The 60,465-nt window shown below is 37.1% G+C and overlaps 5 protein-coding genes and 1 pseudogene across 5 annotated transcripts; 4 read left to right on the top strand and 2 right to left on the bottom strand.

Annotated features, from left to right (window-relative positions):
* The first annotated feature begins 41,175 nt into the window (after positions 1-41,175).
* LOC147524916 (uncharacterized) lies at positions 41,176-42,201 on the top strand. Its single transcript, XM_086577206.1, has one exon. It carries the CDS (start codon positions 41,176-41,178, stop codon positions 42,199-42,201), a length of 1,026 nt encoding a protein of 341 aa, XP_086433332.1.
* Positions 42,202-46,931: 4,730 nt separating this feature from the next.
* Positions 46,932-48,585, top strand: LOC147524917 (polyubiquitin 11). Its single transcript, XM_086604650.1, has 2 exons — positions 46,932-47,976; positions 48,013-48,585. The coding sequence occupies exons 1-2, from the start codon at positions 47,751-47,753 to the stop codon at positions 48,474-48,476; spliced, it is 690 nt and encodes a 229-aa protein (XP_086460776.1). The 5' UTR covers positions 46,932-47,750; the 3' UTR covers positions 48,477-48,585.
* On the top strand, positions 47,066-47,422 carry LOC147524918 (polyubiquitin pseudogene; annotated as a pseudogene).
* Positions 48,586-48,659: 74 nt separating the features above from the next.
* Positions 48,660-50,063, top strand: LOC147524919 (uncharacterized). The gene is made up of 2 exons (XM_086604665.1): positions 48,660-48,925; positions 49,185-50,063. Exons 1-2 carry the CDS (start codon positions 48,887-48,889, stop codon positions 49,497-49,499), a joined length of 354 nt encoding a protein of 117 aa, XP_086460791.1. The 5' UTR covers positions 48,660-48,886; the 3' UTR covers positions 49,500-50,063.
* LOC147524920 (uncharacterized) lies at positions 49,960-51,929 on the bottom strand. Its single transcript, XM_086577223.1, has 2 exons — positions 51,104-51,929; positions 49,960-50,760 (listed from the first exon to the last, which is right to left on the bottom strand). The coding sequence occupies exons 1-2, from the start codon at positions 51,788-51,790 to the stop codon at positions 49,960-49,962; spliced, it is 1,488 nt and encodes a 495-aa protein (XP_086433349.1). The 5' UTR covers positions 51,791-51,929.
* Positions 51,930-52,069: 140 nt separating this feature from the next.
* LOC147524921 (uncharacterized) lies at positions 52,070-53,917 on the bottom strand. The gene is made up of 3 exons (XM_086564161.1): positions 53,039-53,917; positions 52,917-52,949; positions 52,070-52,815 (listed from the first exon to the last, which is right to left on the bottom strand). Exons 1-3 carry the CDS (start codon positions 53,880-53,882, stop codon positions 52,586-52,588), a joined length of 1,107 nt encoding a protein of 368 aa, XP_086420287.1. The 5' UTR covers positions 53,883-53,917; the 3' UTR covers positions 52,070-52,585.
* Between the last annotated feature and the right edge of the window lie 6,548 nt (positions 53,918-60,465).

The raw sequence follows: 60,465 nt of genomic DNA on the forward strand, positions 1-60,465 counted from the left end.
TTGCTATGCGAAGATGATGAAAAACTATCCTACTATGCTTGAATGCAATGAAACTAATATGTAACTATTCTAAATTATACTAATATGCAAAACTACTTTCCTTCAATTGGGTTGGGCTTTGCAGCTAGTATCTCGCCCGTTTCTAGGGCTATGGTGAATCACTTGGATTGCTTAAGTACCACGACCCACAGACGATAGTCCGTTTGTCAAGATTCAGACAAGAAACACTAGAGTTTGATGTTTCGCTGTGTGGCTTACAACTTCAACTGTTGAAAAGATCCTAAATGCAATTATACTAGAAATCAATAAAACTAAACTGCGATGCAACTATACTAAGAAAGCAATAAAACTAAACTACGATGCAACTATACTAAGAATGAAATAAAAAGAATGAAGATTCGACTAACCTGGATGGTAGATCTTGTCTTCGAAATGTCCTTCAAGCTTCTTTCTTTCTCAAAAGGATGGATGATGCGACTAAAATTACCTCAAGATCCAAAATTCTAATCTTGAAAGAAAACGTTAAACATAAACAACTTAAAACGGCAGCGGCGCCATTTGACACTGCCTCTTTTTGTGTGTAGGTGAGATATGGGATATGGATAGATGATGGTCGTTGAACAAAATAGAAGCGTATCAAGACCTAATTATCCCTCAATAAGTAAAGGATGAGTAGGGTATCATTCCACTTTTAAGTGTATGTTTATATGAAGGACAGGACTGGAAAGGGGGTTTGAGGGATTAAAAACTATTATTATAAATTTTAGATTCTAATGCTAAACTAAACTAAACTAACTAAACTAAACTAAACTATTGAGAATTTATAAGAGAAGGAATTCAAGAGATTAGAATCCACAAATACTTTTAATCTATGACCTTCTACTTCATGGTTGTTCTTACAAATAGACTACAATTAGGCAATCGAGCAAGTGCCGATGCCCTCTTGGACAAAACATCATTAACAAATAACTCTACTTAAGGTTGTTCCTATGTTCATGTTACTAGTATCTTCTTTCCTTTTATGTGAGCTTGGGCAGCTATTCAATGAATCACCATCTAAGGCAAACACAAGGAATACTTCCCTTACTTTAAAACACTACACAACTAGAAGAAAAGTAGAGAATAATAGTATAATATTCAATTACAATAAATAAAACCCTATTCTAGCATTATATTCAATTGTAATAAATAAAAGCATGTCACTAGCAAATATTCAATTGAAATAAATAAAACCCTAAAATAGCATGATATTCGATTGCAATAAATAAAAACCTTAATCTATACTTCCATCCCCTGGTCTGGGCAATGGAACTAATAACTAGAAACATAAAGAACTAACCTGATTGAAGAACACCATGAACCAGAAGAATCATTAAACCTTAAGCACCAGCTTCATCTTCTCCCTTGAAGGAGAAGATTAGCCTTCCATAAAAAAGGAAGAACACGAAGAACGAGAAGAAGAAGAGTCGAAGAACATAAGATTAGAAAGACTAATTTATTAAGACTCATCTAGTTAAAACCGATCTTTTATTATTAATCTCTCTCTGCCTTAAGTTCTTGAGACAAGAATATAAGTGAATTAGCAAATTACATGAGGCACTTAGGTCCTCTATTTATAGAGATTACAATGAGCTCTAGAAGCATTCCAAACCGTCCTTTGTTTCCTAATACAAATAAACTTCTTTCAGAGTCCAACTTTGTCTCCAAAACTAAGAAAGAATTTGGCTACAGTGTTGATTCATACGTCTGGACTCACTATTCATGCGTCTCAGATGCAATCAATGCATCTGGACGCTCGGTCCATGCGTCCTAGACGCGTTAGCCGATTTTGTCTCTTCTGCTATATCATTCTATCCTCTTTTGCAGGCTTTGGTCTAAGCAACGAATCCTTTGGCCTTGGGCTTCCAAATAGGCTTTAAAATAGGTCCAAGTCGCATCTTTAATAGCTCCAATTCATTTGCCTTCTCCATGATTGTCCACGGGCTTCCCATGTGATCCTTAATGCTCCGAATTGCTCCGTTTTACCCCTTTTTCTCTAATATTCCACAAAACTCTCTCTTTGACCTATAGAATCATAAAACATAACTTACAAACACTATTAGTCTACTAAGATGGCTAAACAAGAGGCATAATCGAGGGTTAAATAGCACTTTTTGAGCACTTATCAAGTGGCTACACTTGCTGGATCAACTATGCTGCTCCTAACATTACTTTGGGGAACATGTGTTGTTGCTGACAAGGTTGATCTCTCAATGGAGCTCAATCAGTTCATTGGACAAAGCGCTTGGACTTTTGTTGGTTAGTCCATCTGTTTCCTTTCTTGAATATATTCAGAAAAGTTAAAACCATGTCTTATTATAGTTCAAAGATTAATTGATACAGTACTTGAGAATTGATCAGTAGTACTCTGTGGAAGTTATGTTCATGTTTGACATTGTTCATTCTTATCTTAATGAAATCAAATTGTTTCAAGAATTTACTTATGTTAGGTTGCTTTTTATTGATTGGTGTTAATGTTTATGAATATGAAAGGGAATGTGGTTGTTTGGGAGAGGTTTTTATTTGTAGGTTGTCATAATTAAGTGAGCAATACTAGCACCAAAAAAAATAAAAAAAAATGACAAACTATGTCACCTGAATAAAGGGTGAGATAAAAGGTTGTCCAATGATGCCCTTCCCAAAAGAATTTATCACTTTTACTTTTTTTATATTATCTCAGTTTCAATTAGAAAAGCGTCTCAGCTTTTGTTCCATGCTAGTTGGTTTTAATCACAATTTATCTATGTTTTATTCTATATAATCTCGATTTCATTTAGAATACTGAGATAATATATTTAGATAAGATGTTAGACTTCTGAGATAATTTAGTAGCTTATTATCTCGGTTTTAGAAACTCTACTCTCTCGGTGGATGTTACTTCAATTTTTTGGGTACTTGAAAACCGAGGTAAAAACTCTAATATCTCCCCTTTTAGCGGAGCTTATAAACCCTTTTTTAAGTAGTGTCACCCCACCTTGTTATCTTAATTTCCTATATTTGTTTATGTTGTATTTTAGTCGTATAGATTCGTGTGACACAATCTAGTCTTCTAGATTTTCCTTCGCCCTCATAACTTATGCCATTTACGCATTTCAAGGCATTCTTCCATCACCTTATAAGTTGCCCACAATTAGATTTGAGTTTTTCCTAGATCATTACATAGCATTCTTAATGCTGATCATTTTCATAGCTTATTCGCAAAAATCAAACCGCTAACGAATCGAGTATCTTAGTTTTAAGTTTTACGACTCAGCAGGACATGATGGGTATTTTAGAAAAGATATGGGCTTGGGCCAAAAATTCATTTTTCACCCAAACCCATGATATTTACACCCTACCGACCATCCCATTTTACCTCATGCCCCGACCCAATTTCTTCATCTTTACCAAACAAAATAGATCTGACCTAAATCGATCAGAGCGCGACCCGCGCCTATCCAAACCTAAATCCAAGCGTGACCCGCACCTTCATCGAAACAGACCTTTTCAAGTTTTTTACAACACCTTCCCATCATCATCCCCTACTTATACCCCTACCAATATTCAAATTTCAACCTACCAATGGCCCGACCAGCAAAAATCATGCCAGAATTTGCTTTTAACGCGGACCAATTCCAACCATTTTATGGTACAGAGATGCGTACTGGAGGGTGGGATAGAATGTGGTACTCTACTGAGGAGTACAACCATAAGGATTTGGTTTTAAGATTTTATCGTAATTAGAGGATAACTCCTTCAGGGAGGATGTTTATGGATTTGGACGGAGTTCAAGTGGATGTGACGCACGATTTGCTAGCATCCATTATTGGGATACCCACGAAATAGGTCACCCTGACCTTATAGAGATCCCAGTTTGATGGAGTGATTCAGTTGATGCTAGAGACGCTACTCGAGGGTCGATACAACAGTCGTTCTCACTGCGCGTGCCAATAGTCCCTTAGGATTAACTAGCTGGTTGTAATGCAATGGCTATGCAAGAACCTCTGTAGCACCTCAAAGCCGAGTCACATCAACTTGTCATTCCTGCACATCCTTTGGGTTTTGTAGAATAGGAGGTATGGTTTTTGCCTCATTGATTTTCTGTGTGAAAAGGTTATGGATGTAGGCCTAACCACTGACCCCTACCTGTTTTAGTAACTAAGATTATGTTATCTTGGGGTTGCGTGCCTGAGTCACCTTGGACTCAGATTAAGCTTCACTCAAATGCAAAGGCGTATAGTGAATGTGTCCAAAGGCATTGGACACTGCCTGAAGAGAGGGCTGATGGTATAGATCAGGATGAAGAAGATGAATATCCTACTTGTTTTGCTGAGAATGCTATGGATCGTGCTTCTTCTGAGTTTGAACGCTTTTCACTACTCCATAGTAGGATGCGTACGCTTTATGATCACTAGCGAACCTTAACTGAGCTCTGTGACTCAATACAGAAGCGTCAGGGCTCCATTCAATGTCATCACCAAACCTTAGAGCAGAACATCTGAACCCTTGATGACAACCAAGCATACATGCTTAATATTCTAGAGAATATGGAACGGGAGCAACAACAATACCGAGATGCGCAGGCAGCTTTTCAGGGTGAAGTCTTGAGATGTTTGCCCTAGCCTAGAGGTTCACCTTCTTCTTCTGACTCTAGACGTGAGCGTCGTCGTCGTCGTCATCGTTCTAATGGTTCTTGACCATCTTCTTCTCAAGGATAGATTCTTTCTTCTTGTTTTGTTGTGATGGTTTGTAATAACTAACTATTTTAATTTTAGTAACTTAGTTTAATTATTTGTTAATTGCATTTTCTTTAGTTAAGTAGTTAATATTTGTTTATGTGATTGCTCTACTATGCACGTATCGTTAAATTTAATGCGTGATTAATCACATATTCCTTACCATATAGTTTTTCTGTTGCATATCAGCATGTTTAGGTATTTTACTGAACTATTCCATGAACCCCCTCTCAAATTGTTTGGGGGTGGTATATTTAAATTTAGCACAATGTATGTGCACGTATGAAATTGCATGCCTTAATCACATTTTTATAAGTTTTGGGCCAAAATATAAGAGCCCTTGGGCCTTGTTTAAATTAATTAGGACCCACAATGTAATTAGGTACCTGATATTACAAGGAATTTTAAAGTTATGCAGAATTTCATAAGCTAATCTAATAGAGAAAACCCATTATATGCAACCCATGGGCCTTGTTTTATTCAATTGGGATCCATAATGTAATTAGGAACCTTAAATTTCATGGAATATCAAAAATTTCATGGAATTTCGGAAGCTAATCATATATAGAAATTCCCAAATAAAAAGTAGAATTCATGTGTTAGAAACTATTCCTAAAAATATGTTTTTGCACATCTTTTTATTTAGTAACCATCCGGCCTTAGACTTAGCAACCAAACACTATAAAAACAATATCTAAGCATGCTCTTTCATAACTAAAATCCCTAAACACATCGCTGCATCTCATAGCGCTCACGTGTCCTATCCAAGAGCAAACAGAGCGCGCACCGCCCTTATATAATTGTTATCAGTTTTACTTAATCGTGCCCTGCGTCCTCCAAAAGTATATTCAGAGCGCGCACGCGCCTTCACTGCAAGCTTCCAGGCTCAGATTTCCAAGTTCTTCTTCTCTAACTTCCAGTACTTAATTTCATTACTTGGTTGCTATGACTACTTGAAAAATTATACCGGAACAATCTTTTGAGGACCTATTTCTTAATAACAAGTATGGTGCATACTTTGATGACATGATAATGGAGCACGATTGGTCCACCTTGCTACTAAAACCTAATCAAACGTATTCTCCTACCCTTACTATATATTTTTATGAGCATGTCGAATTCTTTACACGCTCCCATGGAGAAGACAGAATCATAGTGATGTTAGATGATAAACCTTGTTTACTGACTAAGTACTTAATTTCTTGTTCATTAGAAATTCCTATCCCTGCCCAACACACCCATATTAATTATATAGATGATAATGTCAACCATTATGACTGGGTAAACTTCCACGAGACCTATGGTGCGGGTATATTCCAAGTAGAACGCCAAGGCCAATGAAATGTATCCTTAGGAAGCATGGCCCTTAATACGGGCCTTGCTATGATTTTCCTTAAGTTAAATGTCCTAGGAGATTGGCACTTCAAATCTGTGGATTCCACCGCATGCAACACCTTCATTGCTTTAGCTAAGGAACGTTGGTTTTATGATATATCCAAAACCATAGTGGCTGGTCTTGCCCGAGCACAGACTGTAAGGCATAAGTACCTTCTTATGCCAGTCACAGTCACTCGTATCATGACCTTCTTTTTCCCAGAATTTTGTACACGTTTCACCGATTGGGTTAAGGTTGACACAATACGCACAACCAATGCTATAGTCCGTTCTTTACGTGCTATGGTTTGTCCTGGCTGGCATCCAACCTCACCTAATAGTCTCATATACCACATCCGACCAAATTGCACTTAATAGGTTGGCTAGGGTAGATGACAACAGAATGAAGGCATGGAAAGTGGTCATAGATTGTCAAGACTTAAAAGAGCCTCATTTCACAAGTGAGGAACAAAGGGAGGATAATGCCTGATTAGCACAACTATATATGGTAATATTTATAATTTCATGTTATAGTTCGCTTGTGTCCCAAGCGATTTTTTATTCATGTTATCTCCATAATGGATGGAACTCATATAGGATCAGTTGCGTCTACATTTTAATTCTTTATATTTGTATCGTTAACTTTCTTTTACAAATGCTCCCATTTACAAGAACGTTTCTATGGTACTCTCTATCCTTTATTTTTATTCCATACTTTGGGGATTGAAGCTTTAGATAGTGGTGGTAACTTCAAAAGAGTTTTTTTTTAGAAGTGAGGTTCATCCTAAATTGTTTAAAGTTTGAGTGTGGGAGTTGTGAAGAAGAAAGGTAGACTCTTGTATGGATTAGATTGGTGTTAAGCTAATGAAAACATTGAAAGCTTTAGTTCTTGGTATTAAAATGACTTGAAAACATTGAAAGAAAGATTGATTAAAACTTGAAATAAGAATAACAAGATAAGATTGAAGATTGAAATAAGAATAAGTAAATAACAAGTTTGATTGAAAGGAAATAAAACAAACAATAAAGTAAAAACTTGAATTGAAAAACTAGACAAGAAATTAAACAAACCAAATGGCTTGGATCCTAAGACAATGGATGGTTTCTCTCTCCCTAGCTTTTAGCTTATATACCCCTACTTTTGCCTTTTACAGATTTTCTCTTCTCCATTACAAATTAGACACCTCACATTTCACTTTTTCTTTTGTTTTTTGCTTTCTTCTTGACCAAGGTAGGTTTTGGGTTGAATGTCATATTTTGAGATAAGGGCATCCATATCTGGTCTTCTGAGTTGAGGGCTTTAACCTTTGACTTTGACTTTTTTAGCACTTTTCCATAGCAGCTTCTGGTCTTCATAATAAGCGTGATTAAGGCTCCTTTTGGTGCTAAGACGCAGCTTTTATGATAAGTGGTCTGAACTACTCCTTAACCTAAAAAAGGCAATAAAAGCTATGAGTTGTTTTTTCGTTAAGTGTAAGACGGGTTATAATGCAACAATATAAGGGTAATAAAATGCATATTTGGGAGTTGATCACCACCCCCAAAAAGCATCTTGTTTGTACTCAAGCAAGGATGAGATAAAAAACTAAGATCACAAATGAGTGATTTATTATAAGTTATACTAATCTTGTTTTGCAAAGTGCGATTGCATTGACCATATGCAACAAGGCCTTCAACCACGAGGAATTCCCTAGTAGACGAGCTTTAAGCCTCGTGAGAGTTTTCCAGTGAAGGTACTCACAAACTTCTTCTATTTAGTCCAAATGGTCTTGTTTCCTTATTTATTCTCAGAAGTTCATACATCTCATTAGCGGTCCTCTGAACTTAGAATAACATATGTATAGTAATTTAATCATCTAAAGATAAATGTACAAAACATGAGCAATGAAATGTAAAAGTAGAGTTGTTTCCGAGGCTTTTGGAGACCTTCCTTAAGGTGGGTTCTCACAGGGGTGTGTTGCAATCACAACTCTCTGATTGATTCACTCAAGGTGCGTTCTCTCAAGTGCAGTGGGCACTTATATTCCTCGCATACTCAAATGACGACCAAAGAAACCGGGGTCGATTGATCACACTTGCCTCTTACTATCACACCATCCTATTCCTAATCGAGCTAGAGGTCTTTTATTAAGAGTTACGGGGCAAGGGTGATGGTTTAGAAAGAAAAAGGAAGGGAAAACAAAATTTGATAAGTCGAGAAACTAGGTATTCAAGATACTTGTAACAAGAGAAGAACCTCGTTTTGTTTTTTTGCTTCCGAATTGTGATACATTCTTTTAGCTCTTTGGCTTTGTGACTCCATATGATTTTGAATTTTGGGAGTTCTAACTTTGCTTTTGTTTCTTTTTGTTTCTGATATCGTCTCCTTTTGATTTTGAACTTTTGGGAGATTCAATTTTTGACTCCTTTGAATTTTTTGGAGTTTTGGTTTTTGTATAGGTATTTCTTTTCTTTTCTTCTCTTTCTTTTCTTTTCTAAGCAAATAATTGTTCTGTTTTTGTACAAGGTCTTATCTTCTCTTTTTCTGATATCCATCCAGTTCTTAACTTGTCAGCTAGGTAAGCTTTTTATTGTGTGTTGTAATGGGTTAGGAATTTTTGGTGAAAAATAAAAAGGCTTTTAGAAAGGGTGAAGGCTCAAGAGGGGTAACTAAAGGAAAACTATCTTTTTGGGTTTTTAACGTTTATTTGGCTGTATCAATCCAAAAAGGGCCTAAATTCTCTCTTATGATATGGCGTGGTGATCAAACAAGTGGATGAGTGGTCGTTCTATCTGGACATCCTTTGTGTCATCACTCAATAATCATTCAGATGAGGCTTTTGGATAGATTCTCATAGGATATGGAACTTAATTGTTCTAACCTTGGCTTCGGAAATTCACTGCTATATACAAACAAATGCTGATGCATGTCATTCATGAAAAGATGCAGAAACTATTGTACGTATATTAGTCTAAGTTCGAAGAACAAGTCCTTACTTTATTGTTATAATGAGACTTCTAAACTTTTTTTTCATCATAGAAAAAGGAAACAAGACATTTTAATACTAAATGGAAAAATATTTTTGGTCTTTTTCAAAAAAAAAATTTAGAAAGGAAGAAATATATTATTATATCTATTATATAGAAAATGACTAGTTTTTGCAAAATATTACTATACCACATAGAATTATGTTTGTCCTCAAGGTATGAAGAGATAAGGAAAGAGATTACCATAGAAACATGAGCAAAAATGGCAATACGCCTGTATTCTGTTCTTCATTAAGAAAATACACCACCCCCAAATAAGTGTAGGGCGTGGGTTGTTTGATATAAAACGAGAAATACATGGTTTATTATACTAGGGATTTTTATTTAACTATTAAATCTTTTTGGGTTTTTGTATTTTTGAAAGCATATATGAAAAGCATGAAAGAAAATGGAACATTTTGGCATGATGTATATGTATTACCTTCTACTCATATACCAAATTCCACAAGAAAAACAAAACAAAAGAAAACAAGCAAATAGTATTAAGCATATAATTAAACTTATACTAAGTCATACACGTAAGAAAGAAATAGGAAAATAAATAAATCTAACTATACGAACACTAGGGAGAATCGTAGTTAGAATCCGTGCGTAACTCGTCTCAACGTCTAGAAGATCCTTCTCCCTATTGATGTCGGAACCTGGCATGTCTATCACTACGCGGGAGCACGTCTCTGATGCTCTGCAATGTTCTAGTGATACTGTGCTGAAAATGTTGCTACTCCCGCTGGAAGGACCACTGCTCCTTTCTGATGGTCCGTTGTTCCGCTATAATATTCCCTTGAGTTTTCCTGAGCTGGTGGAGATACGATTGTAGAATCCTATGGCCTCCATGGAGGAAGTGAATTTTGTCCATGGGCTGAGTGAACTGTCGAGTGGAATCTTCACCGAAGTAATCCACCTTCTCAGTCGGGCGTGCTTGCTCAACGGCTCTGGCTTCAGGTGGAAGCCATGACTTCTGGATGAAGTGGGCATAGATAGGACCTGTGGTAGCGTCCTTGACCTCCATTAGGCCGCCTGTGGCTTGGAAACCCCAGTGCTGCATGATCCTTGTGACCAGCACTAGTAGAGGGGCAGTTGACTTCTTTGGTTTGTAAAGTTGCTCAAAGATAAAAGAGACAATGCAGAAGCTATTCTTCTGCTCTTGAAGAATCCATAAAAGTTGAAGCATCGCCTTACCTATATCCGAAGGCTTGGCCGAGCCTAGCAAGTTGTAGGTTGTCCACTGAAATACTGCTAGCTGGTTCCTTCGTAGCGAACTCTGATACGCGCAGTGAGACTTGGGGCTTTTCACCCCCCTCAAGAAATGTCTCTACCATCATCACATCGATGGCCTTATCGTTTGGGGACTATTCCGTCTGAACATAAGTCTTCAAAGAAATCTCCATAACTCCACTCATCACCTCCTTGGTGAGCTCTAGCGAGCGGCCATCCTTGACAACCGTGATGCAGTCATCCTCCCCTCTAAGAATGCAGTTATAAAACAAAAAAGTAAGAGAGGGAGAATAAGCCGCACCTTCCAACAAAACCAAGGGTTCCCATCCTCTTCTTCTAATCTCAGCCCTGAAGTGCACTTCAAACAGATCGGAATAGAGTCTTGAAAATTTTGCTCTGGCATGATTTTAAGAACTCGAGCCATTTAGAGTAGGGATTTATAAAATTGGTGGTTTTTAGTTGGAATGGGGGTTAAAAATGGAGCAGGCTGTAAAAAAAATTGGGTGGAGGTGTGTTGAGGTGGACAGGCGGTCGCGAGTTAGATGGGGGCGAGCGCGAGTTGAATTGGGTGGCTAGGGTTGGGGATTTTAGTGATGGAGAAAAAGGGAAGTGGGTAGTCACGTGGGCTAAATGGTTTGATTGCACATGCCTCTTTGAAGAATATGAACTTTTGGCCCAAGCCCAAATGAAATTAGGAATTTTCGATCTTGTCCTCAGTGCCTTGCCGACTTTAAAAGCCGATTCACGCTTAGTTACTCATCCGATCTTGACCCGTGAGGTACCAAAACGATCAGCATCGAAAATGCAATGTAACGGAATAGGGTACACTCACATCCAATAGTGGATGGAAAACATATGATGGAAAGAACTGTACAGGAACTATATGGAAATATGTACAGATAACAGAAAGAAATTTTAATTAATTGTTTTGGTTTTTGAATAAGTTTGATAGAAATTTTAAAAAGGTGGGTCGCTTTAAGTTATATCTCCAAGGCTTGGAAGTTTTTGAAAACTTGAGTCAATCCCAACCAGATGGCTGGATTACTCTCTTAGACCGAGCGTAATGCACTAGGGGATAACACATGTAAACTTATAAAAATAATTATTATGGGATTGAAGACCAAGACAAGTTGGTGTTTGACAATTCAAGCACCGACCTTCTCTCATAGCTCGTTTCTTACGTGCGCATGAACTCTTACCTAAACCAAGAATGATTTTCAGTATATGTGTTCATAACTTAAGCTGCAGTTCTCTAGGAAGTGCTTGCAATTGCACATAATCATTGAAACTGATCTATCTAGTCTTGCTAGGTGGAGGGTTTTTGTTTGCTACAGAAGACATTTTTGAAAAGTTTTTCAGAAACGAGAGATTTAGAAGGGGAAAAGATTTAAACGAGAGGTGACAGATTTTTAAGAAAAGAAAATTTTTTATTCTTTTAACGTTAGATTCTCGAGACAAAATAGACAGGTGGAGGTAAAAAGATAGAATTAAACAGAGAATAGTATCACTTTGGGTTACTCTATTTGTTTAATTCTCATTTGGAGACGCCTCGTCTCTTTTTTTTTTAGTTGGTTTTCTCATTCAAAATATATCTCCATCCATATAAAAGTATTACCAAGGAGATAAAATTATATGTTAATCCGGTATCATTTTGGTTACTCCGGGCTTATATTTTTCATTTTTATATCCTTTGGTTTTGAAAATTATGGAGAAATGTTTTAAGAAACTCGTACTCAAAAGCTGTGATTCTAGATGTTACTATTTGAAAACAAATCATAAAAGATAATCTTAGGCAACTTTCATGTCGGTTTTGTGGCGAACCCAATCTAGACAGACAGAGCTTCAGTTACACGAGTTGGGAGATTTACTGCTCAGGACATGGAATGTCCTGACCCGGGGGAATAGCTCGGTGATTTAGGTGACTCTTAGTAAGCAAAGCTGATCTCAAACCGCCCCTAGATTGTATTGTTCTAGGGGTTAGTATGTGTAAAATCTATTGCCCATTTTGAAAAATCACTTAACTATTGATGTATCGAGAATCTATCATTAACAGCACAAAGAAAACAAACATTTTTGAAAAAGAAGTGTAAAATAAAGAAAAGAAAATTTATATACTTGCTCTACAGGTTCACACTTACTCCAACGACGAGTAAAAAATGTTTTACAAAGAATATGAGAGATATACTGTGGACTAAGGCTCCAACACTTACAACCACACCCTCCAAGTGGAGAGGTCTGGTTACCTTATTGATGTATCCCCTTAAAGGAAAGATGGAATGGGACAGGAATACATCAGAAATGAGGACTCAATCCTCATTGATGGGATGATTAAGAAAGAGTTTTTAGCGCTCCAGCATCGTTCACATTGATAAGAGCCCAAAACTGTATTTTTAACCCCTTAATAATATTACATTTAGACCAATTATGCTTATAATAAATAAGAGTTAGTACTGTTTCCGTACGTTTGTGTATTTCAGGTATTGGAGTTAAATATGTGAAGAAATAGGTCACTTTTGCAAAAGAAAGGAGCAAAGGTTGGTTGCTAAGAAGTTCTATGGTTAAAGCCCAAGTTTCAAGGGGAAAAAGCCTTTTTAAAGCCCAGTCAAAAATGAAAAGTCAAAATCAACGCGGGCAGAAATAGAATAGAAAAGTCAATAGAATTTTCGCAGGCCATATCTTTGGACTCAGACCTCGGAATTGGGCCTACTATATATCAAAACGACCGTCTCGGAAAGAGCTTTTTAATGGTCTAGACCTTTATCCAATCAAAAGAGTAACAATGGACAAAAAGACTATTGCAGTAATTTCTAATAGAGAAACCCTTTTTAGACTTAAGTAACTAGGTTTTGGGCTTGATTTAATGGCCCAAAACATAACTCCAAAGCCCATGCATGAAATTGTAAATCTAGCCCTCTCCTATATAACAAGGACTAAGGCAAAACTCTAACTCTAACCTTCATTAGTTTAATTTTAATTAGCTATCTTTCTTCTTTTAGTCTAAACTTAATTATTATTGTTTTCTAGCCTAGCCACCATTAAGAAAAGCCAAGTTATTGTTATTGTTTCTATGATGTCTTATTCTTATTCTTTTAATTATGATAGTCTAACGAATCTTAGCTAAACATCCATTAGAGGGGTTTGATTAAGCTTTGATGAAGACTTGATGTGTTAGTATAGAATAGTTGTAGTAAGATATTCCACTCTAGATAGTAGTTAATTCACCATGATAATTTGTTTCATTTGCCTCACATGTTAATTATTAGTTGGTAGAGATGTCATGAATAATTAGGGATAAAAAGACATAAACATTTATGTGAAAACATAAAAATTAAGGTTGCAACAAATTCGAACTAGCATATTAAGAATTAATCAAGGTGGAATCAAATCCCCCTAATCTCTTCTTCTCATTCACATCTTCTCGTTAAATTGCCCTAGTATAATTTAGAATATCTTAATTAGTAAATTTCACCGGCCATATTAGTATAATTAAACCATTGCTCTCATTGATATTATAGAATTGTTTAAGTTAGATAAATTTATGTCTAAGCAACTAGGAGTGGAACGAATTCTGACTCCAGTTTTATTATAAGATAATCGAGAGTAGAAATTTGATAAATAGAATCTAATCATGTTTTTACTTCTGCCGAGATTAATTAGTTAAGTAGGAGTAAAAGCAAATTTTTACAGTATCAAATGGCGCCGCTACCATCTTTGTTGTGTTTAAATTTGTTTCCCTTCGTGTTTTCAATTCTACCAATATCCCACTTCACCCACCCACCTGATTGTTTGTGTTCTTACTATGTTTATTTTTTTCAGAAAAAAAAGGGGATTTTTGCTCCTAGAAGTCGCCTGGTAAAAAATTTCGAAACAGTTTTTTTAGCGTGCCCGCGCCCCTAATAAGTCAATTTCTGAGTGTGCCCGCCCTCTTGTTACTGGAATTTTTTTTTTTCGAAACAATACTTTGAATGCCCCTTATTTACTCTATATTTAAGCGCACCCTTTTGAAGAAAGCCTAAATTCACAGGTTAGTTATAGGCTCTTTTTTTGTTCAAGTTATTTTTTATTTAGTGTTCCGAACTTCTTCAATACACTGAGATTACTTATCAAAGACGTTATTCATACGAGTAGCAAGGAGGCATTCAGGTACTCCTTTTTCCACTCCTCGCCTCTTCTTTCAGAGGAGTTTCAATTCTAGTTTATCAGGGTTGTTTGACTGTTGTTAGTGTTTCTTTCATATTGGACTTAGCGTTGCATGAGATTAAGGTCTGGTAAGAAAAAACCGTCTAACGTGATCTATCGTAAACGTCAACACACACGCCTATCTAGAATACCACACACTACACCTGCATTAATGGCTGAAGAAACAGAGACTCGTCTTTCTGATTTTTATAAAGCCCTCAATGATAGCCCTAAGTCATGCATCGTTCTTGTAGACCCAGTGGGGGATTTTTGAATTCCCCCGAATATATTTAATTTGTTACCGGTTTTTCATGGGTTAGACCACAATAAGCCTTATCAGCATATGTGTAGGATAGAGCAAGTTCTTACAACATTTCATCATTCTACCGTAGGTTCATAACAAATTAAATTGAGGGTGTTTCCTTTCACCCTAGCTGATAAGGCAGCATCTTGGTTAATTGCCCAGACGCTGAAGACAGATGAAATGCTTCAAAAGATTCATTTTTTCTGCTAGAATCCTCATGAATTCTTTTCAGAGGCCTGGAATCGTTTCATTGATCTTCTCATTGAATGCCCGCATTATAACCTTGCGAAAGACACGCTTGTTCGTGCCTTTTTCAAAGGGCTTTTACATTATCATAAAGAGGTTCTTGATATAATGATTCGGGGTAGTTTCCTTAGTAAAGGAGCCTCAGAGGCTTTTAGGTTTTTAGAAGATCAATCTAAGCATAATAATAACTGGGGAGTAATGACATCCCCCGCTCCACTAATTCTTCTTCCATAGCTAAGGCTGCCAGTATGTTTGAGGTTAAATCTGATCCCGAGCTTAGAACTCTCATCGAATCTCACAAAAAAGGTAGAAGCCATTTCTGTTCAACAAAAGCCTACTCCTATCATGAATGTCAATTCTATTCCATGTAATTTCTGTTTGAATCCTGAGCATACCGACTTTTATTGTCCTCTCATCTATGAAGAACCACACGCACAGCCGGAAAATATTTGCTCCATTAATAGCCTTCCTATTCCTAACGCACCTTGGAGACAAAACCCCAACTTCAGTTGGCGCAATAATCAACCAGTTACACCTCTGGGGTTTAATAATCAAAATATTAAGCCAGCAAACAACTACAACCCAGTTCCACAAAGATAAGGACAAGGTAATTATAATAATTACAATAATTATAATAATAATAATAGAGATATTGTCCCGGTTAATAACAACTATCATAACACACCCATTAATAATCAACGTGAGATAGTTCCTGTCACACCAACTGTGACCACTACACCTCTACAACCGGATTATTTCGATGCTTACATGCAAGCTCAACAACAGATTCAACAATCCTTACATCAGTTAACTCAAGAGAAAGCCCAACCAAAATGTGTGTTTCCAGGTCAAGCTATACCTAATCCTTAAATGCCAAACACAGCCTTTGAAGTAATTGGTAATACTAGTAATGAAAATTTAAACGTAAGTGAGTTAAATTCCATCACCACTCTCAGTTCTGGCAAAGTGGTTGATAACGCCGTAACTATGCTCGTTGTTACACCACCAGTGGTCAATGAAAATGAAAATTTACTAGATACCGAAATAGAAACTAAAGATCCTACCCCTATAGAGGTACCAGCTAAACCATAACCCAAGAAAAAAATGACCAAGGTTAAAACTTCTATTGATCCATATGCTAAATATATAGAGAAACCACCATTTCCCAGAGACTAGACATGTTAAACAAGGATACAAATTTTGATGAGATTATGGAAGTTTTTAAAAATCTAACGATAAACCTATATTTTCTTGAAGCTATTAAAAAATTACCACAACATGCTAAGTTTGTCAAAGAGTTGTGCACTACTAGGCGGAAAACAAACATTCTAATAGACGCCTTTTTAACTGAACAGTTTCCCACTCTATCTGAACATAATGGAATTGTTAAATACAAGGACCCTAGTCGTCCTACTGTACAATGCACCTTAGGGGATACCCACACGACAACTGCACTATTAGCTCTCAGGACGAGTGTTAACTTACTACCTTATTATCTATATAAACATATAGGTCTACAAGAGATGCAACCAACTAAAATGACGTTGCAATTAGCTAACCATTCTATTAAGTATTGTAAGGGTATTGTTGAAAACGTGCTTTTTAAAGTTCAAGATTTTTACTATCCAGCCGACTTTGTTATCCTCAACACAAAAGTTGCTAACAACTCTGTTTCTATCATCTTAAGGCGTCCTTTCTTGGCAAGTGCCAACGCGCTCATAAACTGCCGCGATGGTTCGATGTTCATGTCCTTTGGCCATCTTTCTATTGAGGTAAATGTTTTCAAAATGATGCAACAGTTACCCGATACGACTATTGATGGAGAAGTTAGCATGATCGAGAACTTAGCTCAAGATTATTTCAGCAACACATTTCCAGAGAATCAGATGCATAAATTCCTATCCTTCGGAAGTTCTGACTTCAACAACGACTCCTACGTAGAAGAAGTCAACGCCTTTTTCGAGTATACTCCTAAGATCCTTCTATAGCTCCATCTTCTGAGTTTGAAGACCTCTTACCTAAACAGGTCTTTACTACTCAAGACAAAGACCCTCCGAAAGCCTTTCTACCCATTCCTCCCACCCATGTGCTTAAACCTCTTCCTGCTGAGTTAAAATATATCTAGCTTGATCCGGATGGTAGTCATCCGGTAATCATATCTTCTCAGTTATCTACTGATGAAGAGGCACGTTTGATTAGGGTGATTAGAGAACATTGTTCAACGATAGATTGGTCCCTAGACGACATTAAGGGAATTGACCCTAGTGTATGCGCATATCGCATACATTTGGAGGATAATGCGAAGACTTCACGCAAACCTCAGTGTCGCTTGAACCCTGCCATGAAAGAGGTGGTCAAGGAAGAAGTCTTACGGTTACTCGATGCGGGTATCATGTATCCCATCTCCGATAGCAAATGGGTAAGCCCTATTCACATAGTTCCTAAAAAATTGGGGTTTACCATTGTGCATAATGCTATGGGTGAATATGTTTCCACACGAGTTCCTATGACATGGAGGATATGTATTGACTACAGACGTTTAAATGCCATGACACGGAAGGATCACTTTCCTTTACCTTTTATAGATCAGATGCTCGAACGTCTAGTTGGTCATGCTTCTTATTATTTTTTAGATGGCTACTCTAGCTATTTTCATATCATTATCGATCCTGACGACCAAGACAAGACTACCTTCACATGTCTTTTTGGAACATATGCCTATAAAGGAATGTCTTTCAGCCTTTGTAATGCTCATGGTACCTTCCAGCGGTGTATGCTTCATATCTTTAGTGACATGGTGGAGCGCTTCATGAAAGTTTTCATGGATAATTTTTCTCTCTATGGAGACTCTTTCAGTAAATGCCTATCTAACCTTTCCAAAGTGTTGACACGGTGTGAGGAGAAGGCCTGGTTTTAAATTGGGAAAAGTGTCATTTTTTGGTAAAAAGAGGAATAGTGCTAGGTCATATTGTATCTAGCGATGGCATAGAAGTAGATAAGGCCAAATTAGATAAAATGGCATCTCTACCTATACCACGGACTATCCGTGACATTATAGCCTTTTTAGGCCATGCAGGTTTCTATAAGCGTTTTATCAAGGATTTTTCAAAATTAGCTAGGCCTTTAACTAATCTGCTTTTAAAAGATGCCATCTTTGATTTCAATTATGACTACAAACAAGCTTTTAAAACTTTAAAAGCCACTTTAACATCTACACTGATTATACAGCCTCCCGATTGGTCTAAACCTTTCGAGCTTATGTGTGACGCTAGCAATTATGATGTTGGTGTTGTGTTAGGCCAAAATCTAGATGATAAGTCCATTGTTATTTATTATGCTAGTAAAACTTTAAATGATGCTCATAGAAATTACACTACTACGGAAAAGGAATTTTTAGCTGTGGTTTATACTTTAGATAAATTCCGTCCTTATTTGGTTGGTACAAAGACCTTAGTATATACTGACCATACACTTAGGTACCTTCTAGCCAAGAAGGATGCTAAACATAGATTGATTCGATGGATTCTTCTCCTGCAAGAGTTTACCCTAGATATTAAGGATAAACAAGGGGGTCGAAAATGTAGTTGTCGATCACTAATCTAGACTAACAAATTATAGTGATAGTGATTTTGAGTTCATACCTGATTCTTTTCCTGATGAGCATCTTTATTCTATTTTTTCTGCACCTTGGTATGCCGACATTGTGAATTATTTAGCTTATGATATTATTCCTGATGTTTGGTCAAAAAATGAACGTAAATTTTTTTTGGCAAGAGCTAAGCTATACTACTGGGATAAGCCCTACCTTTTTAAGTATTGTGTGGATCAGATTATTCGTCGTTAAATTCCTCAGTGGGAATATAATGAGATTTTATCCTTCTACCATGACAAAGAGTGTGGTGGCCATTTTAGTGGTATGAAAACGGCAGCTAAAATTCTTCAATGTGGTTTTTATTGGCCTACTCTTTTTAAAGATGCCCAAGTCCACTACAAGACGTGTGTTCGTTGCCAACAACTTGGGCGTATCCCTAAACATAATATGATGCCTTCAAATCCCATTATGGTATTAGAAATTTTTAATGTATGGGGCATTGATTTCATGGGTATTTTTCTTGTTTTGCCATGGACTACGTTTCTAAATAGATAGAGGTCATGGCTTGTCGTACCAATGACCATAAGATAGTTGTGTTTTTTGTGAAGGAATACAATTTCTGTCGTTTTGGCATCCCTAAAGCCATCATCAGTGATGGCGGAACGCATTTTTGTAATAGAGTTGTTGTACGGAGTTACCCATAACGTGGCAACTCCTTATCATCCACAAACTAGTGGCCAAGTAGAAGTCTCTAATAGGAAAATTAAAAAAATATTAGAAATAACAGTCAATCCTGATCGAAAAGATTGGTCTAAGCATCTAACAGGTGCCTTATGGGTGTATCAGACAACTTTTAAAACTACTATAGGAATGTCTCCCTTCAGACTTGTGTTTGGAAAACCATGTCACTTGCCCATTGAATTAGAGCACCGTGCTATGTAGGCTATAAAAAGCCTGAATTTCAATATTAATGAGGCAGGTATAAAGCACAAATTGTAATTAAATAAGCTAGAAGAAATCCGTAGCAATTCTTATAATCTCGCGAAGGATTATAAAGCTAACGTGAAACGTGTTCATGATAAACAGATTTTGTGTTAAGAGTTTGTAGTTGGTCAAAAGATTTTGTTTTACAACTCCCGTTTGCATATTTTCCCAGGAAAATTAAAAACCCGTTGATCTGGTCCTTTTCTTGTTACTAAAGTCACCCCTTATAGGGCAATCACCTTGGTAAATCCCAAGGACAATAGTACCTTTCAAGTTAATGGCCAACATTTAAAATATTTTCATGAGTTAATGTCCCCAGATATGGAAGATGTCCTTTTACAGGACCCTGTCTATGAGGACTGACCTTTGATGTTTGGTGTACTTTCTTTCATTTTCATATATTGGTAAGTGCACCATGAAGATAACCAGGCCCTTCTTTGGAGTGTGTGGATGTAAGTACCTAATCCTAAGTCCACGTTTAACATAATTCACGTTTTCCACTCTTGCATGTTTTCTCAATTTTTTAGTTATGTTTCTCTATGGAGTGATTTATGTCTTTATTGTTTTATTTTTTTCCTTTATATTAAACTTTATTCATAAAAAGAAAAAAAAAATAACACCCTATAAACAGTAATCTAGCAAGTCTCGAGAATCTGACTTTAAAAGACCCACGTTTTTAAACAAATTTTCTAAACCTTGTTTTCAAAAATATGTTTAGAGGTAAGGTGTTTGGTATTTCCTATTCTTGATCCCTCAACTTCCTATTTTTGTTGGTTATGTCGTTTAGTTGTACTTTGATTCGGGTTGACACTATCTATGAATTTTGATTTCTTGTGATCATATAACTTATGTCAATCACACATTTTGAGGCATTTTCCATCTTCTTATATGTCAACCACGGTTAGATTTGAGTTTTTTTATAAATCATTGGATTGTACTTTCTCTGCTGATTGTTTTCATAGCTCATTCGCAAAAATCGGACCGTTAACGAATCAGGAATTTTAGGTTTAAGTTTTACGAGGCATAGGACGGATGGGTATTACGGATTTGTTTTAGGCTTGGGCCCAAATAATTTTAAACCCTATGCGGTCACGTGCCACACACGTGACTCCCTTTTAAAAACCCCCACGCAATTTTCTTCTTTCTTCCTCGCCTCCATTCCTGGCCAAAGAAAAAACTTGAGCGCGCATGCCCCTTGGGCCAGACAAACTTGAGCGCGCCCGCTCCCTAACCTCCACATAACCCACCTTCAAATTTTGATCGAGTGATTCAAACACTATCCCCTACCTTACATTCACCACAAATTTCAAATCCAAAACTCAATGGCTCCTCAAACCCCAAAGATTCTTCCGGAACAAGTTTTTAATCAAATACAATTTTCACCCTTTTTCGGCACAAAAATGTGTATTAGGAAGTGGAATAGTTTGTGGTATTCAATGGATGATTTTTATCACACTGATTTGGTGTTTGATTTTTATAAGAAGAGGGAGATTGAGGGTAGTAGGATTTTTGTAAGGGTGAATGGTAGTCGGGGGGAATTGACTATAGCAATGTTGTCTGAGATTACTGGCATTGAGGAAAGAGACATCGTAGTCATAATGCAGGAATCTTAGTTTGGTGGGATTGGTTCTTTGATGACGGAGACTGTATTAGAAGGAATGTACAACCCTGGTTCACATTATGTTCGTCAGACGTCTCTATGAAAAAACCAGCTGGCTGTGGCTCAGTGGGTTGGTAGGAATGTTATTGCCACCACGAAGATAAGTGACATCAATTTAAGTTGTCTTCACATTCTCTAGACCCTTCTGGAAAAGACGTATGGGTTTTGCATTTTTGACTTTTTGTTAAATGAGATTAGAGCAGTTGGTAGATTAACCGCAACCTTCCCTACATTGATTATGAAGGTTATGTTATACTAGGGATATGTTCCGAAAACTGGTAAGGTTAAATTGAAGTTGCATGAAAATGCACGTATTTATCGGGAATGTATTCAGAGGGATTGAAATTTGCCTGAGGTTTTGGGTACTGAGATGGTATCGGATGAGGACGATGAGAAAGACACAACATGTTTTGATGTAGACGCTTTGGAAAGGGCTACTACGGATATAGCCCGTGTCTCATTACTTCATCGTGGCCTGCGAACTCTCCATAACGAGTATGAGACGATTCGTATAGGCTAACGTTCTCTGCGTGACCTCTGTGAGGTTATTCAAACTAGGCAAGGTACTATCATCCGTAGCCAAGCAAACTTCCAAGCTAACGTGGAGACTCTCGTCCAGAGTAATAATGAGCGTTGGGAAGCCATGGATGTTTTTATAGAGCAACAGCGCACGTTTTAAGTAGAAGTTCTACGACGCCTACCACCTCATGATGGTTCTTCTTTTGCTGACTCTTGGAAGCATGAGCGTCATCGACGCAGAACGGATGACTCTGGCCCTTCCTCATCTCGTGGCTAGCTTTTTAGTTGTATTGTTATTTTTAAGAATAGTTTCCTGTTTAGTATTAATTTTTATTCCCAGTTGTAGTTAAGTAGTTAATATTGAATTCTGTGTTTGATTATTTTTTTTTAAGTTTAAAGTTGGTTTAATTTTTGGCATATGCGATTTTTTTTTATGGATCCCACCCTTCTAACTTGTTTGGGGGTGGCATTATTTGTTTAGCAATGTCGTTATCATATCCATAATTTCCATTCGAAAACATTATTGCCCTGCTTGATAACTATCGTTTGTATGGGCATCATGCCGATAGAGTGTCACTAGAATTAGCTTGGTTTGTGCAACCTCAATGATTAGAAATTGGATGATTGCTATTTTTAATTCCAGACGAAAAGCTATCGTTTTGATTTTGGACTCTGCATCTCGTCTGTTTCTATGTTTTTAGATTTAGAAATTTTTCTTTTTCCATCATCTTGCCTAAACAATTTGGACAACTTGCGGAACTTAGATTAAGAAACTTGGGTTATATAAATATATGGTTGGTTCGCTCTAGACTTCACACCGCACCTCTCACTTTCACCTCTCCTTTCATACCACAGACAGCACTCGGAGCGCGCACGCCCTCTCTCTTACCTTATAACAGAGCGCGCCCGCACCCAAGGTACTGGATCACAGAATTTTCTTTTGTCAGAATTAAGCATGCCCGTCCCTTCCATAGGCCATTCTGAGTGCGCTCGCACCTTGACCTCAACACAACTCCAATTCTATTTTCTGGGGTTTTCTGCACTCACTTCAAGGAGTTCAGTAGTGTATTTGTTTGCTATGAAATCTCTTCAAATCATACTAGAGCAGTCCTTCAAAAAATTGCTCGAGAGTGACACTTATGGATACTGGTTCCGTGACAGGATTGTGCAGTCAGGATGGCAGACTCTACTGGTAAGTGCCGATGACTCTTATTCTCCTAAACTTACCACTTATTTCTATGATAATTGTAAGTTTGTTTATCGACCAGATGGGGAACAAGTGTTCTCTATCACCATTGATGATATAACAATGGATTTCAACAAGTTTTTGGTAACCTTTGCTGTTGGGATGCATATGCCTGCTCCCCGAAACTCATGGGGCTATATGTCTGATAATATATACCTATATAACTATGAGTATTTCCGTGAGACTTATGGGACGGGGATTTTTCATGTAGAGGACCAAGGGAATCTTAATGTAACCTTAGGTAGCATGTCCCTTAATGTAGGCACTATCATATTATTTATCATGTTGAATATCTTAGGGGAATGGCGATTTTCCTCTGCGAATAACGCCGTCGATGACGTCTTCCTTGCTTTAGCTGAGGGACGTATGCTATATGACATTCCCCAAACCTTAGTGTCCAGTTTAGCCCGAGCCCATAGTATGAAGCATAAGTACCCTCTTATGCCTGTCTTAGTTTGCCGCATCATGGTATGTTTCTTTCCTGATTTCGCATTTCGCTACACGGATTGGGTTGGGGTTGAAATTATGTGACCCACCAATTACATTATATGCTATTTTCGTGTTATGGCTTGGCCAGGGTGGAGGCTACAACCTCATTGGGTTGCCCCTTACACCCCATTAGATTGAGAAATGCTTACCAGGTTAGCACGGATTGATGATAAATGGCGTGAGGCCAGGCAAATTATCATGGCTTGGCAGGATGCAAAGGAACTTCACTTCTTTATAGAAAAGGAGGACAACATTTAAATGCTGGATATGAGGTAAGTTTTACTTTCAGTTAGTGTCTGTTTATGTCCCAAGCAATTTAATTTTTGTTATTCCCATAACGGGTGGAACTCATATAGAGTTGCGTCTGTTTTTCTTTATCTATATTAGTATGTTCTAAATTTGTTTTGCAGGTGTTCTAAAATTTTCACGCGTTTCCATGGTATTTTCTATCCTTCTTATTTCTATACTTTGAAGACAAAGTATGTTTTTGTTTGGGGGTGGCATAGAAACACGTGTAAATTAAGGCACCTATTAGGACATATATAGGTATAATATGCACTTTTCTTTCTAGTAAAAAAAATAATAAAATAATAAAATAATAAAAATTATTTATACTATACACTTAGGAATATTGGTATTGTTTCTTTTTCTATGATGATAATAGTCTAGAAGTTTCACATTAGTTCTTAAATTAGAATAGTTTTTAGAAATTTAGGTTAATATGTAGGTAATAGTCATTGCATATTTCCATAAATATATTGCATGAGCATCTATGTTTGTATTGGCAGTAAGTTTCTGAAATCTAGGCTGGAGTACTTATTCTACAAATCCTGTGAGAATATAGCCTAAAAGCCTTATATGAGTGAAATATTTGAGTAATGATACAAAGGAGAAGTAAATTCCAAATAGAAAAATCACACGTCCACTTGCTTGATCACTATACCATATCCTAAGCAAGAATTTAGGCCCTTTTTGGATCTATATAGCCAGAAATTCAAACCTATATGAAATTATTTTCCGCTAGCCCTTCTGAGCTTTTCTTTAGCCTTTTCATATACCACAATCATTTACCCTTTTATAGAAACAAAACAATATAAAAATCATCCTACCCATTTTTGAATGAGTCTGAGAATAGAGATGAAATGAAGAGAAGAAAAGAGAAAGACTTGTGGAAAACCAAGAATTGTTAGTTTCTTCAAATAAGAAAAGAAAAGAAAGTTTCCATCCAAAGAAAAGGAAAAATAAAAAAATAAAAAAATAAAATAAAATGAGTGAAAAGCCAAAAAGAAAAAGAAAAAAAAAATGGCTAAGGATGGAAACAAAGTGTAGAAGCAAAGTAAGAACCAGGTTTTCTCTACTTACATATTTTGAACATCCTATTATCTCAGACTTGTCCTTCTGAATATCCATTTCCTTCTTTTTTAAAACCATCAATTAATCCCCGAAACACCTAATAAGACCTCTAGCTTAATTAGGAATAGGTTAGTGTGATAATAAGTGGCAGATGTGTTTGATCGACTTCGGCTTCCTTGTACGTCATTGATTTTGTAAGTAAAAGTGTGCCCACTACACACTGGAGTGAGCAAAATTTAAGTGGAAAAATCAGAGTGTTTTTGTCTTGACATATTTGTGAGGACCTACTTAAGGACGCTATTCCAAAGTTTTAGAAACGAACCTGTTATTATATTTCATAGCATAGTTCATTATATATATGTTTATCCATAGATGATTGATTATTATGCACATATTAGCTTAGGTTTCGAATTTATTATTCTGTATTCATTGCTAGTGAGATGTATAGATATTTGAGAATAAATAAGGAAACAGTAATTTTATTTCTTAGTCGTTGTAGTATAGATCAAGTTTGTGAGTACCTTTTATGGAAAACTCTCACGAGGCTATAACTCGTCCACTAGGGAATTGCTAGTGGTTTAAGGCCTTATTGCATATGGTCAATATAGTCGCACTCGGGAAAACGAGATTAGTTAAAACTCCATTTTTGGTCACTTATTTTAATTTCTCATATTTGCTTAAGGACAAGCAAAATGTTGTTTGGGGGTGGTTTCATAAGAGCCCAAAACTGTAGTTTTAACCCCTTAATAATTTTACATTTAGACCAATTATGCTTATAATAAATAAGAGTTAGTATTGTTTGCGTATGTTTGTGTATTCCAGGTATTGGAGTTAAATATGTGAAGAAATAGGTCACTTTTGCAAGAGAAATGAGCAAAGGTTGGTTGCTAAGAAGTTCTATGGTTAAAGCCCAAGTTTCAAAGAGAAAAAGCCCTTTTAAAGCCCAGTCAAAGCTGAAAAGTCAAAGTCAACGCGAGCAGAAATAGAGCAGAAAAGTTAACAGAATTTCTGCAGGCTGTATCTTTAGACTAAGACCTCAGAATTGGGCCTACTATATGTCAAAACGATCGGCTCGGAAAGAGATTTCTAATGGTCTAGACCTTGATCCAATCAGAGGAGTAAATGTAAATGAAAAGGCTATTGCAGTAATTTCCAGCAGAGAAGCCCTTTTTGGACTTAAGTAATTAGGCTTTGGGCTTAATTTAATGGCCCAAAATATAGCTCCAAAGCCCTTGCACGAAATTGTAAACCTAGCCCTCTCCTATATAAAGAGGACTAAGGCAAAACTCGAACTCTAACCCTCATTAGTTTAATTTTAATTAGCTATCTTTCTTCTCTTAGTCTAAACCAAATTATTATTATTTTCTAACCTGGGCACCATTAATAAAAGCCAAGTTATTGTTATTGTTTCTATGATGTCTTATTCTTATTCTTTTAATTATGATAGTCTAATTAATCTTAGCTAAACCTCCATTAAAGGGGTTTGATTAAGCTTTGATGAAGACTTGATGTGTTAGTATAAAATAGTTGTAGTAAGATATTCCACTCTAGAAGGTAGTTAATTCACCATGAGAATGGGTTTCAATTGCCTCACATGCTAATTATTAATTGGTAGAGATGTCATGAATAATTAGGGATAAAAGACGTAACATTTATGTGAAAACATAAAGATTAGGGTTGCAACAAATCCGTACTAGCATATTAAGAATTAATCAAAGTGGAATCAAATCCCCATAATCTCTTCTTCTCATTCACATCTTCAATCTCGTTAAATTATCCTAGTATAATTTAGAATATCTTAATTAGTAAATTTCACCATATTAGTATAATTAAACCATTACTCTCATTGATATTGTAGAATTGTTTAAGTTAGAGAAATTTACGTCTAAGCAACTAGGAGTGGAACGAATTCTGGCTCCAGTTTTATTATAAGATAATCAAGAGTAGAAATTTGATAAATAGAGTCTAATCATGTTTTTACTTCTACCGAGATTAATTAGTTAAGTAGGAGTAAAAGCAAGTTTTTACAGTATCACACGTCATTTGTTGCTTCAAAGGTTGTGTTTGTTGGTTTAGGATTAGGAATAGCTTGACCTGGGAACACACCTTTCTGGGTTCTATCTTGGGCTAACAAGTTCTTAGATTGTTGCATGGATGCTAGGATTTGGGTTTGTTGTTGCATGACAGATAGCATTATTTCGGTGGGCTTATCTGTTTGGATACTAGTTGATGGCATAATGGGAACTAGGTCTCTTTGGTTGTTGATAGGTGGGTTTTGATAGTTCTGGTTAAGCTGGGATGGAACCAATGCTCTATTCTGATTGTTATAGGTTCCTTGTCCTTGTCCTTGTCTGAATGTATTTGTTGGTTTGTTGAAACCTAGTGGTGTTTGGTTTTGTGGAATATTGGTCCATGCAAAGTTTGGATGTTGTCTCCATGGTGCATTTGGTACATTGAAAGCACATACTTCTTCTGGCTAAAGTGATGATAGGTTTGTGATCAAAGGGCAAGTGGCATCTATATGATTTAAGCTTAGACAGAAATTGCATGGTAAGGTATTTACGTTCATGACAGGATGAGGGGTTTGGTCTTTTTGTTTGCTTGTGAGGGCATTTATCTTTCTTGTGATGGTTTCTATTAAAGTTTTGATTTTTGGATCTGATTTGACCTCAAAAATACCACTAGCCTTAGATGTACTGGGTTGGGTTGTTCTGGAATTGTTTATGTTGCCCCAATGGGTACTCTTTCCAGCTTGGTTTTCAAGAAAGGTTAAGGCTTCAGTTGCACCTCTATCCAAAAAATTACCATTACTCATGATGTCTAGGGTTACTTTGTGTTCTGGGAGAAGGCCTTTGAAGAAACATTGGACAAGAGTGAATTTTTCTAGTTTATGGTGAGGACATAAATGGAGTAGGTCGGAGAATCTATCCCATGCTTCGGAAAATGTCTCACTCAGACTCTGTCTGAAGAACTGTATCTTGTTTCTTATCTCTTCTGTTTTCTTCAGTGGAAAGTACTTCTTCATGAAGGAGAACACAACCTTTTCCCATGTATCAAAAGAGTTGGCCTTCTGAGAAAGAAGACTCTTACCAGCTAGAGTGAAAGGAAACACTCGTAGCTTAACCTGATCGTCGATGACACCCGGATGATGGAAAGTATTACATACTTCATGTATCCAGCGTAGATGCTCGTACAGTAACTCGTGTTCTAACTCGTGGAAGATAGGTAGAAGATTGAAGACATTCGGTGGAATGCGAAAATCGCTCATGAGCGGTGTGAGTCATATACAAGATGGAGGTCCATCTTGCAACAGTGTGTAGAAGTTGGAGAGAGGCTCTTCAGCTTGCACTACTTCGTCAGCCATCTTATGAGATGGAAGACTAGAAACAGGAGATTGTCTAGATCGACAAACTCTCCTACGTGAGTAAGTTTTATTCTTGCTAATACTAGAAGTGCCTGAATGCAGTCTCATAGACTTTTAGCAAGACCCCAAAACTATCCTAACATACGCAAACGGTGTATTGTATGCTCAAGAATTCGAAATTCGTTTTTGCAAGTATGGAGTTTTGAAAACTTTGCTTTTGGTCTATATTTTACTATGCCCTATTTAGAGAAACATTTGGGCGCAAGCTAGACTAGGATGGCTCTACTATACGCCTTAGAAGAGTAGGCAGTCACTTCACCAAGTGGTGTGCTACCAAGAATCTCACTCATGATAAATCTGGGGGAGGGGAGTGAGGAAGGTAGTTGGTCTATTAGAATCTGGTAACTGATTACTCTAAATCCTCGTGGCTATATGTTTGTCCTTTTCTAGAGGAGCGCGACTACTTTGGGCTCTAGTTGATTGATTTTAATTCATTTTTTTGGTCTAAGGCTTTCAAGAATCAATCAACGTCCAATTTACCTACATTGGGTAATGACTTACCAATGGTTATTATGTGGCTCGGGTTCAGCCTTATGCATGAATATAAATTGTAGTGCGGAAAGTAAATTTCAAACAATCACATAAGCATGCTTGAACACACAAGTATCCTCTTACTTGGGCTTCAAGGAGGTTTAGTATTTACCTCTCAAGCTGTGCTTACACGCTACTTGAGGAGAAGGCGACATCGGTTAGCGCATGATCTAAGAATCAGGCCCAACCGTTTGAGCTTTACCCTGTTTTAAGTTAAAATATAGGCCCACTTAAAAAGCCAACAAGTTTGGTTTTTGACAATTTATACAACTTTGCCTTCAAGGGCCCAAATTTAAAACTAAACTAATATTATACTAATCTAATATATTAACTAGTTTTAGATTGATAATCTAGATTAACTAGAGTCAAATGGACTTAGAGTGTTGATTCAAAGTGTGTGAACTATGATCCACAACTTGCCTCACACACTTGAACTTCCCAATGCAATTAAAACCCTAATCCCTTGGTAATTATATAACTTAAATCAAGTTTAACTCATGTTCATCCTAAAGAATCAATCAAAAACCAATTTTTCCTAATTTTTTTCGTTTTTCTTTTTATCTCTAACTATTACAATCAAGTTCAACTATTTTATCCTACTCTATTACAAAATATGGGCACGAAGTGCCACTATTCATCAAAAATCAACTAAGCTACCAAAAAACTGGAACCACGTGTCTGGAAGTGAACTCGCGATCGCCCCCCACCTAGCTCGTGGTCGCCCACTAGCACCGGTGAAATTGGGTCGTCTTTTGGCTGTGTCTTCAGCTCCTCTCCAGGTTGTTGGTTTCGCACCCTGATTTGCAAGAAAGTAGATCAGTACTAAAAAACAATAAAATAAAATGACGAAAAATTGAAAAAATATAAATGGATAGAGGAGAATGATGCTCCCTTCTTAGATTCTCAACCAATCACTCTCACTCCTTCGATCCCTGGCAGCAGCGCCATTTGAAGCTTTAGATAGTGGTGGTAACTTCAAAAGAGTTTGTTTTTAGAAGTGAGGTTCATCCTAAATTGTTTAGAGTTTGATTGTGGGAGTTGTGAAGAAGAAAGGTAGACTCTTGTATGGATTAGATTGGTTTTATGCTAATGAAAACATTGAAAGCTTTAGTTCTTGGTATTGAAATGACTTGGAAACATTGAAAGAAAGATTGATTGAAACTTGAAATAAGAACAACAAGATAAGATTGAAGATTGAAATAAAAACAAGTAAATAACAAGTTTGATTGAAAGGAAATAAAACAAACAATAAAGTAAAAACTTGAATTGAAAAACTAGACAAGAAATTAAACAAACCAAATGGTTTGGATCGTAAGACAATGGATGGTTTCTCTTTCCCTAGCTTTTAGCTTATATACCCTTACTTTTGCCTTTTACAGATTTGTCCTTCTCCATTACAAATTAGACACCTCACACTTTACTTTTGCTTTTGGTTTCTTCTTGACCAAGGTAGGTTTTGGGGAGAATGCCATATTTTGAGATAAGGGCCTCTATCTATGGTCTTCTGAGTTGAGGGCTTTGACCGTTGACTTTAAAATTTTCAACACTTTCCATAGCAGCTTCTGGTCTTCATAATAAATGTGATTAAGACTCATTTTGGTGCTAAGACGTAGCTTTTATGATAAGTGGTCTAAAATACTCCTTAACCTGAAAAAGGCAATAAAAGTTGTTAGTTGTCTTTTCATTAAGCGTAAGACGGGCTGTAATGCAACAATATAAAGGTAATAAAACACACATTTTGGAGCTGATCAGGGACAAAGCATGATTCTGTTTGGGGGTGGTATAGAAACACGCTGTATATGTTTAAGCACATATTAGGTTGTATATTACGTATTATTTGTCATATAAAAAGTAGAAAAGCATAAAAAAAACATTAAAATAGTTTATATTATGCACTTAGGATAATGGTATTATTTCTTTTTCCATGATGATATTAGTCTAGAAAACTCAAGTAGCAATAGAATTAAGTTTAGTTCTTAGAAACTTAGGTTAATATGTAGGTAATAGTCATTGCATCTTTTCATTAACATCTTGCATAAGCAAGTATGAGTGTACTTGGCCGTATTTTTATGAGACCTAGGTTAGACTACTTAATTTTATATATCCTTTGAGAATCTAGCCTAAAAGCCTCATATGAGTGAGTATCTAAGTGATGATAGAAAGGAGAAGTATAATCTGATTAGAGAAATCACATATCCACTTGCTTGATCACCATACCATATCCTAAGCGAGAATTTAAGCCCTTTCTGGATCTATATAGCTAAAAATTCATACCTATAAGTAATTATTTGCTAGTCGCCCCACTGAGCTTTTCATTTAGACTTTTCACAACCACAAATCCTTTACCCATCTTTAAAACCAATAAAAATAAAAATAAGCCTACCCATCTTGAATGAGTCAGAGAAATAGGATGAAGTAAGGAAAATAAAGAGAAAAACTTGTGGAAAACCAAAATTAGTTAGTTACTTTATAAAAGAAAAAGAAAATAAGTTTTCATCCAAAGAAAAGAAAATAAAAATAAAAGGGCTAAGGATGGAAACTAAGTGTAGAAGCAATGTAAGAACAAGGTTTTCTCTAGTTACCTGTAATTGAAGACTCTATTATCTCAGACTTGTTTATTTGAATATCCATTCCATTTCTTCTTAAACCATCACCTCAGCCCCATATCACCTAATAAAGACCTCTAGCTCAATTAGGATTAATTTGGTGTGATAGTAAGTGGTAGATGTGATTGATCGACCTCGGCTGTTTTGGAAGTCATTGAGATTATGAGAAAATGTGTGCCCACTGCACACTGGACTGAGTGAAACTTGAGTGGAAAAATTAGAGTATTTTTGTCTTGACAAATTGTGATGACCTACTTAAGGACACTATTCCAAATGTTTCTGAAATGGACCTGTCATTGCATTTCATAACATAGTTCATTGCATGCATGTTTATCTTTACATGATTTGGTTATTATGTGTGTATTAGCTTAGCTTTCAAAATAAATGTTCTTATTATATTGTTATAGAGATGTATAGATATCTGAGATTAATTAGGAAATATTATTTTTATCTCTCAGTCGTTGTAGTATAAATGAAGTTTATGAGTATCTTCTCTGGAAAACTCTCACGAGGCTATAACTCGTCTACTAGGGAATTCCTAGTGATTTAAGGCCTTATTGCATATGGTCAATGCAATCGCACTCTGCGAAACGAGATTAGTTAGAACCACATTTTTGGCCAACTATCTATTTTTATTTCTCATATTTGCTTGAGGACAAGCAAAATGCTATTTGGGTGGTGTGATAAGCACCCAAAAGTGTAGTTTAAACCCTTTAATAATATTCTATTTATGCCAATTATGTTTATAATAAATAAGAGTTAGCACTGTTTACGTGTTTTTATGCATTTCAGGACTTGAAGTTAATTAGGTGACTAAAGACACCATTTTTGCATGGAAAACACATTAAGATGATTGCTTAGGAAGTTCTATGTTTAAAGCCCAAGAATTATGAAGAAAAGCCTTTTTTCAAGCCTAGTCAAAGCTGGGAAGTCAAAGTCAATTCGGATAGAAAAAGGACGAAAAGCCATCAGAACTTCAACGGCGTATCTTTGGACTCGAGCCTCGGAATTGGGCCTACTTTGTGTCAAAATGACCGGCTCGGAATAAGCTTTCCAATGGACCCAGCCTTGACCCAATGAGAGTTATTAAAGTGGATGAAAAAGGCACTAAAGTAATTTCTAGCAGTTGTGGCCTCTTTAGACTTAACTTAATAAACTTTGGGCTCATAGTAGAGGCCCAAAGTCCTTATTTTTGGCCAATGCATGAAAATGCAACCCTAACCCTCTCTTATATAAAGAGGGTTAAGGTTAAACTCTCACATGCTTAACATCCTTAACCTTTTAGTAGTTTAGTTTTAATTAGGTTTTCTTTCTTTAGTTTAGAATTAGGGTTAGTATTGTAGCCTCCATTAAACCTTAGCAATAAAGCTTATTCAATTCAATTCAATTCAAGTTCTTTTACATTATGTCTGCTATTTATTGTGTAGTTAATATGAATCTGATGACACAAAGCTAGACCTCCATTAGAGGGGGTTTATAAAGTCACTTGAGGATGATTAGTAATTAGTTTTATTATCGTTTTGCATAAGAACTTCAAGTTCTTTGTTATGAGTGTCTAGAGATAGAGCTTATAATGGAGAACTAGAGATTAGAAACCCAATCAAAAAGATTTGTGGGGGTGTTAAACTCTCTTGCTAGTCAAACAATGACTATAGATTTGTAGGTTGTTTACTAGGGATCAAGAAAGGCGATTTGATGACTAAACTAATAGCCAATCGAATCGTGTGGTGGATTAACCCCTCTCTAATCTCTTCTCATATCATCAAATCACTGTTTTCTACTCTTAAATTCACTATTTTGATATCTTAATACTCTCATTAGTAAAGTAGTTTAGCAATCTAAATATGCATTCAAGTAACTAATGTACAACTAGAGTGGATCGAACACGACTGCTCGTCTATATCTCATGATTTAGAGAGTATTCAATTTACCGTTTTTCCTTCTTTATCTACTGTTCAAGCATCATAAATCTACTGTCCACACATGAATTAAATTGTTTCTCTTCTTATCAGTGCCCCTGACTTTTTCGACGTTGTACCCTTACATCTGAATTTGTGTAAAATGCCGAACATTGTAACTGATGAGAAATAAATTAACACCAAAATTAAACATAATTTATAATATGAAACTAAATAAATTTTATGCATTACGACAAATAAAATTAAGTACGAGTGATGATATGGCACAAAACTAGATGATATGGCATTACGATCAAATTAGTGCAAACTCAAATTATCTAGGTAGCTCTTAGCACATACAGACCAAATTAGCATGATAAAAATCAAGGCAACTCTTAGCACAGATTCAAATTATCTTCTGCCAGCTCTGTTTTCGATTAATATTGCTCTTTTTATATGTAAATCACTGGAGTTTGGATGATTCTTTATTTGTTTGTTGGTTATAATCTATAAATATTTTGAATGAAAGTAGAATTGCATGTAGAGAGCACCAAAAAAAATATAAATTGCATGCATTCTGCAATTTCTTCTATCAATGTGCCTAGTGACATTTGTAGAAAGTAGGTTTGGGTTTTGTTGTTCATCTTAGATCATTTGTTTGGAGGAATGGTTTTGATGGTTGGAAAACTTCTATCTAAACTTTTCTAATCTTTCTTTAACTTGTTCTTGATGTTTAAATAGTGGAAACACTAGTTCTTTATCTTGAATGGTTTGAAATGTAAATAAACTATTGATTTGATAGAGAAAACATATATGGAAATGGTTTCTATGGATAGCTTGCTCACAAAGTTATACTCATTTGAACATGTCAAATGAGTATGACTAGTGTTTTTGAGGTTGAATCAAGATTAGAAAAAGTAATGAAAACATTGTATTGAAGACAAGATTGGAAACTTTGTATTGAAGATAATAAAAACTTGAGTTATCAACAAAAGCTTAAAGAACATGAGAATGAAAAAACAAGTAAATAACAAATTAAACTAGTAAATTAAAACAGATTACTCTACTCCTAATGGCCAAAGATTAATTCTAGGGTAAGGTTCTCTCTCTCCCCACTTTGGTTTATATAGGACACCAATTACATATTTGCCCCTTCTTCTAGAAACACCTTGAGGATAAGATTAAGCTTTGTGGGCTTTTCACTTTAGCCCATATATTTGAGTTCTTGATTTGGCTTTAAGTCCTTGAGTCCATAGCTTTTACCTTTGAGTCCTTGAGTCTTCAGCTTTTAGCTTTGTGTCCTCAAGAGTTGACTTTGACTTTTTGGCACTTTTTCTCCTAAACTGGAATCTTCCCAAGCAGCGTCAATAGGAATCCTTTTCGCGCTAAAATGCATGTTTTAGGAATATACGTCCTAAATGGCATGTATCCTGCAAAAGGTAGGAAAAGCTATAAGTTGTTTGTTCATTAAGCATAATAAAGGCATAATTGAGGCATTGTAAAGATAATAAAATGTACATTTGGGGACTGATCAACTACCCCCAAATAGCATTTTGCTTGTCCTCAAGCAATGATGAGAGAGAGAAAACTAAGATCACAAATATGTGATTTATTATACTAGTCTCGTTTCGCGAAGTGCGATTGCATTGACCATATGCAACAAGACCTTAAACCACTAGGAATTCCCTAGTGGATGAGCTTAAGCCTCGTGAAAGTTTTCCATAGAAGGTACTCACAAACTTCCTCTATCTAGTACAAAAGGTCTTATTTCCTTGTTATTCTCATAAGGCTATACGTCTCATTAGCGAGGGAATAAAGTAAAGCTCCTTTGAACTCAGAATAACATATGCATAGTAATTTAATCATCTAAAGATAAACATGCAAAACATGAGCGGTGAAATGCAAAAGCATAGTCGTTTTCAAAACTTTTGGAGAGCATCCTTAAGGTGGGTTCTCACAGGGGTGTGTTGCAATCACAACTCTCTAATAGATTCAGTCAAGTTTCATTTTCTCAAGTGCAGAGGGCACTTATATTCCTCACATACACGAATGACGACGTCCAAAGAAACCAAGGTCGATTGATCACAATATCCACTTACTATTACACCATCCTATTCCTAGTTGATCTAGAGGTCTTTTATTAGGAATTACGAGGCTAAGATAGTGGTTTAGAAATAAAAATGAAGGGAAAACAAACTCTAATAAGTTGAAAAATCGGGTCTTAAGGATATTTGTAACAAGAAAAGAACCTTGTTTTGTTCTTTTGCTTTCGAATTTGTGATTCATTCTTTAGCCCTTTGGCTTTGTGACTCCATATGATTTTGAATTTTGTGAGTTCTAACTTTGCTTTTGTTTCTTTTGAATTCGACTCCTTTTGATTTTGAACTTTTGAGAGATTTCGATTTTTGAATCGTTTCTTTTCTTTTCTTTTCGAAGCAACTAACTGTTCTATTTTTGTACAAGCTAGGTCTTCTCTTCTCTTTTTATTATTCATCCAATTCTCAACTCGTCAACTGGGTACGCTTTTTATTATGTGTAGTAACGGTTCAGGAATTGATGGCGAAGAAATAAAAAGGCTTTTAGAAATTGGTGAAGGCTCAAAGGGGGTAACTAGAGGAAAAACTATCTTTTTGGGTTTTTAACGTTTATTTGGCTATATCAATCCAAAAATGGCCTAAATTCACTTTTAGGATATGGCGTGGTGATCAAGCAAGTAGACGTGTTATCTTTCTATCCGGACATCTTTTGTGTCATCACTCAATAATCATTCAGATGAGGTTTTTGGCTAAATTCTCATAGGATATGGAACTTAATTATTATAACCTTCGTCTCGGAAACTTACTGCTATATACAATCAATGATGCTGATGCATGCCATTCATGAAAAGATGTGGAAACTATTGTATGTATATTAATCTGAGTTCGTAGAACGAATCTTTACTCTATTGCTATAATAAGACTTTTAAACCATTTGTTCATCATAGAAAAAGAAAAACAAGACTTTTAGTACTAAACGGAAAAATATTTTTGGTCTTTTATAAAAAAAAATAATACTAAACAGAAAGAAAGAAATATAGAAATATACTAATATAAAAATTGCTACATAATAACTGCCTAGTTTTTGCAGAATGTTGTTATACCACCCCCCAAACAAAAATATGTTTTGTCCTCAAAGTATGAAGAAAAGAAAAGAGATTACCATAGGAACATGAGCAAAAATGGTAGTAACATGTACTTTGTTCTTCATGATGAGAATATACCACCCCCAAACAAGTTTGGAGCGTGGTTTGATATATATAGAACAAGATGTACATTGGTTAACTAAAAGGTAAAAACATAATTATTCTAACATGAAATTTTGGGGGTTTTTTTTTTTCTTTTTAATTTATTTATAAAAACATGCATAATATAGAAAATAAGAAAATTTAGGCATGATGTATTTGTATGTCCTTCTGCTCATATACCACAAATCCTTATACATTCCACAAAACGCAGGCATACATAACAGATAATACTAATAAAAACTAGAACTTCAGAAAGTAAAGACATGTATACACTAATACAAAAACAAATTATATCTATCTATGCGGACACTAGGGAGCTGCCTAGTCAGAATCTGCACGGGGTAACTAATGACGTTGAGACGAACTCGAGCTACTCATGTCTCTTCCCTCTCGTCGAGCTCTCTCAGGCATAGGAGTCTGTAGAACTATCTCATCTCTCAACTCCTGAAGCATCTGGAGAGTGTTGACCTGAACGTCGCGCTACTCTTGTTGCATTGTACGACTCAACTACTGATGTAGTTGACGCTGACTCTCATGCATGAATCTCAAAGCATCTATGGGTCGCGTGAACTAAGACAGAGCTCATGGAGCAAAAAAAGTCTACTGGAGGTGGAGGTGGAGGTGGAGCGGCGTCGTCATCGAGACCGTGCTCGATCTCTTCTACAGCCTCTAGGGACTAGTTGTGCTGAACGCAGTGAAGGTATATAGGAGTGAATATGGCAAACTTCAGTACCACAAAGTCACTCAGAATTGCTGCTCCCCAACTAAGCATGAACTTAGTTACAAAGGTAGGAAGGGGGGCAGTACTCCATCTAGACTTAGAAAGCTGGTCGCACAAGATAAAACAAATACAGAACCAGTTATTTCGAGTCTGTAAGACCTAAAGAATGTGAAGGATCGACTTACCTATATCCAAAGGTTTCATCATCCCCACTAGGTTGTGCGCAATCTAAGTTGCCACTGCCAGCTGGTTCTTCCTTAAGGAAGTCTACCTAGCGCATGTGAAACTAGTGATGTACTCACCTTCTAACACAGTCGCATTTATCAAATCGAACACTGTGCCAAAGAACTGCTGACTCTCGGGACCTTGTGTCACGCTTTGATACCCAAAACTGACCTAACTAACTGCCTAGTCAACTCATGCGAGCCTCCCCAAAACGAAACGGTAACCAACCCCTCGTTATCGCGAGCTAAGCCGCGATATAAAGCTTGAACAAAATAAGGGGAGTAATGAGCAAAGGGTTCTAGCAAGAGTGGCTTCCAACCTCTTCTAATGATATGTCCCTTGAAGAAAACATCAAAAACCCTAAATCAAATAGATTTGAAAAATCTATTCCGGGTATAATCTTTCGATTGGCAGCCATGGGTGGATGTTTTTGTTAAATTAAAAGTGGATATGAGGTGGGGTGAAAGTTTGCTAGAATCTGGAGGAAGGGTTTTGCATTTGGTGAAGAAAGAGGTGCGGCGTGGGTTGATGAGGCGCGGGCACAGGTCGAGTTGATTTTTGTGAGTTGGGGTTTTGTGTGAAAGAGAACATGAGTCGGGCGGTCGTGTGGTTGGATTTTAAACCCGCGTACAACCGTTGGTTGTTAGGTTTTTAGGGTTTGAAATTTTTGGCCCAAGCCCATGTGAAATTCGGAAATACCGAAAAGTTCATGTTCCTTCTCATAGCGTGTAAAATGCAAATCCCTGCTTCGTTACCAGTCCGATTTGGACAAACGAATGGTCTAAATGATTAGCACAAAAAATCCTATCCAACGATATATCACATACTTTGATCCAAGGGTGTATGACATACAAGATGATAGATGAACCCCTTAAAGCATGAAGATGACATAAGTTATATACACGAATGGGCTCTAAAAAAATAGAGTGTGCCAACTTGAAAGCAAGGTACGCGAATAGCGGAATGAATCAAAAAGAGTGTTACGAGAGCAAAGGGAACAGAGGGTGGAAAGAATATACAAATGTGAAATTAAAGATTAATTAATTTTTTTTGGATTAAATTTTTGAAAAACTGTAAAAATGTGGGTTGTTTTTAGTTAGATTCCCAAGACTCGAGTCAATATCAACCAGATGGTTTGATTACTCTGTGAAAATGGGTTTGTGTTTTGGTGTAAGACACATATATGTAGACTGTAAATACTGAACCCTCGCTTATCGGCTAAAGTCCAGGGCAGCCTAGTGTTTGACATCTCAAACACCAGTTCTCCCTGATTGCACGTCGTATGTGTGCGTAGGAACTTTTTCCTACACCAGGGGTGATGGTGTGAATTCTCTTCCAGATATCAAGTTGAATATCAATCGGAAGAGAAGCAAAAACTTCAAAATCAGAGGGTACACGTCTCTATTGAGCATTTCTTGGTGGAGACGAACTGTTTTTAGACATTTTGAAAGGTTTGTAGAAACGGGAGAGAAAAGAAGTTTTTGAATTTTTGCAATTTTGGCAGCTGAAAAGTTTGTAGGGTTTTTAGAGAGGAAAACAAATTTGAAATTTTTGTACAAAATGAGTCTTTTAATGTCAGATTTTCGAGACAATAATAGAGAAATGCATCAGATATAATTAAACAGATCATGGTTTCACTTTGGGTTACACCATTTGTTTAATTCTAGATTTCGACGCCTCGTCGAGTTTTTCTAGTTTATGGTGAGGACATGAATGGAGCAGGTCAGAAAATCTATCACATGCTTCGGAGAATGTCTCACTCGGATTCTGTCTGAATAACTGTATCTTGCTTACTATCTCCTCTATTTTCTTTGGTGGAAAGTACTTCTTCATGAAGGAGAACACTATCTTTTCCCATGTATCGAAATAATCGGGCTTCTGATATAGAAGCCATGCGTGGCTTTTGGCAGCTAGAGTGAAGGGAAAAGCTAGAGTGAAGGGAAACACTTTTAGTTTAACCTGAACATCAGAAACGCCCAGATAATTGAAAGTACTGCATACCCCATGTATATGGCGTAGGTGTTCATACGGTAACTCGTGTTCGAAACCATGAAAGACGGGTAAGAGATTGAACACGTTTGGTGGGATGTAAAAATTGTTAGTGAGTTTTATGAGTCGTATACAAGATGGAGGGCCATCTTGTGACGGTGTGTAGAAACTAAAGAGAGGCTCTTCAGCTTGAACTACCTCATCTGCCATCTTAGCAGTTGGGGGATCGACATGCTCTCCTACGTGGGTAAGTTTTGTATAGCTAAGCTTTGTATGGCCTGAGCGTAGTCTCATGCACGATTGCGAGACTATATAGAAACTACTTATATGTGCACACAAATGTATTGGATGCTCAAACAACAAAATTCATTTGTAGCTTTGAACTTTTTGAAAAGTTTGCATGCAATGTCTATAGATTAGAACTATGCCCTGTTTGAATTTAACAGTGGGCGAGAAACTGGGTTTTGGGAACTACACCCATCAAGGGAGAAGATTGCTACTTCACCAGATGGTGTGCCACCAAAAATCTCACTCACGGTATTTTTAGGGGAGGGGAGTGAGTAAGGTGGTTGGTCCACTGGAATCTAGTAGTTCACTACTCTCTTTGTTCGTACTAGATTTTTGTCCTGATGGACGTGACTAGATTGGCTCTGCTTGATTGATTTTAAGTTTTAATTAAGTTTATGTAACAAACAGTTCTCGCAACGTCCGTTCTAAAGTGGGGTTTAATCTCACTTTTTGTTCTTTTAGGGCTCGGGTTTAGCCTTTGTGTTAATGTAAAGACGAGACTGAAACATAAATCACACAATCATGCACGCATGCTTAATAACATACAAGTATCCTCTTACACTTTGTAGCGATGCAGTTTAGAAAGTACTGCCCAAGGTGTTCGTACACGACCCTTAGGGTGAAGGCAACGTGGTGGGGTTGACGAAGTGTTTGGTGTCTTGCGTGTCAACCCACCATTCGAGCATTTCCTTACGGTTACAAGTTTAGTCTATCTAAGACCCACAAGTCGGGTAGAAATGTGGCAAAGCCAATAAGATACAATTGGTTACCTTCGTGGGCCAAAAACAAAGTTGCCTTCGTGGGCTTAAAACTATGAAAGCGGTAAACACAAAAAGTACCTATGTTTAGCTAGTTAACTATTCACTAATAATTAATTAAACAAAATATGTAAAAGCTTAGAAAGTGTTAGTCAAAGATTGGAGCTTCAACCCCCAAGTTGGGTTGAGATGAGCGAGCGTGATGTTACACTGCTCACTTCGCACATCCAACCGGTCCAAGTTGGTTGAATCCCCAACTCTTCGTAAGTAAACTTAAACCAAAAGACTAAACTTTCAAACTTAAACTATTTTATATTTATCCTAATTATTATTATTTATTTATTTTGACTTAACTATATGATATTATCTTAATCTAACATGCATAAACAAAAATTAATAGAAAATAAAACTTAAACATGCTACTAAACTAAAAATTAATTTCTTCTCCCGAGAGCAGTGCTGGATAAAGTAGCTAAACTGTGTAACAGATTCATCTGGGCAGGACCGAGTATGGCGAAAAAAATGCACCATGCGAGCCATGCTACTCTCAGACTTGACAAAGAGCAAGGCGGACTTGGTTTGGTGGATCCACGGGTTTGGAATCAAGCTGCATATTGTGGGTTAGTGGTGAAATTGGCCCAAAAAATTGATTGTGTATGGGTTAAGTGGGCTTGGGAGAACCACATAAAGAAGAAGCATTTTTGGACCATGAAAATTCCGCGAGACTGCTCATGGGTGTGGCGAGGGATCCTAAAGCACAGAGAGAATACCTGGAAGTATGTCAGATACAGCATAGCGAATGGTAATGGGACGAGCTTTTGGCACGACCCATGGTGTGCAGGACCACTCATCTTGGACCCTGATGCAAGGGCACTTCTGGCTAATGTAGTTCCAAGGGATGCACTGGTCAGTTTGGTGATTATGAATGGAGAGTGGGCAAAGAGTATCATCGACCTACCTGAAAGTGAGGTGAAGAGGTTGATCATGAACACAGAGATTAAATCGTACACCTCGGAGGACCAAGTCATTTGGACACCATCAAGTTCAGGGCTGTTTTCTGTGTCCTTTGCCTATGCGGTCTTGAAGAATGTTAGAAGTAAAGTAAAATGGTACAAGATTGTATGGGTAAAGCTGTCGGTGTCGAAGCATTCATTCACCGTATGGCAGCTGTTTTCTAGATCGCTACCAACCCAGAACAGACTCATGGCGAAGAAAGTGATTGGGTATTCGCGATGCTGCCTATGTGATTTACATGAGGAAAGTTCGGCACATTTGTTCTTCGAGTGTTCTTATTCGAAACTGGTGTGGAGCAGTTTTAAAGAGGCGGTGGGGTTACCAGGAAGAGTTCGGAATTCCCATGCAAAATGGTATTACATCATGCGTATTTGCAGACCAAAATCCACAGCCTCTGAAATGTTGAGAGCGCTAACATGTGCTGCAGTGCAAGCTATATGGAATGAGAGGAATTGGAAGCTCAAGAAGCAGCGGTTTCTCGCTCTTGATTCAAATGAGCATGAAGGCTTTGAACAAAGATGAAATTGTATCCGGGAAATCGCTGGAAGTAGTAAAGGATGATGTCGCAGTGCGAACTGTTTTGACTAGGCTAGGAATTGGTGTTACGTACACGCGAAGGGAGGACCAGTGGGTCAAATGGACGAAACCTGAAACTGAAATTCTTGTCCTAAACACGGATGGATCATTGCAGCAGGGTAAAGCAAGCTATGGAGGGGTTTTAAGGAATCGAAATGGAGAGGTTCTCATGGCATTCTGTGGAAACTCCACACGACAGTCAGTCTTACATCAGGAGCTACTGGGGGTCCAAAAAGGCATTGAAGGAGTGGAAAAAATGAACATAAAGGAGGTGGTAGTGCAGTCTGACTCACTGAGAGTGATACAGATCTTGGAAAAGAGGGAAGCTCCACCTTGGTATTGTAAGAACCTGGTGGCTTAGATTGGGTGTGCACAAGCAAGATTTGCAGAGGTTAAATTCCAACATGTGTTCAGAGAAGGAAATCAAGTTGCGGATTACCTATCAAGAGTTGATAGTAATTGCAGTACTCATAGTACAGAATGTAGTAACCAATGCATGTACTTTCTCCCATCCCCGCATGGATCAAAAACTTAGTGAATTGATCAAGGGGGATAAAGAAGGAAAGTTGTACTTGAGATTTTGTCATTAATAAAAGGTTGGGGTCTCCTTAACCCCTAGTTGTGGAAAAAAAAATAAATAATATTGAACTTTACTGATGGATTACTAATTCATTTAAATTAAAAAAATATTTAATTTTTAAATTCATTTTTTAATTGAATTTTGGTTTTAAACTTTGCAATTCTATCTACTTTTTATCTACTCACAATTGAATTAAAATGATCAGGGGGAATTAAAGCTAACTTGCATATGAAGATTCTGAGCCAACGGAATCTTCGTTGGGGAAAATGAGGTGTGGTACGGCAAGGACAGGCATGGGTGCGGTAAGGGTGCGGGCGCAGCAAGTACACGGCGCAGCGCGACAAGTACACGGGCGGTCACAGCTAAGGCGCGGTGCGGGTCGATTTTCACCGTTTTAGCTTGTTTTTTCTCCAACAGTCTCCGGTGAACTGTCTCATGCTATTCTTGGACCCCGTTTGCTTAGAAGTTTACTGGAAGTATAAGAAAAAGAAACATCAGGTGCAAAAATAAAGAAAAAAAACTTGAAAATAAGATTGAGAAGAAAAGTTCAAAGAGTGATTCTTTGCTCCATCTTCCTCCTTGTGCTTCGATGCATGACGGCGGCACCATTTTACATTTTTAGAAAGTGGGTTTGGGTTTTGTTGTTCATCTTAGATCATTTGTTTGGAGGAATGGTTTTGATGGTTGGAAAACTTCTATCTAAACTTTTCTAATCTTTCTTTAACTTGTTATTGATGTTTAAATGGTGGAAACACTAGTTCTTTTTCTTGAATGGTTTGAAATGTAAATAAACTATTAATTTGATAGATAAAACATGTATGGAAATGGTTTATATGGATAGCTTGCTCACAAAGTTATACTCATTTGAACATGTCAAATGAGTATGACTAGTGTTTTTGGGGTTGAATCAAGATTAGAATAAATAATGAAAATTTTGTATTGAAGACAAGATTGGAAACTTTGTATTGAAGACAATAAGAACTTAAGTTGTCAACAAAAGCTTGAAGAACATGAGAATGAAAAAACAAATAACAAATTAAACTAGTAATTTAAAACATGTTAACCTACTCCTAATGACACTACTACAAAAAAGCTCATGTACCACTGTTATTTACAGTGGTAAAAAGCCTTTAACCACTGTTTTCATACCATGGCAACAACCACCGTGACAAATACTTCTAACAGAACCATGGTATTAAGTATCCTCTATTTACAACGGCTTTTGGAAAAACCGAGGTATTATGATATCAGAAACCGTGGTTAATAGTCTTTACATACGTTGTGTGTAAAACATGCGAAATATAGCATGTTTTATTAAATTTTATGAATGTCAACCGTGGGAAATAGTAATAATAATTACCACTGTTTGATTCAAACCGTGGTTTAGATAATCCCCTTAAACCACTGTTCTTACACAACCGTGGTTTATACTTTTTTTTTTTTTTTTTTAAAATCCCCTAATTATTTAATTTCAACCTGTATATATTTTCACGGTATCCACACTGATTTAAAAACACATTGCTCAGACAATATATTCATCGTGCAACAAACGAAAGAAACAAATTTAGACCATGCAACAGTGAATTGCTAAAAGAATTTGATAATTTTCGTGTCAATAAAGAAATAATAATGACTAACTTGTTCTTCATTCCAAAATATCAAAGGAGTAATATATTTGTTCCACCTATACATCAAATGAGTTTTACAATGAAAAATACAAATGTTGAGATCAATCCCCAAACCTTAACTAGAAGGGTCCAAACCTAGCTAAGACACCATGACTCGCTCGAACATTCCATTAGATGAACTTCAGAATTTCAAGTCAAACAACATCAAGTTCATCTTGTGCATAGGTATCTTTGAGTGTTAAGTGTCATATGCACGATCAATACCATAAAATAATAACTTAATAACGAAGAATACCATAAAATAATAGAATGCTAAAGAAATATAAGCAGAAGCAAACATCTTAATAATATATAATGTGTAAACTACAATTTACCGGCCCTAAATCAATTGTTGCACCCCCAAATGACGCTTGACATTTGTTTTCTTATTTTTTTGTTTCCACAATATGACCAAAGATTAATTTTAGGGTAAGGTTCTCTCTCTCCCCACTTTGGTTTATATAGGACACCAATTAAATATTTGCCCCTTCTTCTAGAAACACCTTGAGGATAAGATTAAACTTTGTGGGCTTTTGACTTTAGCCCATATATTTGAGTTCTTGATTTGGCTTTAAGTCCTTGAGTCCATATATAGCTTTTAGCTTTTAGCTTTGAGTTCTTGAGAGTTAACTTTGACTTTTCGGCATTTCTTTTCCTAAACTGGAATCTTCCCAAGCAGCGTCAATAGCACTTTTTTTCACGCTAAAATGCACGTTTTAGGAATATACATCCTAAATAGCATGTATCTTGCAAAAGGTAGCAAAAGTTATAAGTTGTTTGTTCATTAAACATAAGAAATGCATAATTGAGACATTGTAAAGGTAATAAAACGCATATTTGGGGACTAATCACCTAGGCAATCAATGAATTAAATATATGAAATTATCAACTCTAGAGTTTTAATGAAATTAAAATTTAAAACAAAAATATAGAAATAGAAGAAAAATCATACCTGTTTGTGGAAGTGGGTGTTGTACCGGCAAGAGATTGAAGAGTTGGGCGGGAAAAGAAATAAAAAATACGAGAGATTTGAACATCGAGAGTTTCTGGTTAATTTTCTTTTATTGTTTTTCTTTTAATGTTTATTTGTTGAATTTCGGTGATAAAGAGAGTGAGAGATGGGAGAAAGAGCGAAAGAGGAACGATATTTAAAGAGAAACTTCCATACACTTTTGGTAATGGCGGCCAGAAAAAAACAATTGTTTTGCACCCACCCTAGCCAATGGCCGCTAGCATCGTCTACTGTTACCGCTATTATATTGTTAATGCTAAAAATTCATTGGGCCCATAAACGCCATCCCACTAACCCTATCTACTGTACTATTGTGATTTGGTGTTTTCACACACCAAACCATTGGACTCAGCCTTAGAGTAATTCCAGATCTTGTTAATACATGCTCAAGAGTTTAGGCAAGGATACGAATTCTTGCTTAAGCTATACGACAACATAAGTTTGTGAGCAAGGTATTGAGACAATCGTCTTGCATACATAACAGCAAATTTACACTTATCAAATGGCGTCATTGTCGGGGCCTGTCTTCCAACGGTCTCTTAACGGTTTTCTTTGTTTGAGGTGAAATTTTGGGCACCTATCGTGTGCCAGAATTATCATTTGCTCGATCATCAGAAGACATTTATACTCAGTTCTGAAATAGAGTTATTGTGGACTAAGGCCCCAGTGCTTACAACTACACACTCCAAGATAATATTGAGAGAAGAAAAAGGAGGGCCTGGATACCAAAATGGTGCACTCCCTTTATATGGGAAAGGAACAGAGTACACTAAGAGAAAGGTCTAATATTTGTAGACAGGATCCTGTAGAAGTTTCTTTTTGACAGCTGGATAGCGTAACTCATGGAAATGTTTGAGGCGATGACCATTGACTTGAAATTCACTATCATCTCTTGGATTTTGCAAGGAGATTGCCTAGTAAGGGGTGACAACAGTGACAATATATGAAAGGACCAGACCAACGTATTTTAAGTTTTTCAGGAAAAAGATGCAACCTCAAGTTGTAAAGCAAAATCTTTTGACCAATTTAAAAATCTTTCCATAATATATGTTTGTCATCATGCATTAGTTTCATATTAGCTTTATAGGTTTTCGGAAGATCATAAACATCGTCTAGAAAATCTAGTGTTAAAAAACCCACTTTGAAAAATATTCACGTGAGTGTTTAGACAAAATCACATGTTTCATTTGCTTTTTGTTTCGGCTTTTCCCACATATTCCAGATCTCACCACTCACACAAGACTCTTTCTTACATATCCATCTTTCTATCTTTTTTTTATTTCAATGGCTACTCTGTGGAACCTTCTAGAAGATACGAGAATGTCCTAGACCCCAATATCCCAAATCCGCGTAGCAGTCGGGTCACCAAAAGTCCAAATTCTAATTCAATACTTATTACCGACGCAAACTCTTAGTCGGCCAACAAAAGCCTATAAATACACGACCGTAACAGGAATCCATCTTCATACCATCATTGTGTTTTCAAGAAACTTTTCTAGCAATCCTAAAAAAACACCTCTTCTCAATCTTTTCTCAATTACTCAATCACAGATGCAGATCTTTGTAAAAACTCTTACTGGAAAGACCATCACTCTAGAAGTTGAGAGTTCAGACACTATTGACAACGTCAAGGCTAAGATACAGGACAAGGAGGGAATACCTCCTGACCAACAGCGTTTGATCTTTGCTGGAAAGCAGCTTGAGGACGGACGAACTCTTGCTGACTACAATATCCAGAAGGAATCCACTCTTCATCTTGTCCTTCGTCTTCGTGGCGGCATGCAGATCTTCGTTAAGACTTTGACTGGTAAAACCATCACCCTTGAGGTTGAAAGCTCAGACACCATTGGCAATGTTAAGGCCAAGATACCCACAAAGAAGGCATCCCTCTTGATCAGCAGCGTTTGATTTTTGCTGGAAAGCAGTTAGAGGATGGAAGAACCCTTGCGGACTATAACATCCAGAAGGAGTCCACTCTTCACTTAGTATTACGATTGAGGGGAGGAGGTATGCAGATTTTTGTAAAAACCCTGACTGGCAAGACTATCACCCTTGAGGTTGAAAGCTCGATACCATCGACAACATCAAGGCCAAGATCCAGGAGAAGGAGGGCATTCCACCTGACCAGCAGAGGTTGATCTTTGCAGGGAAGCAGTTGGAAGATGGTAGGACCCTTGCTGATTATAACATCCAGAAGGAGTTGACTCTCCACCTTGTGCTCCGATTGAGGGGAGGCATGCAGATCTTCGTTAAGACTTTGACTGGGAAAACCATAACGTTGGAGGTCGAGAGCTCTGACACTATTGACAATGTAAAAGCGAAAATTCAGGATAAAGAGGGTATCCCTCCAGACAAGCAGAGGTTGATCTTCGCAGGAAAGCAGTTGGAAGATGGGAGGACTCTTGCAGATTATAACATCCAGAAGGAGTCAACCCTTCATCTAGTGCTCCGATTGAGGGGAGGCATGCAGATCTTTGTTAAGACTTGATTGAGGGGAGGCATGCAGATCTTTGTTAAGACTTTGACTGGTAAAACGATCACCTTGGAAGTCGAGAGCTCTGACACCATTGACAACGTCAAGGCCAAAATTCAGGATAAAGAGGGCATCCCTCCAGACCAGCAGAGGTTGATCTTCGCGGGAAAGCAGTTGGAGGATGGTAGGACTCTTGCAGATTACAACATTCAGAAAGAGTCGACCCTCCATTTGGTTTTGCGTCTTCGTGGTGGGATGCAGATTTTTGTGAAGACTCTTACAGGGAAGACTATAACTTTGGTAGTGGAGAGCAGTGATACGATTGACAATGTTAAAGCTAAGATTCAGGACAAAGAAGGGATTCCCCCTGATCAGCAGCGTCTCATTTTTGCTGGTAAGCAGCTTGAGGATGGGCGTACCCTTGCTGATTACAATATCCAAAAGGAGTCAACCCTTCACCTTGTGCTCCGTCTCCGTGGTGGTTTCTGATTAGTCCTTTTTATTATGAAATACTTGTACTTTGCGGTTTGTGACTTGTATTCATGATTCATAAATAAATGTGCTGCTATGTTTTCGGCTTAAGCAGTTGTTCTCTTCATTTATTTCTTTTGCTTGTTATTCAGAATAGGGTTTATTCGTGAAAACCCCCCATTTTATGGCATGCTTTTGTGTTTACCCCCCAAATTTTGAATCATCACAAAAGTCCCCCCACTCCGTCCTGGCCCCGTCCAGAAATCACCCATATTTACTCTATTGCCTAAAATACCCCTAAAAAAGAGCCGTTGGGTTAAGTTGACTCTAACAAGTTCAACTATATGTGAAATACCAATTTTACCCTTCCTGATGTAACCACTATAAATTGGGTTCATTAGTCTCCAATTTTCTTGTTTTTGGAGAAGATGGGTGGTGGTGGTTCTGGAAGTGCCTCATCAAGTCAGGTTAGTAATTTTTGAACTTGTTTTAACAGACTTTTGTGGATGAAGTCATCTTCCTCATCAAGTCATCTTCCTCATCAAGTCATCTTCCTCAAGTCATCTTCCTCATCAAGTCATCTTCCTCATCTCCTTTTGTGGATGAAGTCTGCCTCTGCCAAATTAGGAGTCAAAACAAATGAAAGTAAAAAAATGGGGGGTTTATACAAAATAAAAGGGGTTTATACAAATTAAATTTTTGCTTGTTTTTCTGTGTTAATATCAGGGACCAATAGCAACAGGTGATAATAATGAAGGTTTTGGAGGTTGTTTTAACTGTGGAGAATCAGATCATTGGAAGTACCAGTGCAAATGGCTAGATTATCCATGTGTCTACCCTGGTTGCAAGCTAACCATGGTAGTTAGGAAGAGTGGCCAGGAACACAGCATAGGAAAAAGGTTTCTTAGGTGTAAGGGATCACCAATATGTAGTGGCTTTAAGTGGTTTGATGAACTGGAGAAGCAAAAAGAAGAAAATGGTAAACTAAAGAAGCCAACAAAAGAGGGTAAATTGAAGAAGCCAACTGAAGAAGAGGGTTAACTGAAGCTATGTATTGATGGTCTTGTTAAGATGCAAATAGAGGGCAATGTAACTGATGTAGCAGAACTTGTCAAGAAGCTATCAGTTCCAAAATAATGTATCTGAATGTTCCCTAAATTAATGGATGACATTTCATATTCGAAGACATATCTACAATATTTTTAACCAAATTCAAAATCTAAGAAACACACCTTCATTACTGACAACATACATAAGTACATACATAAGTACATAAGTCCCCAAAACAACTATAGTACTGCAGATATAGCACTGCAACCATAGCACTACAACACAATTACTGACAACACTACAACCATAGCACTACAGCCATAACCAAACACCAATACGACAGCATTACACCAAACACCAATACCCTAACCAATATGACAATAACCAACTGTCTAACAAACAAAACAACATATTTCCAAAATGTTTCCAAAATGCCAAGCATAATATTAGGTCATCCTTGTTGTGAAGCTGGCTGTGAAACACCTCCAGTGCAAGATGCTTGACTTGATATATTATTCAAGGAAGCTTCTTTCCTTCTTCTTTTTGGTGGAGGCATGGGTGTCTTTGGATGCAGGTTGTAGTCGTGATCGAAGTTGGTGGTGAGAGTTTGTCCATCACCATAAGATGCTTCAGTTTGGTTTTCTACATTTGCCATACCCCTTCCTCTTCCCCTGCCACCCCTACTGCCCCTTCCTCTACCCCTCACAGGTACATCACCCTCATTGCTTGTGTTAGATTCAATCACTTGACCACTGACTCTTCCTCTTCCCCTTCCCCTAGTGCCCTTTCCTCTTCCCCTTCCTCTCATAGCCACAACACCTTCAACACTTTCATTGACTTGATTAGTTTCATTTCTTCTCACAGTTTGAGTAGCCTCATCATTACCTTCAGGAACTTGATTAGTTTGACTGCCTTGTGCTCCTCTTCCTCTGCCCCTAGTGCCCCTTCCTCTGCCTCTTACAGGTTCAGTACTTTTCGGAACTTGTAACCCAGTTGCAGGGTCAAGTGGTCTAGTCAGGTACGGGTTTGGAAGTGATCTAGTTCTAGGCCTCCCACCTCTTCTCCTTGGTTTTGAAGGTGGATTTGAACCCACCTCACCACCTTGGCACCCCCTTACATTATGCCCAATCACTCCACACCTTGAACACCTAGTTGAGTTCACATTTTCATCATCATCTCTCCTTCTGTTGACTCTAGGCCTCCCTAGTTGTCTTTGTCTCAGTGGGGGGTAAATGTACTCAGCTGGTTGAGGCTATAAGTAAGTAACCAACAACAAGTAAGTATAAAACCAACAACAAGTAAGTACAACAAATAAGCATATATAATAAGCATCTATAACCAGCAACAAGTATAAAACAAGGGTAAACAATTAGCCATAAACTAAACTAACTCCCACTCATCCTCATGCAAGTAAGGTTTGATATGACCACTACATGCAGGCTTTGTAAGCTTTGGCGCTTAAGTAAGGGCTACTCACAGTATCTTCAAAACCACCAACAACAAATAAAACAATAAGTAAATCAAGTAAAATGAGAAAAACACATTTAATAATTTTAAAAATAAAAGCGTAACTACTTACTACAACATATTGAAACCTCCTTGGTTTTAACACGACCACAAAGATGAATGCAAGGGATCCCTGTAACTTGCCACTCATTGCACTCACATGTCCTGTTCACCAAACTAATAACCCACCACTTTCCATAAGTATTTCTCACAAGAAAATTGTTGTCATCTGCTGGAGCAACACTGAATTCCCCAATTGAATTTTCCCTTTTGCGGATTATCTCCTTAACCCTAGGCACCAACTCATGATCAGTCCAATCTTTACTTTTCTGCTTCCTATCATACAACAACTTCATCTGTAAAATCATGATACAGGACACCATCTTCACAATTGGTTTGTCCCTAGCTTCCAATATGAAACTATTCCATGCTTCAGTAAAATTGTTAGAAAGATGGTCTGATTTGGATGTGTGATCAAAATGTGATCTTGCCCAAAGAGTAATGTCTTCAGTCAACAAATACTTCTTTGCATTCTCCTCTTTCTTCCCAAGCACATCCATGAGTTTCACAAATTCTGTTGGGGAGAAAGTCTTTGCAGCATTCCAAGCTTCAAGCTCCAAGCCCCTCCATCTGGTCTTCATGTTCTTTACCATGTGCCTGAAGCAAAATCTATGATTGCAGTTGGAGAAATAGTTTCCAACACCATTCACTAAACCTTTCTGCCTATCAGATATAATGGTTAGCTTCTCAGGGTGATTAAGGAGATGTGGTGCCATAATATCTAAAAAAGTGTTCCAGGTCTCAGTGTTCTCTGCAACACAAACATAAAATGCAAGGGGAAACAGCCCATTATTACCATATAAAGAAATGATTGAGAGGCAAACTCCCCCATGCTTCCCCTTCAGAAAACATCCATCAAGTCCAAGAAGAGGTCGGCACCCTCTGATGAAACCATCTATGCTAGCTTTGAAAGATAATGCAACAACCCAACAGAAACTCATATAGCTTGCATCCTTACAACATCTAGCAATACTACCAGGATTAGAAATCAGCAGTTGCCTACACATCTCAGCCACTTTAGCATATGACAAATCATAGTTTCCATGTATCCTCTCCATGACTAGGTTCCTAGCATTCCAAGCTTGCCAGTACTTAATTCTAACTTGGAACCTATGCATGACTATTTTTTTTATGTCAGTAGGCTTAAAAGTTTTGAAATGTAACCTCGTGTCCTTCTCAACTTGTTCTGCAATCCATGTAGCATTAGCCATTGAATTTCTATCTTCAGCATCAGCCTCACATGTATGCTCATTGTTAAGCTTTCTAAGCTTCATGGTATGTTTATTTGTCATTACCCTGATGTAACACCTCCAATGACAAGGCTCCTTGCCCTTGTTCTTACAAATACCTTCTATCTTCTCACTGTCATTCCTCTTAAACCATATTACAAACTTATTCTTAATAGCATACAATCTTATATACTTTCTACATTCATATCTATCACTCCACCTCTGCCCAACATAAAGCTTTAACCCTGTTTCCTCACCAGTCACACCTTCATCAGTTGGTATCTAAAATGTGTTATGTATCACACTGTCTACAAGATCATCATCTACATCAACTTGGTTCTGAGAATTCCTAGTTTGATGCACCTCAGTCTCATCTGGAAAACCCCCAACAGTTTCATCACTATCAGACTCACCCTCAATAGGCACATAATCCTCATCTGATGAAGTATCACTATGATATCTCTCTTCTGCATCAATTTGATCAAAACTGATCTCTACCCTCACAGGGCCATCTATAAATGAGTAAAAAAATCAACAAATTAAAAAAAAAAAAAAAAATTGAAACACAAATACATGTTTCAACCCCATATGTAAATCAGTAAACATTTCAAACCTTTTGAAGCATTGACATTAGCTGCAACATCCTCTGCAATATTGTAATCATTGAAGACAAAGTTTAGAAATCAAATGTAACAAAAATGACTTATGAAAATAGTAGTGTGAGAAGAAAAATACCTTCAGTCTGAATAGTCTTTCCCTTTTGGTTGGTCGAACTAGCTGATCCCTTTTTACTCTTATTTATTGATGGTCTTTCAACAGAGTGGTCCCCTTGGTCCCCTTGGTCCCCTCCATTTGGTTCATGCCCTTGGTCCCCTCCATTTGGTTCATGCCCTATAACCCCACTACCCTTCTCAATATTATATTCCAACAATTTGTGTTTCATTTGGAATCTGTCTTTTGTCAAGTTGTCCAGCTTGTCATATACTTCAATATCAGGCCACTCATCTAAGTCAAACACCTTCCCCACCTTATATTTTCTTCTACCAGTATATCCTCCAAACTCATGCACACTGCCATCATCACTGTAAGGGAAGCCATCACCTGAATCTCTACCCTCACTGTCATAACCTCGATTATAGTACCCACCACCACTACTAAAATATCCACCTTCACTATCATCCTCATTACCATCATCCTCATCACTATCATCCTCATCTCTATCATCCTCATCACTACTCATCACAACTGTTTCAGTAATCTTCAAATACAATTGAGTGTATCCTTCGTTATCATTCACAGCATGAGACCACATATACAACAACTCTGCATCTGAAGTAATAACTATAACATCATGACCTTCAATCCAACTGACTTCAATCACAGGAATGGGAGGGCACCGAATTTTCTTTGTCACCCAAGAAACCAATCCCAACAAGGTTGTTTCTTCAGCCTCCAAACACTCAGTATCCACAATATCCCCTCCCTCGTAATATAACACTTCAACATTGTGCCTCCTCTTAGTTACTTTAAAACTCCCACCATAATTAAATCTAAAAGTTCTATCATCGTACACAACCATTTTTCTCCTGCAGACAAACAAGGAAACAGTATGCACAAAAATGTTACTTTCTTTAGTGGAATGAAGTACAAATGGTGAGATCGAGGTGATTACAAACATTATTAACAAATACTACAGCAAGGTCAAGAACTAGGTTACAAACAAAACTTCAAATGCATGCTTAAGTAAAAGTTCAACAACGTACCTCAAGTGTTGCACAAACAGCTAGATCGGGTACCAATTACTAGGGTTTCTTAATTAGGGTTGCAATTATGAGAACAAGTGTTGCACAAACAGCTAGATCCGTGTTGAACAAGAAGCAGTTATGAGAACTAGAGTTTCTTAATTAGGGTTGTAATAATTTGGGGGGTTTTATACAATTAAGAGATTGGGGGGAAATATAATGATTAATAATGATTTCCCGCTGTTACAAAGGTTAAATATGGTTTTTCACGATAAAGTCAACAATTGTCAAAGTCAAAAGGGCTAAAATAGGTATTTCAATCGACTGCCAACGACAGACAGATGCAACGGATCTTTTTTGCAATAATTTGTGTTTACCCCCAAGGGTATTTTAGGCAATAGAGTAAATATGGATGATTTCTGAACGGGGCCAGGACGGAGTGGGGGGACTTTTGTGATGATTCAAAATTTGGGGGGTAAACACAAAAGCATGCCATAAAATGGGGGGTTTTCACGAATAAACCCTTCAGAATATTGTTTATGCATTGTATTTTGTGATATGTTATCAGACTAGAGTGGAATCCGACTATTCAACATTTTAACTCAAGGATTGCGGCAAATCAAACAACATAATTATTTAGTTGTCTGTAAGTTGTGATCGACTTCAAAGTAAATTATTACCCAGTAGTGAGAGTCTTGAGTCTGATTGAACTTGGTTTTCTTAAACTTAAGATTTACTCTGTGTAAGAATGATGCCTTTCCTAAACTTATGGTAACCGGCGAGCTTGTGGAAGAATCAGTATCCCCAAGAACCGGGTAGGTGGAGGAAGGTGTATCAACAATGCAAGCTTGTGGTGTGTGTGTCTGTGTCAGCTCTTTATTTTTGCATACTGCAGAAACTTAAGGTTTAGAAGCTTCAATCCTTTTAGCATTAGAAAGCCAATGTTTTTATTGGAGTAATATTAGTCGACTTTCAAACTTACTGCTATTCTGCTAGTAACAAGACTAGATAAATGCTCGGGCACTCATCAAATTGGATTGGGCAACCCCTAAAAAAAAATTTTTTTTTACAAGTTTGTCATATTACAATTTTTCCATCAAAGCCCAGGCCTAGCAACCAATTTAACCGGTCTCGCCAAAACGAACCCTTCGGGCCGTTTGGGTGTGCACTCAAACGATCCCGCTATGTCGTTTGCGTATACACTCAAACGATATGGCAACGTCGTTTTCGTATACACTCAAACGATATGGTCAAGTCGTTTGAGTATACACAAAAACGATATGGACGAGTCGTTTGAGGGACGAGTCGTTTCTGTATACACTCAAACGACTTGGCCATATCGTTTGAGTATACACTCAAATGATATGGTCACGTCGTTTGAGTGTTTGAGTAACACTGAAACGATATAGCCAAGTCGTTTGAGTATACAATCAAACGATATGGCCACGTCATTTGAGTGTTTGAGTAACACTCAAACGATATGGACACGTCGTTTTTGTATACACTCAAACGATATGGCCAAGTCGTTTGAGTGTACACTCAAACGGCTTGACCACATCGTTTGTGTGTGCATTTTAGATTTGGCTAATCATTTGGTATTATATGCAAACGATATGGCTGGGTCGTTTAGGGCTTCTATGGGGCGATATGGTGAAGTCGTTTGGACATAAACACCAATTACACTTTTCTTATACATAAACACCGAACACTTTTCTTATAATATAAATAATTAATCGATCATAAGTGTACAATAGTTTATTTAAACAATTATATGCAAAATTGAATTAGTAATGATCAATTATCAACACATCCCAATTGAATTAGAAAAATTGAAATCCAATTTAAAAAATTGGGTTAGGAACAACACAATTAGTTACACCAACACAATTACATGTACTCTGCACTCTTTATCTGTTATGACATAGTATCTATATAACCAAGTTAAAACATGTAATCAAATATGCAAAAATCTAAAATAATAATTTATTTTATATCTAAACTTGTTATTATTATTTATTTTTTCAATTGTGAATCATAAACTAGTTTGGGGTTCAGGGTTTAGAAATTTCCTACTAACATATTTCACTTAATTATTCGAAATAATAATTTGTTTTATATCTAAACTTGTTATTTTTTATTTTATTTTTAAAATTGTGAATCATAAACTAGTTTTGGGGTTTGGGATTTAGGGTTTTGGATTTAAGGTTCAGGGTTTACAAATTTCATACCAACATATTTCACTTAATTATTCGAAATAATAATTTGTTTTATATCTAAACTTGTTATTTTTTATTTCTTTTTCAAATTTTAAATCATAAACTAGTTTGGGGGTTTGGGGTTTGGGTTTAAGGTTTAGGGTTCAAGGTTTACAAATTTCGTACCGACATAAAAAAATTTTAATTTCAAACATATTTCACTCAATTATCCAAATCTAAAATAATAATTTGTTTTATATCTAAACTTGTTATTTTCCATTTTTTTTATTCAATTGTGAATAATAAACTATTTTGGGGTTTAAGGTTTAGAGTTTAGGACAAACATATTTCATTCAATTATTCAAAATATATCAAAATTTCAAATATTTCTATATAGAATACTCAAGTTTCTCATTTACTCATCCTTACTCCTTTTTTCATCAAAATCCTTACTTCTTACATAGAATACTCAAGTTTCTCTACATATCAGAATACGCAAGTTTCTCTAAATGGAACATGAAGACGAAGAAGAAGCATTTGAGGTAATGTTTGAGGTGCAACAACAAATTAGAGAAGGAGAAAATAGAAGATATGTTGAAAATGAAGAAGTGGAACAAAATGTTGAAGGTGAAGGTGAAAAGTTTGAAGATGCAACTAGTCGAGCAAATGAGATGCCGAGAAATCGTCGACGACAAAGTGCAAACCTAAATAATGAGATAACACTTGATTAGAATGAATATAAAACACTTGATTGATTGATTGATTGAATGAATGCAAATCCCGAGCCCAAACGACATGGCTAGGTCGTTTGGGGACACTATGGAACGACATGGCTAGGTCGTTTAGGGACACTATAGAACGACATGACTGGGTCGTTTGGAGACACTATAAAACGACATGGCTGGGTCGTTTGGACTAAATTTAGTTAGAAGTTCATTTTTTTTTTTTACTTAGAAATCCCTCATTACCTAAATGCAAATTGTTTGAGACTCTTATTTTATTCTTCTATATGTAGGATTCTTTGTCGCTATCTGGAAACCGATCCTCTGCAAACTCGAATGACGTGGATTGTCAACCGATTTTAAGTGATACAATAGAAATTTTTACTATGGAAGAGGTATGATTGAGTAGGCATTGATTTCATTTTTTTTTTTCAATTTTCTAAATGTAATTTTATTAGTGTATTAATAATAGTTGTTGTTTTTTATGTGTTTAGGTCTTTCATACACGTAGCGAGGCAATCAGTTGGGCAACTGCTAGAAGAAAACAAGTTAATGTTGTTGTGATCATTGAAAAGTCAGAGTGTGCCAAGGGAAACCGAGTAGCAAGATTGAATTTGGCTTGCGAGTGCTCGGGTGTGTATCGGTCACACAAGAAGGAAGGTGAAGGGAGGGCTAATAAGAGAAGGTCGGGAACCAAGAAATCGGGATGTCCATTTAAGTTAAAAGGTGTTTTCCAACGCGGCATTGTCGATAGTTGGAAAATAGAAGTTAGAAATGGTATTCACAACCATGTATTGGCGAAGACCCTTGAAGGACATGTATTTGCTACTCGTCTGACCGTTCCAGAGTTCGAGTACTTGTCAGAGATGAGTAAGTGTGGAATAAAGTCTAAACAAATTTTGGATTCCATCAAGAATAGGTATCATGAAAACATATCTAGTATATCCCAAGTCTACACTACAAAGCAGAAGGTGAGGAAATTGAATATGAACGGTCTCACACAATTGTAGAGATTGCGTGAGTTGTTAGCAAAAGAACATTATTTTGAGGAGTTGAGACAGGATGAGAATACCGAGGAGATAACGAGGTTGTTATGGACCCATCCAGAAGGTGTTAAGTTGGCTCAGACTTTTCCAACAGTTTTCATGTTAGACGTTACCTACAAAACTAACAGGTATCAGTGGCCTTTCGTACAGTTTGTTGGGGTGAGTTCAATGTGGAAGTCTTTCACCGTGTCAGGTGCTGCTTCAGTCTGAAACAACAGTCGACTATGAGTGGGGCCTACATCATTTTAGTGGCTTGCTTGGTGACATAAGCCCATCCGTGATCGTGTCTGATAGGGACTTGGCCCTGATGAGTGTCGCTGACAAAGTTTTTCCTAAAGCATCTATGTAGATGGCATATCGCTACGTGCGTTCTTTCAAAATGTTATGATATTTTTTCAACTACAAAACTTGTAGAGAAGGCCCAGTTCTTGTGGAACACTATAGTCAAATCGAAGATAGAGGTTATTTTCCAGCGTAGATGGGATGCTTTGGAAAAATATTACAGGGTTGAGTACTCCAATTTTGTTAGTTATTTGCGAGAGACTTGGTTTCCTCACAGGGATCGATTTGTATGTTGTTGGACTGACCAACACATTCACTTTGGGAGTACAACGACCAATAGAGTTGAAGGGTCTCATGCTCAGGTGAAGCGTGTACTAGGAAATACAAACTGTCATGATTTTTTGAGTATGTTTAGCTTAATCCACCCGATTCTAGAGATCTAGATGTCCGAGATTAGAGTTACCTTCAAGAGAAGTATGATTGTAACTCAGCACCACCACCGAATTCCTTTGTTTCGTGAACTCAGAGGCTTTGTCTCACGCAAGTGTTTGGACTTGCTATTTGAAGAAATAGATACCCGCGTAAAGCGTGTTATAGATGGAGAGATCAGGTGTTGGTGCTATTTGTGCACGAGCCATGGACTGCCATGTGCTCATGAATTAATTAAGTTTGAAGAACAAGAGTAGTCCATCCCTTTTACTGCTATCGACCCCTTTTGGAAAACATTGTTTGTTTCTCCCAATGTGTTAGTGGGTGTTGGTCCCAATGTTACACCTTCGATGGACTTGTTCATGAATAGGTTTGCAATGGTTTCTGAAGAAGAGTAGAGGGTTATGATTAGGAAGCTTATGGAGATTGCCGTACCAGAAAGTACATGGCTAGTACCGCCTCGTGAGGAAGCAAAAACCAAAGGTCAGTCGAAAGGTAGCTGCAGCAAAAAGCTTCCAACTGGAGATGGGAACTCTTCAAAGCGAGATCCATCTCATTTTGAACATTCTCAATGTGACCATGCGGAGTGGCTCTCGTCACAACCAAACATTACGCCCACCCAAAAAACCCACACCACACCAAGAAAAAAGTCTTCTCCAAAAATACCAACCCAAAACACCCACACCACACTAACAAATAAGGCTTCCCCAAAAACACCAAAAACAATCACACCAAGAAATAAGCCTTCTCCAAAAACAGCCACACCACGAAATGTGAGAGATGAGTTAAACTTTGGAAATACGAGGGGTCTTAAGGATTATGGGTTGGATATTACTGAAGAAATGCATAAATACATTGTTAGAGTCCATGACCCTGTTGGCAATGGCAACTGCGGTTATAGAGCTTTCTGCATTGCATTAGGAAGAAGTTAAGAAGAATGGTCGTAAATGAGAAAGGACTTATACAAAGAGCTTACTGACAACCTCCCCTTTTATTATACTTTGTACAGTCAAAGTGAGGTTGTTTATGCGATGAAGGAAATCCTAGATGAAGAAGGTTACACACCTTTAAATAAGTGGATGAGCATGCCCTTTACTGGATACCTATTTGCTTCAAGATTTAATGTTGTCCTCCTGTATTTAGGAGCTCGTTAGTGCTTTCTTATCATGCCACTGAGAGCCCAAGCAAATCTTGAGAGAGTGAAAAAAGTGTTGGGTAGCGCACATGTTGGTGGAAATCATTTTGTCATGTTGAACTTGTTGAAGATTGTCCGGTTCCTACAGTAATGCGCTAATGGCTTAAAGCTCGATATGACATTGCTGAAAGTTGGAATTTGGCCTTGACAGCAAGGCAATTGCAATTTATGGCATTGAACATTCCCAATCTAATATGGGAAAACGAGCCCGTTGAAGACCCAACAGTACATGTTACCGACTAAGTTGTTTATATGTTATCGATATGATATTTTGATGTAATTTGGAACAAGTGTAATTGGATTTTATTTTTATGTTATTTGGAAATAATGTTAGGGCTTTTATTTGATTTGATTTGGAAATCGAGTGAACGACTAAGCTGATTCGAACAATAATCGAGTGATTTGGAAATAATATTCGTATGTTATCAATATGATATTTTGATGTAATTTGGAATAAGTGTAATTTGATTTGATTTTACCCCGGAACGACATGGTCAAGTCGTTTGGCCTTTATACCAAACGATGTGGTTAGGTCATTTGAGCTTTAAGGC

Source organism: Coptis chinensis, chromosome 1 (assembly GCF_015680905.1).
Source record: "Coptis chinensis isolate HL-2020 chromosome 1, ASM1568090v1, whole genome shotgun sequence".
Lineage (NCBI taxonomy): Eukaryota > Viridiplantae > Streptophyta > Magnoliopsida > Ranunculales > Ranunculaceae > Coptis > Coptis chinensis.

Excerpts from the sequence above, each read along its gene's own strand:
- LOC147524916 (XM_086577206.1), top strand. The coding sequence starts at position 41,176 with ATGGCGAAAAAAATGCACCATGCGAGCCATGCTACTCTCAGACTTGAC.
- LOC147524917 (XM_086604650.1), top strand. The coding sequence starts at position 47,751 with ATGCAGATCTTCGTTAAGACTTTGACTGGGAAAACCATAACGTTGGAG. Across the intron at positions 47,977-48,012 it reads AGTGCTCCGATTGAGGGGAG|GCATGCAGATCTTTGTTAAG; the intron begins GCATGCAGATCT and ends GATTGAGGGGAG.
- LOC147524919 (XM_086604665.1), top strand. The coding sequence starts at position 48,887 with ATGGGTGGTGGTGGTTCTGGAAGTGCCTCATCAAGTCAG. Across the intron at positions 48,926-49,184 it reads GAAGTGCCTCATCAAGTCAG|GGACCAATAGCAACAGGTGA; the intron begins GTTAGTAATTTT and ends TGTTAATATCAG.
- LOC147524920 (XM_086577223.1), bottom strand. The coding sequence starts at position 51,790 with ATGGCACCACATCTCCTTAATCACCCTGAGAAGCTAACCATTATATCT. Across the intron at positions 50,761-51,103 it reads GTCGTGTTAAAACCAAGGAG|CCTCAACCAGCTGAGTACAT; the intron begins GTTTCAATATGT and ends ACTTACTTATAG.
- LOC147524921 (XM_086564161.1), bottom strand. The coding sequence starts at position 53,882 with ATGGTTGTGTACGATGATAGAACTTTTAGATTTAATTATGGTGGGAGT. Across the intron at positions 52,950-53,038 it reads AAAGACTATTCAGACTGAAG|AGGATGTTGCAGCTAATGTC; the intron begins GTATTTTTCTTC and ends ACAATATTGCAG. Across the intron at positions 52,816-52,916 it reads TAATGTCAATGCTTCAAAAG|ATGGCCCTGTGAGGGTAGAG; the intron begins GTTTGAAATGTT and ends ACTCATTTATAG.